This window comes from Sminthopsis crassicaudata, chromosome 4 (genome assembly GCF_048593235.1).
Source record: "Sminthopsis crassicaudata isolate SCR6 chromosome 4, ASM4859323v1, whole genome shotgun sequence".
NCBI lineage: Eukaryota > Metazoa > Chordata > Mammalia > Dasyuromorphia > Dasyuridae > Sminthopsis > Sminthopsis crassicaudata.
In genome coordinates, this window is record NC_133620.1 from 157,055,660 (window position 1) to 157,127,748 (window position 72,089).

Here is a 72,089-nt window from a genome sequence, read left to right on the forward strand (position 1 = left end):
CCCTTTTTCCCAAAACATAAAAAGCAACATTAAATATGCCCACTAAAAATGGAAAAATACTTAACGCCCTTAATATTATAAATATACCACATAGTACCATTGTTATAAAAACATGTGCAAACCAAATTATATTTATTAGAAACTACAATGTAATATGAAGAACACTTGACTGGCTAATGAAACCTAGGTTATAATCTTGGCTGTAACTGATGTGTATGTGTATTAAAAAGTTATTTCATACCTCTGGGTATTATTTTCCCTAGCTATAACATTCTTCAGTTCCAATTTACTTTAAATTCAAAAAAATTGAGATATACATAATATGTCTTGATGAAACAAGAATTATTGAGTACTTATTATTTGTTAGGCATTATGAATAAACACTTTAAAATATCATACTTGATTTATTTTTATGTCTGTATTTTTCTTAAATAAAGAAAAACTTTTATAATCTGCATGAATATTGCATATATATGTGTTTGGTTTCTAATTCACATTTATGGTTACATGAACAATTTGAGTGTTTTTTTTCATATCTTGAACTACATATAAAAATGGAGAAAGTTTTTAACTAGAAATCAAGAACAGGCATTCCTTGATGAAGGAATTAGGATTATTTGGCTTAAGGAAAAAAGCATTAACTGATGACAGTGAAGACAATATCTTCTCCACATTTGTTGACAACTGAAATAGTTATATGATCTCTTCATTTCAAAAATTTTATGCCAAAAAGATAAATACCCATCTGTTCTCATGCTCACTACAGAATGTTTTAAAGTTTGCTTTAGAATTCTGCAATGCTGGCATATTTTCATACACTCTGTCATTCTAGGTAGGATTATTTTCCAAGACACCCTCTCTTTTTATATTATTCTAATATAAGGAAGAATATTATATGACAAAGAGATTAAAGAAGGAAAATAATTAAAATCATATACTAAGAGAGTTCAAAACATTGTCCAAATAATTTATTAATAATAATTGTCCATTTATAAGAAATATTGAAAACTTTATGTATGATGCTATCTAAGTAACATATCAGAATTGAAAGAATCAAAAAAAAACTAAAAAAGATGCTGAAAGTATATATACATACATGTGTTTATATTTTCAGGCAGAATTGTAACCATAACAATTTTTTTAATATGTGCGTGGCATTTCTCATCATCAAACCTCTTTAAACTTATCTACTAATGTTTACTAAGTACCTATAGAAAAAAATCCCCATTATCCAGAAAAGAACATTTTACTAAAAATTGCTATTTTTTTCTATCAAAATTGAAGGATTTGTCTCTTGACTTTTTGTTTTCTTTGGCACAATTATTATCAATCTACAACTAAAGAAATGTAATTTTTAATTCATGAGGAAAATTACCATGTTGACAAACAAATATGTGTGTGTGTGTGTGTATTAAATAGTGGAAAAGTAATTCATATTATATGTAAATATGTTCAATAAAGTCCAAATTATGCCTTATTATTACAGGTGATCCTGAGCCCTTGAAGACAATTCCAGTGGAATATAAGTTCTTGCAGATCCTAATAAACTGCAGGGTACAGAATTTTTGACAAAGTATCCTGATTCTGATTACATAGCCATGTTTGGAGAGTTTCATTGATAGAAGAAAAGTCTTCAGATGATAAAATATTTTGGCCACAGCAATTCAAATATGCTGTTTTTATACATATATATATATATGTTTTTATATGTTTTATATATGTTTTTATAATATCAAGTACTCTATAAGCTTCTACTATGTTCCAAGAACCATCTTAATCTTTGGACACAAAGATGGATTGTAATGTATATCAATCATGGATATATTCATATAATAAATTATTTATTTAGTGATATATGTACACACTTTATATTCTTTTTCCTAACTACATATGTGTATATATATATATATATATATATATATATATACATACATATACATATATATTCTCACATTTATGAAATAAAAAAGCTAAGCATGAATTAAAATAATAACTGTGTTTTATAAAATGTTGAAAATATAGGGAGATGGACCTAATAATCTGTTTGGCTTTCTCTAGTTGTTATGGCTCCCAGATAATAGGACTGTTTAGGTTTTTCAAGAATTAGTATGCATATGTATATACATATGTATATATGTATGTGAATATAAATAATTGCCTATATATGAGTTACATAAACATATATACATCTATATTTGTGTATATTATGCAAGTCTTTGCATGTTTGTATGTTCATATAGGTATAAGAGAAAGAGAGTGAGAGAAAAAGAGAGAGAGAGAGAGAGAAGCATTTGGCTTTTTTTCTCTTTTTCAAGATCACATGCAAGTTTCTTCAGTACACTATATTTACACTATATATATATATATATATATATATATATATATATATATATATATACACATAAAGTTTCAGCCTCTTTTTTGACTTTTACAACACTGTGTGAAACAATACCATTGACAATTTTTTCATCAAACTCACTGGTTCCTAAACTATTACTTACTTCTTCAGCCTTCTCAATATACCTTTCAGACATAGATTTGTTTATGTGGACTACAAAGTGTATTTTTGAAGTGATTGATTTCCTTATTAAAAGGCTCCAATTATCATTTATTTCCAAATATGAGTAAGCAATCTTCCTTTCACTGGAATTCATTTAAAAAGATTGTTGATTGTCATACTCTTCTTTATTCTTAATTTATTTTTTATTATTTTTCTGGCACATATTTTACTCTTCTTGTAGAAATTGTTATGGTTTTCAGCTCAGAATATCTTTTACAGAATACTTAAATTTTATTGTATATATTTTGGGAAACTTCAAAAAAGGACATTCATCATTTTTTTATTTGTATCCGCCTCATTTATAGACCCATGAAAATCAGAATTCTCAACATCTTCAATCACAGCATGTTAGGATTTTTACAAGGTGCTAAGTCACTGGAATGGATAGAGACAATAATTATCTAATTTAGCATGGTACTTAACAGTTCTCTAGTTCAGTAATGTATTTACTAGAATTACTGAGAATGAGATTCTCATTTAAGAGAGCATACTTTTAAGGAGCTCCCACAAGCCCATTCTCGGAGGCAGAGTCTAGGAGATTCAGAGTCACCAGTGAATTGAGATTCCACCATGGTGCTGGCTGGAGAGATTGGAAAGACGAGAGGCTGGAGACATTAGGACAAGAGCTCTCAGGAACCAAAGAGAGGGGAAGGCCTCCAGAAAGTAGCTGAGCCCCAAGTGAAGGATACAAGACTTGAAGAAGAAAATAAAGGATCTGGAGAGAAGATTTGGAAAGAGACAGTACAGGATTTTAACTCCTGGCTGCATTTGAGATTATTGGAACAGAACTGAAACTAAGGCTGTCTCCAGAAGCTCCCCAAGAAACCTCCTCCCAGATAATTATTATCTACTTTATCTTTTTTTTTAATAAAATTCAGAGATTTTTGATGTGGTCTTGATGAGGAGTAAATGATGAGGAGTAAATTGTGGTCTAAACAGAGATGGGTCAGTTGCTTTCTCTCTCTCCTTCCTTCCCCAAAGTAACCAATGGCGAGTTTGGCAGCAAAGGAATTTGCTACTTAATGCTGTATGGAAACACAATCTTTATTGATTAGAATGGAAACACCGGAGAGCCGGTGGGCAAAATGGCTGCATGGTACAAGGCCATTTTTGCAAAGAGCAGATCCCCGAGTTCTCTCTTTTATACAGTGATGTAAATAAGATAAGGATTCTCTTGTTATCTTTTGAGTAGAGACAGAAGTCTCTTCCCCTGCTGTGACATTTGGTCTGTTTGAGCAGATTAGAATGGGGGGCTGTAAAACCCCAAGCTCAGATAGCCCAAACTAGTTTGCCCACATCAAAGTCCAAGTCCCAAATGGAGTTGGAGATCAAACAAGGAATACCAAAGGGCTACCACCCTCAACAGTCTCTTCTCAGGACTAACCAAATTTATTATATTCATCCCAAAACATTCCCTCCACATCTTCTGTTACTTCATTTGAATTCCATTTTGTACACAAATGCTTATAAAAATTGTGGTTTGATAATTTAAGAGTAATTTTAAATTTTACTGGTTCATGTGACCTGGCAGCCATTTTAGATGATCTGGTTTAGCTGGATCTTTTACCAACTATCACTAGGCTTCTCTCTCTCTCTCTCTCTCTCTCTCTCTCTCTCTCTCTCTCTCTCTCTCTCTCTCTCTACTGTTTTAACAGATGATACTGATCACAAGAAGCCCTATATTTTCATCTAGAAAGTTTTGTGAATCAGCTTAAACTCTAAAGTAATATTGACCTTACTGCCATGACATTTTATTTGGTAAGAAAATAAAAGTTTGGGAGAGGATGTAGGAAAATTATAACATTAATGCATTATTGATGGAGTTGCGAACTGATATACCCATTTTGGAGAACAATTTGAAACAATCCAAAAGGCTAAACAACTATGAATACTCTTTGATCCAGCAACACCACTACTAAGTCTATATATTAAAAAGATCATAAAATTGGGAAATGATTCATATTTACAAAAATGTGTATAGCAGCTCTCTTTGTAGTGGCAAAGAATTGGAAATTGAGGGGATTCCCATCAGCTGGGAAATGGCTGAACAAACTGTGATATATGAATATATTGAAATACTATTTTTCTATAAGAAATGATGAGTAGTCAGATTTTAGGGGGGGAAAATCAATGCGGAAAGTCTTAGATTCTGTAGATGACAGACTTTGATAGACTTTGCTCTTCTCAGCAATACTATGTTCTAAAACAATTCCAAAAGATTCAATGGAAATGGTAACCATGAGCAAAGAAAGAATTGTGGCATCTCAATGCAAATCAAAGTAGACTATTTTGACGTTTTTGTTGTTTTTTTTCTTTCTTGTGTTTTTTTTTTTAAACTTTGTTCTGATTCTTCTTTTATAACATGACTAAACTAAAAATATATTTAATATGATTGTGCACGTATTATCTCTATCAGATTGATTGGCTTCCTGGGGAGGGGGTAGAAGATGGAAGGAAGCTGAAAAAATGGAAACCAAAATATCATAAAAGTAAATGTTGTAAACTAATAAATAGGGGGCAGCTAGGTGGCGCAGTGGATAGAGCACCAGCCTTGAATTCAGGAGGACCCAAGTTCAAATCTGGTCTCAGGCACTTAACACTTCCTAGCTATGTGACCCTGGGAAAGTCAATTAACCCCAGCCTCAAAAAAATAAAAAATTTTTTTTTTAAATTAAAAAAAAAAAAAACGAATAAATAAACTTTTAGAAAAAAATAAATGTTTGCTGTTGGAAGTATCTGGGTTCTATTAAGCTTGCAAGCTGTAGCAATTATATTGCATTAAACTTCTCTAATAAGTGGTATATTTGCCTAGCCATTGTGGAAAAAAAAAAAAAAAACTCAGAATGATGACCAAAAATGTCTGAAACTTTTACCCAGTGATACCACTTTGACCCAATGATTTCACTTCTAGGCATTACCCTAAAGAGATTAAAAAAAAAAAGATTAAAATGACGCAGTGTACATAAATATTTATACCATCTCTTTGTGACAGCAAAGAACTGGAAACTAAAAGGATACCCATCAACTGGGTAATATCTGAACATGTTATGATATGCGGATGTAATTGAATAGTATTATGTCATAAGATATGATCAAATGCAAAATTTTAGAGAATCCTTGGAGGTTTTTTGAATTAATGAAGAATGAACTGAGCAGGAACTATAATTGTAATAATAATAAAAAACAATATTATAATGAAAAACAATTTTGAAAGACTTACAAAGTCTTATCAACACAATGATTAACCATAATTCCAAAGGAACAATAATGAAACATGCTATCCCCTTTCAGAGAAGTGACAAATAAGAGTGCAGATTGAAACATATTTTTGGAAAGCGTTGACGTGAGAATTTATTTTTCTTAACTAGGATTATTTATTACACAGTGTCTTTGTGGGTATTTTTAAATAAAGGTAAAAGACACTGGAAGGAAAATCAATTTTTGTTTATTAAAAAAATTATTTTGAGGTAGGCAGAGCCAAGATGGCAGAGAAGGCACACATGGCATTCTGAACTCCTCTCATACCCTTATTACCAATTTTTAAAAGCAGCCTCAAAAATAGCGCTAGACTTGTAAGGTTCAGGAAGATTGGAAGTACAACAACTCACCAGCTGAAGATAATCTAGAATATTGCCAGAAAAGGTTTGTCCTGAGTGGCGGGAACAGACAGACACAAGCAGGGATAGAATCAGAGGAGGGGTGTGGGGGCCTCTGTGGTTGGAAGGTTTACATAGAGCTCTCTGCCATAGCCTGACTGCTTTGGTTTGGTCGCAGAGTGGTTGACTAGCAGAGAAATTGGAACCTAGGGTAGAGGGTACTCTGAGGTATGCCAGAGCCTAACAGGATCTGGCTGTGCCCACCCAGGATTGTAAGTGACTCAGCACAGACCATAACATAGCTCTTCAGCAGCATTCTGCATCTAGGGGCTCTTGTTGGGGGGCCTCTGCAGAGTGGGGGCCTTGGCCTGGGGTAGTGGAATTTCCCCAGCTCTACTGCACTCCCCAGGCAGAGACACTTCCGGTGCTGTGAGAGATAGGGCAACTGCTAATACTCAAAGCTGGCATTTGGGTGGGGGGGGCAGAGATACTTTTGCTGCTTAACCTCTAGCCCCAAGGCAGTCCCTAATTCTTACAGCAAGGCTCCTCACAAGACACTTACAGTGTAAGTGATACCTTGATACCCAGGCCTAGTTACTTCCTTGTGGAACTCTTCCCAGAGCACTCCCAAAGCACTCCCACAGCTCCGCTGCTCCTTGCAGCCCATTGAGAGGATAGCTACTGTCCATATACCCATCCCTCCTCTGCAGAGGAAGCTGGTAACCTCCTTGCCCTGAAGGCAGACCCTAAAGGCTTTTAAAAAATGAATAAAAATATCAAGAGAACAATTGATAGCTTCTATATAGAAAGAGAGCGGGTTTCCAACCCTAAGGAGACTAATAAAAAACAGCCTCAAGGCAATACCCCAAATAACACTCTCCTAGAAGAGACTATTAAAAATCTCAAAAGAGAGTTAGAATAAAAATGGGGAAAGGAAAGAGAATCTATGCAAGAGAATAACAATCTCCTAAAATGTGAATTGGAAAAGATAAAGAAAAAGGTAAAGAATTCACAGGAAGTGCAGGGAAACAGAATTAATGAATTGGAAAAGGTAAAGAAATCAAATGAAAGTAGGATCTATGAATTGGAAAAGATAAAGTATTCCCAAGAAAGTAGGATTTGTGAATTGAAAAAGAAAATAACTCACTAAAACAAATTTAGTGAAATGGAAAAAAATTCAAAAGGCAAAACAACTCATTTAAAAACTCAATTGGACATATACAAAAATAAGTTTAAAAAGCTAATGAAGAAAATAACTCATTAAAAATCAAAACTTAACAAATAGAAATGAATGATTCATTGAGACACCAAAGAATCAGTCAAAAAAAAAAAAAAAAAAAAAATCAAAAAAATGAAAAACTGGAGAAAAATGTCAAATATCCACTTGGAAAAACAAGAGACCTTGGAAAACAGATCTAGGAGAGATAATCTGAGGATTATTTGACTTCCCAAAAATTATAATGAAAAAAAAAAAAAGAGTCTAGATACAATTTTACAGGAAATCATCAAAGAGAACTGCCCAGAGGTAATAGAACCAGAAGGTAAAATAGACATTGAAAGAACTGATCGAACACCTTCTGCAAAAGACCATAAAAAAAAAAATTCCATGGAATATTGTGGCCAAACTTCATTACTAACAGACTAAGGAAAAAATATTACAAGCAGCCAGGAGGAAAAAAAAAAACAATTCATATACCAAGGTGCCACAATAGGATCACTCAAGATCTGGCTGCCTCTACATTAAAGGATTGAAGGGCCTGGCATCTGATATTCCAAAAGGCAAAAGAATAAACTACCCAGCTAAGTTTAGCATTTTCTTCTATGGAAGAAGATAGACATTTAATGAAAGAGATGAATTCCAGTTATTTCTAAGGGAAAAAAACAGATCTAAACAAAAAATTTAATCTTCAACCATAGGACTCAAGAGAAGCAGAAAAAGGTAAAAGGAACTCTTGAGAACTGTATTTCTGTTGTAGATATACATTAAGATGACAAGTATAATTTGATTTTACTGATATAACATAAAAAAGGGAAGTAGAAATGGAAAGGGGATACTGTCAGAAAAAGGGGAAAGAGAAGATAAAAAGAAGGAAACTATATCCCACAAAGAGGCAAAGAAAACCTATCATATCTGAGGGAAATTAGAGAAGGGGAGGAACATTGTGTGAATCTTACTCTCATCAGAATTGACTCAAAGAGAAAATAATTGAAAATTTGTTTTACAGAAAATTCTCTCTCACCTCATTAAAAAGGGGGAAAAGAAAAGAGTAATAAGGAAAGGGTACAAGAAAGGGAAAGGGATTTAAAGGGAGGAGGGAGGGCTGTATGATGCAAGTGGAGCCCATAAGTTTGGTACTGGGGAAGTGGTTCAGGGGGGCAAGTGAAAAAAAAGCATAATCTGGGGATAATATGATGTCAGGAAATACAGAATTAGCCATTTTAATTGTAAATGTGAATGAGATGAACTCTCTCCTTAAGTGGAGGTAGATAGCAGACTGGATCAAAAGTAAGAACCCTACAATATATTGTTTACAGGAAACACATTTAAAGCAGGGAGATACAGAGTAAACATAAAAGGCTGGAGCAGAATCCATTATGCTTCAAATGAAGTAAAAAAAACAGGGGTAGCCATTCTTATCTCAGATCAAGCAAAAGCAATAATTGATCTAATCAAAAGAGATAAGGAAGGAAACTATATCTTGCTAAAGGGTAGCATAGACAATGAAGCAATATCAATACTAAATATATGCACCAAGTGGTATAGGATCTTTTTTTTATTTTATTTTTTTGTTTATTTAATTTTTATTTTATTTTATAATTATAACTTTTTTTGATAGTACATATGCATGGGTAATTTTTTACAACATTATCCTTTGCACTTACTTCTGTTCAGATTTTTTCCCTTCCTCCCCCAGATGGCAGACAGTCTTATACATGTTAAATATATTACAACATATTCTAGATACAATATATGTGTGTAGAACCGAATTTCTTGTTGCACAGGAAGAATTGGATTCAGAAGGTAAAAATAACAGTTTACACTCATTTCCCAGTGTTCCTTTTCTGGATGTAGCTGATTCTGTCCATCAGTAATCAATTGGAATTGGATTAGCTCTTCTCTATGTTGAAGATATCCACTTCCATAAGAATACATCCTCATACAGTATTATTGTTGAAGTGTATAATGATCTTCTGGTTCTGCTCATTTCACTTAGCATCAGTTGATGTAAGTCTCTACAGAACAATAATATTCCATAACATTCATATACCATAATTTACCCAACCATTCTCCAATTGATGGACATCCATTCATCTTCCAGCTTCTAGCCACTATGAAAAGGGCTGCCACAAACATTTTGGCACATACAGGTCCCTTTCCCTTCTTTAGTATTTCCTTGGGATATAAGCCCAGTAGCAGCACTGCTGGGTCATATGGTATGCACAGTTTGATAACTTTTTGGACATAATTCCAGATTGCTCTCCAGAATGGTTGGATTCTTGCAAAACACCACCAACAATGCATCAGTGTCCCAGTTTTCCCACAGCCCCTCCAACATTCATCATTATTTGTTCTTGTCATCTTAGCCAATCTGACAGGTATGTAATGATATCTCAGAGTTGTCTTAATTTGCATTTCTCTGATCAATAGTGATTTGGAACACTCTTTCATATGAGTGGAAATAGTTTCACTTTCATCATCTGAAAATTGTTCATATCCTTTGACCATTTATCAATTGGAGAATGGCTTGATTTCTTATAAATTAAAGTCAATTCTCTGTATATTTTGGAGATGAGGCCTTTATCAGAACCTTTAACTGTAAAAATGTTTTCCCAATTTGTTACTTCCCTTCTAATCTTGTTTGCATTAGTTTTGCTTGTGCAGAAACTTTTTAATTTGGTGTAATCAAAATTTTCTATTTTGTGATCAGTAATGGTCTCTAGTTCTCCCTTGGACACAAACTCCTTCCTCCTCCATAAGTGTGAGAGGTAAACCATCCCATGTTCCTCTAATTTATTTATGATTTTGTTCTTTATGCCTAAATCTTGGAACCATTTTGATCTAATCTTATTATGTAGTGTTAAATGTGGGTCCATGCCTAGTTTCTGCCATACTAATTTCCAGTTTTCCCAGCTTGTTGTCAAATAATGACTTCTTATCCCAAAATTCGGGATCTTTGGGTTTGTCAAAGATTAGATTGCTATTTTTATTCACTATCTTGCCCTGTGAACCTAACCTATGCCACTGATCAACTAGTCTATTTCTTAGCCAATACCAAATGGTTTTGGTGACTGTTGCTTTATAATATAGCTTTAAATCAGGTACATTTAGACCACCTTCCTCTGACTTTTTTTTCATTAGTTCCCTTACAATTCTCGACTTTTTGTTGTTCCATATGAATTCTGTTGTTATTTTTTCTAGGTCATTAAAATAGTTTCTTGGGAGTCTGATTGGTATAGCACTAAATAAATAGATTAGTTTAGGGAGTATTGTCATCTAAATTATATTCGCTCGGCCTTTCCAAGAGCACTGAATGTCTTTCCAATTATTTAAATCTGACTTTATTTTTGTGGCAAGTGTTTTGTAATTTTGCTCATATAATTCCTGACTCTCCTTTGGTAGATATATTCCCAAATATTTTATACTATTGACTGTTAATTTGAATGGAATTTCTTTTTGTATCTCTTGCTGTTGGATTGTGTTGGTGATGTATAAAAATGCTGAGGATTTATGTGGATTTATTTTGTATCCTGCAACTTTGCTAAAATTCTGAATTATTTCTAATAGCTTTTTAGCAGAGTCTTTGGGGTTCTCTAAGTATACCATCATGTCATCTGCGAAAAGTGATAATTTGATTTCCTCATTTCCTACTCTAATTCCTTGAATCTCTTTCTCGGCTCTTATTGCCAAGGCTAGAGTTTCTAGTACTATATTGAAAAGTAATGGTGATAGTGGGCAACCTTGTTTCACTCCTGATCTTACAGGGAAAGGTTCTAGTTTATCGCCATTACATGTGATATTTACTGAAGGTTTTAAATATATGCTCCGTATTATTTTAAAAAATAGTCCATTTATTTCTATATTCTCAAGCGTTTTTAGTAGGAATGGATGTTGGATTTTATCAAATGCTTTTTCTACATCTATTGAGATGATCATATGGTTTTTATTAATTTGATTATTAATATGGTCAATTATACTAATAGTTTTCCTAATATTAAACCAGCCCTGCATTCCTGGTATAAATCCCATAGTGTATTATCCTGGGGAATGATTTTCTGAAGTCTATTTGCTAATATCTTATTTAAGGTTTTAGCATCAATATTCATTAAGGAAATTGGTCTATAGTTTTCTTTCTCAGTTTTCGATCTACCTGGTTTAGGTAACAGTACCATGTCTGTGTCATAGAAAGAATTTGGTAGGACTCCTTCAATCCCTATTTTTTCAAATAGTTTACATAGCATTGGAGTTAGTTATTATTTAAATGTTTGGTAGAATTCACATGTAAATCCATCTGGTCCTGGGGATGTTTTCTTAGGAAGTTGGTTAATAGCTTGGTCTATTTCTTTTTCTGAGATGGGACTATTTAGACCACTTACTTCTTCCTCTGTTAATCTGTTAATCTGGGCAAGCTATATTTTTGAAGGTATTCTTCCATTTCATTTAAGTTATCGAATTTATCTGCATAAAGTTGAGCAAAGTAGCTCCTAACTATTGTTCTAATTTCCTCTTCATTAGTGGTGAGTTCATCCTTTTCATTTTCAAGGCTAACAATTTGCTTTTTCTCTTTCCTTTTTTTTAATCAGGTTTACTAAGGGTTTCTCTATTTTGTTGGTTTTTTCATAGTACCAACTCTTAGTTTTATTAATTAATTCAATATTTTTTTTTATTTTCAATTTTATTAATCTCACCTTTTATTTTTTGAATTTCAAGTTTTGTGTTTGTCTGGGGGCCTTTAATTTGTTCCTTTTCTAGCAATTTTAGTTGTAAGCCCAATTCGTTGGCCCTCTCTTTCTCTATTTTATGCAAATAGGCCTGTAGAGATATAAAACTTCCCCTTATTACTGCTTTGGCTGTATCCCACACATTTTGGTATGATGTCTCATTATTGTCATTTTCTTGGGTGAAGTTATTAATTATGTCTATGATTTGCTGTTTTACCCAATCATTCTTTAGTATAATGTTATTTAGTTTCCAATTATTTTTTGGTCTATTTTCCCCTGGCTTTTTATTAAATGTTATTTTGATTGCATTATGGTCTGAAAAGGATGATTTACTATTTCTGGCTTACTGCATTTGATTTTGAGGTTTTTATGCCCTAGTATATGATCAATTTTTGTATAGGTTCCATGAACTGCTGAGAAGAAAGTATACTCCTTTCTGTCTCCATTTAGCTTTCGCCAAAGATCTATCATATCAAACTTTTCTAGTATTCTCTTTACCTCTTTGACTTCTTTCTTATTTATTTTGTGGTTTGATTTATCTAATTCTGAGAGTGCAAGGTTGAGATCTCCCACTATTATAGTTTTGCTATCTATTTCCTCTTGCAGCTCTCTTAATTTCTCTTTTAAGAATTTAGATGCTGCACCACTTGGTGCATATATGTTTAATATTGATACTGCTTCATTATTGATGCTGCCCTTTAGCGGGATATAATGCCCTTCCTTATCTCTTTTAATTAGATCAATTTTTGTTTTTGCTTGATCTGAGATGAGGATGGCTACTCCTGCTTTTTTTGGTTTTGCCTGAAGCATAATAGATTCTGCTCCACCCTTTTACTTTTAGTTTGAATGTCTCACCCTGTTTCAGCTGTGTTTCCTGTAAACAACATATATTAGGATTCTGGCTTTTAATCCAGTCTGCTAACTGCTTCCTCTTTATGAGGGAGTTTACCCCATTCACATTTATGGTTAGAATGACTAATTCTATATTGCTTGCCCTGCTTATGCTTTTCTCCTTTCCTTCCCTCTTACCCCCCTCCCCAAGTATTAAACTTGTGAATCCCACTCACTTTTCACAGCCCTCCCTTTTAGTATCCCTCCCCCACCTTAATGTTCCTCCCCTTATTTTACCCCTTTTCCTCGAAATTTCTGTATTCCCTTCCCCTTAGCTTACTCCTTCCCTTTCACTTTTCAGTGAAGTGGAAGAAGTTTCACCATAAATTGAATATGTCTATCGATACACACTAAGTTCATCTCCCTCCTTTCTTTCTCTCAGATATAATAGGTTACCTTTGCCTCTTCATGAATGTAGTACTACCACTTTACCCTTTTTTATAATTTCCTTTCCACCTCTAGTTTCTAAGACAAATTGTACATATGTTCTTTACATATTTTTTTTGGCAGAAGTATAGTTCTCAAGATTTCTTTTTACCTTTTTAGAAATCTTTGAGTTCTGTATTTGAAGATCAAACCTTTTATGTAGGTCTGGTTTTTTCATCAAAAATAGATGGAATTCATTTATTTCATTAAATGTCCATCTTCTTCCCTGGAAAACGATGCTCATTCTTGCTGGGTAAGTTATTCTTGGCTGCATACCAAGTTCCTTAGCCTTTCAGAATATCATGTTCCAGGCCCTTCGTTCTTTTAATGTGGATGCTACTAAATCCTGGGTTATCCTTATTGTGGATCCTCCATATCTGAATTGCTTTTTTTCTAGCAGCTTCCAATATCTTTTCCTTTGTCTGATGGTTCTTGAACTTGGCCACTATATTTCTTGGCGTTTTGATTTTAGGGTCCCTTTCAGTAGGTGATCGATGAATTTTTTCAATGTCTCTTTTACCCTCTGTTTCCAGAACGTCTGGGCAGTTCTCTTTGATAATTTCCTCGAAAATGGTGTCCAAGCTCTTTTTTTCTTCACATTATTCTCAAATTGTCTCTCCTGGATCTGTTTTCCGGGTCTGTTGTGTTTCTAATAAGGTACTTGACATTCTTTTCAATTGTTTCATTTTTCTGGTTTTGCTTGACTACCTCTTGGTTTCTCCTTGAGTCATTCATTTCTACTTGTTCCAGTCTAATTTTCAATGATGCATTTTCTTCACTCACTTTTTTTATATCTCTTTGTAATTGTCCAATTGAGTTTTTATCTTCTATGGAATTTTTTTCCATTTTATCCATTTTAATTTTTAGAGAGCTGTTTTCTTTTTCCAGCTCACTAATCCTGTTTTCCTTGGAGTTGTTTACCTTTTCCAGCTCACTAATCTTGTTTCTCAATGATTTGATTTCTTTATCCACTCTGTCTTTGAATGCATGGGATGACTTCTCCAGCCTCTCTTGCCAAGCTTCCCTTTCTTTTTCCCATTTCTCTTCCACCTCTCTTGTGAAAGCCTTTTTGATTTCCTCTATGAGATCCTTTTGTATTGAGGAGCAGCTCATATCCCTCTTAGGGGATTCATCTGGGGACAGTCTGTTTTTAGTCTCCTCAGTGTTTGAAGTCTGCTCTCTCTCCATACAAAAGCTGTCAATGGTTAGAGCCCTTTTGAATTTTTTGTTCATTTTGTCAGAGTAGGAATTGAAGAAAACAAATTGACAAGAAAAACAATTGGTCTGTTTTGCGGGGAATGGGGCTAGATGGTATTAATGGGCTTCCTCTACAGACTGGGGGTAGGGTAGCAGAGAGCCACTAACAGAACAGCTATGACTGTACTGAGTCTGCGCTCTGAGAACGTGCTGAGTCAGTCCAGGTGGGGGTTGGGGGTGGCCGGGTTCTGAGAGTCGCTGGCTTTCCTGGGTTTTAATCTTCACCTCTGGTGTTTACACCCTCTCCGCTGCTCCTGGCTTGCTAACAAAATGGAGTATCCACATTGGGGAAAAAGGCTTTTTGCAGAAATGGCAGAGATCGTACCCCTCCCCCTCTGGTCTGAGCTGTGTGAGCTGCCTGTCTCGCTCTGGCTTGCCTGCCCTCAGTCTGTGCCCAGTCTGATTGACCCTCCCTGGAGCAAACACAGACCTTTTCTGGCGACTTTCAAGGATGTCTTCTCTTGTTCATTATTTGTGGATTTCTTTCTGGGTCAAGCATTAGGTCTGAGGCTTATCATGAAGTAAGTTCTGAGAGAAAACGAGGAGCTCAAGCAGCTGTCTGCCTCCAAGCCACCATCTTGGCCGGAAGTCTCGTGGTATAGGATCTTAAGAGAGTTGCAAGAAGAAATAGATGACAAAACTATAATAGGGAGAGATTTCAACCTTGATTAGAAGATATTAGATAAATCAGAATTAGATAAATCAAACCACAAAACAAATAAGAAAGAAATTAAAGAGGTAAATAGATTATTAGGAAAATTAGGTATGATAGATCTTTGGAGAAAACTGAATGGTGACAGAGAAGAGTGTACTTTCTTCTCAGCAGTTCATGGAACCTATACAAAAATTGACCATATATTAGGACATAAAGATCTCAAAACTAAATGCAGGAAGGCAGAAATAGTAAAGGCTTTCTTTTCAGATCATGATGCAATAAAAACTACATTCAACAAAATTTTAGGGATAAATAGACCAAAAAGTAATTGGATACTAAATAATCTAATTTTAAAGAATGATTGGATGAAACAGCAAATTATAGACACAATTAATAATTTCACTCAAGATAATGACGATGAGATATCATACCAAAATTTGTGGGATGCAGCTAAAGCAGTAATAAGGAGAAATTTTATATCTTTACAGGCTTACTTGAATAAACTAGAGAAAGAGAAGATCAATGAATTGGGCTTACAATTTAAAAAGCTAGAAAAAAGACCAAATTAAAAACCCCCAATCAAATACTAAACTTGAAATTCTAAAATTAAAAAAAAAGAAATTAATAATATTGAAAGTAAAAAAAAAAAAACAACTATTGAACTAATCAATAAAACTAAGAGTTGGTTTTATGAAAAAAAAAAAAAAACAATAAAATAGATAAACCCCTGATAAATCTTATTAGAGAAAGGAGAGAGGAAAATCAAATTGTTAGTCTTAAAAATGAAAAGGGGGAACTTTCCACCAATGAAGAGGAAATTAGAGAAATAATGAGTTACTTTGCCCAACTTTATGCTAACAAATTTGATAACTTAAGTGAAATGGATGACTACCTCCAAAAATATAGGCTTCCCAAATTAACAGAGGAGGAAGTAAATTGCTTAAATAGTCCCAAGTTCAGAAAAAGAAATAGAACAAGCTATTAACCAACTGCCTAAGAAAAAATCTCCATGACTAGATGGATTTACATATGAATTCTACCAAACATTCAAAGAACAATTAGCCCCAATGCTATATAAACTACTTGAAAAAATAGGGAATGAAGAAATCCTATCAAACTCCTTTTAAGACACAGACATGGTACTGATATTCTAAATCAGGTAGGTTGAAAACAGAGAAAGAAAATTATGGACCAATCTCCCTAATGAATATTGATGCTAAAATCTTAAATAAGATATTAGCAAAAAGACTACAGAAAAGCATCCCCAGGATAATACATCCATGATCAAGTAGGATCTATATCAGGAATGCAGGGCTGGTTTAATATTAGGAAAACTATCAGTATAAGTGGCCATAATAATAACCAAATTAACAAAAACCAAATGATCATCTCAATAGATGCAGAAAAAAGCATTTGATAAAATCCAGCATCCATTCCTTTCAAAAACACTTGAGAGTATAGGAATAAATGGACTGTTCCTTAAAATAATTAGTAGTGTCTATTTAAAACGATCCGTAAGCATCATATGTAATGGAGATAAACTGCAACCATTCCCAATAAGATCAGGAATGAAACAAGGTTGCTGACTATCACCATTACTATTCAATATTTTATTAGAAATGCTAGCTTTGGCAATAAAAGTGGAGAAAGAGATTAAAGGAATTAGAGTAGGTAATGAGGAAACCAATTATCATTCTTTGCTGATGATATGATGATATACTTCGAGAATCCCAGAGATTCTACTAAAAAGCTATTAGAAATAATCCACACCTTTATCCAAGTTGCAGGATATAAAATAAACTCACATAAATCATCAGTATTCTTATAGGTCACTAACAAAATCCAGCAGTTAGAGTTACAAAGAGAAATTTCATTTAAAATAACTACCGATAGCATAAAATATTTAAGAATCTATCTGCCAAGGGAAAATCAGGAAATATATGAGCAAAACTACAAAACACTTTCCACAAATATTAAGTCTGATCTAACCAATTGGAAAAATATTAAATGCTCTTGGATAGGGTGAGCAAATATAATAAAGATGACAATACTACCTAAACTAATCTATTTGTTTGGCGCTTTACCAGTCAGATCCCAGAAAACTATTTTGTTGACCTAGGAAAGATAACAAAGTTCATGTGGAAAAATGGAAAGTCAAGAATTTCAAGGGAATTAATGAAAAAAAAATCAAGTGAAAGTGGCCTAGCTGTACCAAATCTGGAATTATATTGTAAAGCAGCAGTTACCAAAACCATTTGGTATTAGCTGAGAAATAGATTAGTTGATCAGTGGAATAGGTTAGGTCCTAAGGACAAAATAATCAATAACTTTAATAGTCTAGTGTTTGACAAACCCAAGGACCCCAGCTTTTGGGATAAGAACTCAATGTTTGATAAAAATTGCTGGGGAAATAGGAAATTAATATGGCAGAAACTAGGCATCGACCCACACTTAACACTGAACACCAAAAACAGATCAAAATGGGTTCATGATCTAGGCATAAAGAATGAGAGTATAAATAAATTAGAGAAACATAGGATAGTTTACCTCTCAGACCTGTGGAAGAGGAATGAATTTATGTCCAAAGAAGAACTAGAGATCATTACTGATCACAAAGTAGAAAACTTTGATTATATCAAATTGAAAAGTTTTTGTACAAACAAAACCAATGCAGATAAGATTAGAAGGGAAACAAAAACTGGGGAAACATTTTTATAGTCAAAAGTTCTGGTAAAGGCCTCATTTCTAAAATATATAGAGAATTGACTCTAATGTATAAGAAATCAAGCCATTCTCCAATTGATAAATGGTCAAAGGATATGAACAGACAATTCTCAGATGAAGAAATTGAAACTATTTCTAGCCATATGAAAAGATGCTCCAAGTCATTATTAATCAGAGAAATGCAAATTAAGACAACTCTGAGATACCACTACACACCTGTCAGATTGTCTAGAATGACAGGGAAAGATAATGTGCAATGTTGGTAGGCATATGGGAAAACAGGGATTGTTGGTGGAATTGTGAATACATACAGCCATTCTGGAGAGCAATTTGGAACTATGCTCAAAAAGTTATCAAACTGTGCATACCCTTTGACCCAGAAGTATTACTACTGGGCTTATATTCCAAAGAGATCTTAAAGAAGGAAAAAGGACCTGTATGTGCAAGAATGTTTGTGGCAGCCCACTTTGTAGTGGCATGAAACTGGAAACTAAGTGGATGCCCATCAATTGGAGAATGGCTGAAAAAATTGTTGTATATGAATATTATGGAATATTATTGTTCTGTAAGAAATGACCAACAGGATGATTTCAGAAAGGCCTGGACAGACTTACATGAACTGATGCTGAGTGAAATGAGCAGGACCAGGAGATTGTTGTATACTTCAACAACAATACTATATGACGATCAATTCGTGTGTGGAAGATATGGCCATCTTCAACAATGAGATGAACCAAATCAGTTCCAATAGAGCAGTAATGAACTGAGCCAGCTATACCCAGTGAAAGAACTCTGGGAGATGAATATGAACCACTACATAGAATTCCCAGTCCCTCTATTTTTGTCTACCTGCATTTTTTTATTTCCGTCACAGGCTAATTGTATACTATTTCAAAGTCTGATTCTTTTTGTACAGTAAAACAACTGTATGGACATGTATACATATATTGTATTTAATTTATACTTTAACATATTTAACATGTTTTGGTCAACCTGCCATCTGGCGGGGGGGAAGGAGAGGAAAAATTAGAACAAAAAGTTCTAATTGTCAATGTTGTAAAATTACCCATGCATATATCTGGTAAATAAAAAAATATTTAAAAAATAATAAAATAAGAAAGAAAAATTATTTTGAAAAAGAAATGATAGTAGATTCCATGTCTTTAATTTCATTTTTTTTTATTTTTCAAAGTCAACAGTTTGTTTATGCAGTTCAGATTGTAACTGCAGGAATAAGATGCAGTGTCTTGTCATCTTTATCTTTTTCTTCTAATCTGGTAACTACAAATTTTACTCTAACCAATTGATATGTAACTATGGACAATTGTTTCTAAAATAACTACTGAAAATTCCTGTTTGTTAAAAGATAGTTTATTTTTTATCATAACTTTTAGGGTTCATTTTATATCCCTAAGGCCTGTTCACCATCCTTATAGCTTTCTAGGCCAAAGCACCCATCTCTGCCTGTCAATCCTTTATATATGTTATTTTCAACATTAGAATGCAAGCCCTTAATATACTGTCTTTGTTTTTTGGATTTATGTTACTGGTGCCTATCACAGTGCCTAGTATATAATATATGTTTAATAATCTTTTCCATTCATTTTAGTCATTTATTCATTTTATATATCAGAAAAGAAGTGAGAGGGGATGATGAAGAGATGAACAGATAGCTGGGCAAGAGAGAGAAATAGTATTAAAGAAGTTTTTTTTTTTTCCTGTCACTTTTGTCCTCTTAAAAGTTTAGTCCTTCCCTACCCCCACACTAAACCCAAGATATGGTTGGTGGAAGATCTGGCACTAGGTTGATTTTGTTTAGGGAGTATAGTAACTATTGTAGTAGCTATTGAGGAGAAACAGGACCAAAAATCTTTATGAATGAAACATTTGTGAATCATGTAAGTAATAAGGAGAATATTAACTCCTTGAGGACATAGATTCTTACTTTTATCTCTATATTCTTAGCATCTATATTTTATGCCAGGAATTCACCCTATTCTCATCTTCTTTAAAGACTCAGTTTTCATATCATCTACATCAGGAATTAACCTTCTTCACACCTCTTCCATTGCTTGTTCCTTTCCTCTGAAATTAACTTTCATTTAAAGTTTTATATGACGTATGTATAAATTTTTATATGTGATTTTTTTTCTAATTCCTTGTGGATAGGTGCTATACTTTTTGTCTTTTTTGTATCCCCAGTGAGGGATAGTACAGTGCCTGGAACATAGTAATAGGTTGTTAACTGACTTTGAGACATTAGGCTATTCAGTTAATTCCTATAGATTCTAGGCCACTCTAGAGTATATAAAATTATAGAGAAAATTCCGACTTGCATGCATTTCCTTTCCTAGCATTTCCCTTAAGCACTGAAATCACAGTTTCAGTCTCTATCTCTATTCTATTCTATTAGGATATGAGTGAAAACAATTTTTAGTCATTAAACAGCTTAAAATATAAAATAGTATTGTTTTAAATTAATAACTTTTAAAATTTTTATTTTATTTTTTTCTTCCTGGAACTGAATTGAAGGCAAGACAGGGTATGGCTAATTCCTACTTCACATATTCTTGTAAAATAATCTTCCATTGCCCCTCTATGGTTCATTGAATCAGTTAGGACTTCTCAAGGAACTAGGATACCCAACCTAATATCTTAGTTAATTAGCATGCATAAGTGAAGTTCACACAATACACTACCTGATTTATTGGGGCCAAGAAAAAGAAGAATGCATGACTTAGCTTCAAAGAACATAGTGTCTAACTGGAGAAAAAAAATCTGTAAATAAAACAATTTAAAAAGAATTGAAAAAGAATATGTCTGCCTGTGCAAATACCATATAATAGAATAAGTATCTAAGAACTGGGTGAACACAAAATAAAGAAATGATCAGATTTCATGAAGGAGAGAAATTAAAGTCACAGTTTTCCTTCTCTCTCCCTCCAATATCTCCTAATCTCAAAAGCAAAACAAAACAACTAAAAAAGAAAGAAAGAACAAAATTAAAATTAAAAGGCTTGTCTAAGTGAGATTTAGGGCTCAGCCTCTGCCCCTTACCCTCCATCCCCAAAGAGAATATTTCTATAGTAGGGTCCCAGACCCCTAGTGTTTTACTCTGGCTTAAGTGAGGCTATGCCACTTGTTTCTAGGCCCCTTTCCCAGCACTGACTATGTCAGGGTCACTGGGAAAGAGGAAACTTATGAATAAAAATGAAAGGGGGTGTGAAAAATGTAGATGGCTGCCAAAGGGGTCCTTTGTGGGTCAAAATTAAGCAGTCATTGCCGTCGAGGACAAATGTTTTAAACATCTCTGTTCCTAAGCAGCCTCCAAAGGTTTCCTCCAGGAGGCACATGCATAGGTCTGTTCTAAATGGCTTAATTTCCTTAATCAACTCTTTCATTGTGGGTTTTTAATTTCATTCCCATGCCTATTTTTTTTTTCATTTTACCATAATACAGCTCTAAGCACCGTGGCAAACACTTGACAGTTTGCTCAGCAGGTGCTGGGCTTTGCAAAGCTTGCATAACTCCACCTTTTATTAATTGGGTTTCAAAATGTGTTCTTGTGTGAACAGAAGCTAAGATGGGACTATTGTACCTGTCAACATGAAACTGGGCGAAATAAAATATTTGGAATGTGTTTTAAAATAACTCATTGTAAGTTTGATCGGCTAAGGATTTAAAAGCAGAAATATTTCTTTAAAGTTGAAATAAATAATAATGCAATAGAATGGTAATGGAAGTAAAGGAACTGTGGGGTTTGAAAAAAAAAAAAAGTCCCTGAGAATCTGATGACAATGAGGACCTTTGCTTCTTTTCCCTTAGGTCATTCATTGATTGGATGGGGTTGAGAAAGGATTTAATAAAAGATTTAAGAGTTCAAGGAAGTAATTGCACCTTGAAAATAAACTCTTTATTCTTTAAATACTTCTGGATATGTCATATTAAAAATTTCCTAACTAAAAGGCTAATGGCTTTTCCAATCCTCCAAAATCATTTTTACAGTTATCTAGAGAATTTCTCAGCCCAAAATAAATATTTTAAGGCCAAAGCCTAGCTTGATCTGCTCAGAAATAACTCATTCAACCTGTTCACCCCCACTTATTTTGTCCCTAGGCATAGCTGTGTCTACATAGCAAAACTCTACCAAAAGTTGACTTAGTGATGAATATAACTATTCTCTCCCTGACTACAAAACAAGGAAATTTTCCTAGGAAAGCCAGATGAGTCCTATGAACCTTGAGTTTGACCTCTGAGGAAAAGTGTTGAACTTTCTGGTCTCTCAAATGACAGAGAAATTAATATTAGTATAACATAAGGATTTCTCCTGAGACAACTATTCCAATTCCTATCTACATTGGTTGCCAAAATATAGCTACAATTCTCTCAGGGATCTCAAGGGGGTAGTAACCCTAAGAAGTGGCTGGCATCTTTTTTAGTGCTACTTTCCCCAAAGCTCTTACCAATGAGTTTCTTTCTATGATCATCACTTCTATCAATCAACTTGTCATATTACCTAGCTTTTAGAAATGGATATTTAGTAAAATGGTATGGCAAGAACATTTGGTCTAAAACATAGCCCTCAAATTTTCACCCTCAAACACATGCAGTGTCCAGAGAAAAGAGAGATCAAACTTGGAAAACACATGAAGCAGAAAGAACTGCAGGCTCCTGGAAATCCCTTTTCTGGCATCTGGATTGCATAGTGTAACTTTTAGGCCAATCTCCTGATAGAACATTGAATCTATATTCCTCATAGCATCCAGCCTGTCCTTGGCTTCTCATCAAGAAATGCCTCTGTAGTGTGAAAGAAAAATATGACGCCTCTGGACCCTTTGAATATCACAACTAAAGTCAAGTTAATAAGTAAACGTTACTTACTCCAAGGAGAAGAGATTCTTAGACTCACCTAGTCTTCTCAAAGTAAATAGCAGAAAACCTGTCTATATCTGTATATCTACCCAACACATTATTATTTTTATTTTAGCATTTTGAGTAAATAATTCTAAAATAATCATAACCCACTTTTTATAGATATATTCCACACAATAAGTAGATTTCGAGGTACCAGAATTGTTTTCTTCCAGTCAATGCAGATGGTATGAGGAAACAAAGCTGAGGCATTCTCCTCAAATACTATTACCACAACCATCACTATCCAAGCAACTTCTGATTTCTTCTCTGGGAGGCTTTCTCTTCTTTCTGACAGATGCTCAGAATTTTGAGTTCTAAACATCTCATTTTATGCAAGCCCTAGAGAGCATGAGCAAATCCCCCCATCAATCATAAGACTTTCTTTTGAATCAAAAGAGGTGAGTGGAACTTTTTCACATCTGGTGAATAATCCAGATGTGTCCTTATCTATTAAATATAATGGTATGACATAGTATAGGTTGTGTAAAATGTTGTGATTTGGTTACAATCAGATTATAGATTTAGAGCCACCTAATTTAACCCTTTAACTTTTTAAAATGAATAACTAATCCAATCTCTTCATTTTTTATAGATGAAGACCAGAGAGGGTCCAAGATCACATAGGTACTTTGCAAAAGACCCCAGATTCACATCCAAGACCTCTAATTCTAAATATAGCATTCTTTGTCCTGGACCACATTTCTTCTTATTAGCTCTGCCTTCCTTATGGACTCTGCTCTGGTCCCTAGAAAATTTAATGGGATTAAAAGGTACGAGAAGGTATAGTATATCTGAATATCATCATACTGGACAGGATAAAATAGAATTGTACAAGTCTCCAAAAACTGGATTATAATGATCTGCACTAAGCTGAATGAGATAAATGCATTCTTCCTTCCATGAATTAGTTAAGATTTGGAAGAACAATGAGTCTTTATTCCAAGTAGAAGAGTTCTCAGACTCTCCTACTCTTTTCAAATAGCAGAAACTATCTATACCTGTATTTCTACTCAACACAATATTATTTTTATCTTGGTATTTTGAGTAAATAATTTTACAAATTATAGTACTCCACCTTTTACATACACATTCCATACAGTAGCCCTGTGAAGTAGATAATGAGGTAACAGAGTATTTTTAAAAGGCAAAGCACCTTGAATATATAACTTTATATGATATTATATTAATTAAGAAATAAGGGCACAAAGTGTTTCAGTATCATCTATGTCATACATAGAAAATAATTGCCAGAGTCAGATTTAAAATCAAGTCTCCTGAATCACACATAATAGTTAGAAAAAGGCTTTCTTTATGAAGCCTTACTTTTTACATAGTACCCAATCTCATCCTTCCATATGGACTTCAAATCAGGTCTTAAGAATTTTTTTTAAAGCTCTAGAACATAATATATAATTTCAGAATTGGACAATGAGTACATTCATTTTTCTGAATTGTCTGTATACCCCCCACAAGACATTAATGTCCTGGCATCCTGGCAAATATATATATATATATATATATATATATATATATATATATATATATATATATATATATATATATATATATATATATATTTTAATTAGCTTAATCCAATATTTTAATTGAATGACAACCTTTTATCTCCTTTCTTTACTATTTATTCCCTAATGGGGAGAAGAAAGGAGAGCTACTGCCTAAGTTTACATTTGCATATGCTAGAAATTCAAATTTAGAATCCTTAAATAGAGAACAATTAGGTGATTCTTTAAGAGGTGTGACTTGAAAATTTCTGAACAGTCTGTCTAGAGATATTTTACCTTTCAGACATTATTAGTATATTAAAAATATATGAGTATTTCTCATCCATATAAAGTCTTTATCAGACTCATCTAAACATTTGATAAGGGTATTAGAAGGAAATGGGTAAAGTGATATTTTTTAGTCAATTTAATGTTTATCATCACAAAGTTAATCAAAAAATCTATATAAAAGAAGATCCTATTGTGCTTACTGTTTGTTGATTCAGTAGGGCCAAATATCATCTTCAAAGATTCTCTTCCAATAAATCATCTCCCATCCATAAGTTAAAATACTGAAGATGCCTTAAAAGATAAAAACAAATGAAGTAATCTTATTCAACATCCCCCTTATTGCAAACATCAGTTAAGGTATAAAATAGGATATGCATGCTTGCCAAAAGTGTTTGCCACTGTGAAAGAAGAGTTCAAAAATAAGGTTTAAGAAGGGGGTAATTCTTTTTGAATCCCCTTGAAATCCTCCAAATGATCCTGTTAGTGGATAGCACTGGGCTGATTGCATTACATCCTGGAACACTGCAAAGTACTTTTTGCAATATAATCAAAAGTGTTTGGCTAGATGATCTACATGGAAATATATATACATATATATATATATGTGTGTGTGTGTGTGTGTGTGTGTGTGTGTGTGTGTGTGTGTGTGTATGTGTGTGTGTGCATATATCTATAAAATAAAGTAGATGATGAAAATTTCAGTTTTTATTATTTTCCCAAATTTAGTTGCATAGACAGATTATGGAAGTTTTCCATCAGTTTCTATATCTAAGCAGATAATACAAATGGACCACTGGATCCAGAATTAGGAAGGAAAAAGGCTAGATTGCTTTCAGAAAATTACAAAGCTCTTTTAATGATATCAAGGTTCCTCAAGAAGTAGAACCTAGGAGGATTGCAGGAAGATGGTGAAGGTCACTTAATTTCAAACTCTTCACATTTTCCCCACAAATAGAACAAATTTAAGCCTCAGGGAGAACATAGTCTGATGAAAAACCAAAAAGACTTGGGGCAGAACAGAGGCCCTCCTGATACAATCAGACAATATCTGAAGAAAGATACTGGGCTGGGATTAACCTGTCTGAAGTGCAAATACCTATGGGCTAGCTCCACAGAAACATCAAGTTGGAACCTCCCAGTCCAGGTGTGACTGGAGTTTCAGCAGGAACCACAAAGACTTTTACCTCCCTGACAGTTTGTGAAGGGGGGGAGGGGGTTGAGTCCAGGAAGACTGAGTGAACTTCAGCTGATTGGAAATGTCAGGCCCTGTAGTGCTGCTGAGACAAAGCCCTCAGTGAGAAGGAACCAGCACATGGTGAATGAGGAAGCAGTGGGGCAAGAATACTGCTAGCTGTGGACACTTGCAGGAGGGTGGAGCTCTTGGTTTAGGATGCCTGGTCAAAGTGAAGAGCTCAAGAGGCACCATCCTCCCATCTCAAAATTATAGGTGCTTACACCTCTTATTAATACCTCTTATTAAAAGAAAATGAACCAGCAAAGAAGAAACCCCATTGAAACATATGATGAGGCCAGGGAACGTGAGGATTTATCTACAGAGGAGAACACTTTATTTAAAAAACAAACAAACAAACAAAAACTACCCCGAAGAATAATGTGAAATGGCTCCCTGACTAGAAAAAATTTATTGAACTCAAAAAAGAATTTAAAAATCTAATGAAAGACATTGAGGAAAAGCTCAAGAAAAAAATTAAAATCATCCAGGAAAAACAAAAAAGATTATGAAAAAAGTTAATCATTTATAAAAGGAGGTACAGAGTCTCAAAGAGGAAAATAACTCTTTGAAAATTAGAATCAGGAAAGGGGAAGCCAGTGAACCATAACAGATCAAGAAATAACAAACATTATAAAGAATGAGAAAATGGAACAGAATGTGAAACATCTCATAAAAAAACAGATCTGGAAAACAAGATCAAGAAGAGAAAATACAAGAATAATTGGACTGTCAGAAAGTTGTGACCAAAAAGATAACCTTGACACAATAATGCAGGAAATAATTCTAAAAAATTGTTCTGGAGTGATAGAACATGAGGGGAAAGTAGAAATAGAAAAACTTCACCAATCACCACCTCAAAAAGACTCTTTGTGGAAAACACAGAGGAATATTATTGCCAAAGTATGAAATCCTCAGATCAAAGAGAAATTTTTTTCCAAGAAAAAGAAAAAAAAATTCAAATCTGTTGAGTTAGAATTAGAGTTATATAAGACTTATCAGTAGCAACAATAAAAGGCTGCAGGTCTTGGAATCATATCTACAGATAAGCCAAAAAAATGGGTCTGCAGCCAAAAATATCATGTCCAGTAAAATTATCTATAATTTTGAATGAGAAAAAAAACTGACATTCAATGAAGTTGCAGATTTTCTGGACTTTCTATCAACCAAACCCATATTTTTTTTTAACCAAATCCAAACTTAACAGAACTTTAACTTAACAGAAACTTTAATATATAAGAACCAATATCAAAGAGCAGTTTTAAGTAACTCAACATAGACAAACTGTTTAAACATGGATAAATTCTTTTCATTTTTTACATGGAAAATCTATGCTTTATGTTTAAGATTTACTTCAACAATTGTGTAAGCTCAAAAGTAAATCATGTTCTACAAATGAGATGCAGAGGAAAAAATAGACACAGAGGGAGGAGGAAGTTCTAAAAACCTACTCACATTAGGAATGGGTTTAATAGGCAATGCTACATATAGGCCATGAAGGGTAGGGCACCCTCCAAAATCTATAAAGAAATAAAGAGGTAGAGATAGGTGGATGGGAAAGCAAAATGTGATGAAAAAAGACAGAGAAGGATCCCTGGTTGAGTAGAGATTATGTAATAATAAGCCAAGTTATGGAGCAGAATTTAATGAGTCAGCAGGGATAGGAAAAACATGTATACATATGGAGTGTAAAGGGCTAGAACTGAGCAATGCACTTGGATAATGAAGCACGTGAGACTAATTGCCAATTGGACAATTCCTATTAACTTGTTTGAAGGTTGACCCAACCCAGCTATTCTGTGCTGACTTGATTGGTGGGACAAAGAGGGGCAAGTGAGGTGTGTGGGAGGAGTAGGAGGAAGAAGAGGAATTAAGACTAGACGCTGAGTCAGTCTTTCCGGGCGTTTGAGGGAGGAAGGTGTGTGTGAGGTTGCTAGTCCTAAGCCCCCTGACCTTGACCATAAAAGATCAAGAATAAAGACATTTAGTGATCCTGACTCCAGTTGATTTCTGGGAAGACTGAGTTCCAGTAATGGAGTATGTGTATGTATGAGTGTGTTTGTTTGGGGATGGAGAGGATGAAAGGATGATATGTGCATCTCTATGTGTGTGCATGTATGTGCATGTATATATGTGTATATATATATATATAAATTAACTATATAGCCTGCTTGGGGATAGAGGGGATGAAATGGAAAAAAGGAATAAAGTAAAACAGTGGGTAGCAGAGAAGAAAAGAACAATTTACAGTAAAGAAAAGTAAATACTCATGAATATAATTTCTTCTACTAATATATATGTATATATATACATACTTTCTTAAATTTGTATTTGTTATTATATATTTTGAATCCTCCCTGATATACTGCTGAGCACATGATAATGTTCTCTTTTCTTTCATTTTGTTTTATATTGCTTTTCTGTTTTCTTTTTTTCTTATTGTTTTTTTTTCAAATAAAAGAAATTTTGGGAAAAAATTAAATGGGGATTAAAAAATGATCAGGCAAAGAAAAAAGAATCTAACTATAGAAACTTACTGTGGGAATAGGGAAGAGCGGGTTCATCTTCATAGGAGAACAGAGAAATAAAAAAGCTTCTTCTACCCCAAAGAGTAATGTTAAATGGTTCCCTGCCTGAGAGAATTTATAGAACTAAAAAAAATACTTTAAAAATCAAATGAAGGACATTGAGGAAAACCTTTAAAAAAAATAAAAATCATTCAAGAAAAACAAGAAGATTATGAAAAAAAGTTAATCAATTAGAAAAGGAGATACAGAAACTTAAAGACAAAAATAACTCTTTGAAAATTAAAATTAAGCAAAGGAAACCCAGGGAAGGTATAAGAGAACAAGAAGTAACAAAACAATATAAAGAATAAAAAAGAACAGAATGTAAAACATCTTAAAAGATAAATAGCAGATCTGAAGAGCAGATCAAGAAGAGAAAATATAACAATAACTGAACTACATAAAAGCTATTACCCCCCCCAAAAAAAAAAGAATCTTGATATGATATTGCAGGAAATAATACAAGAAAATAGTCCTGGAGTGAAAGAACAGGAAGACATAGTAGAAATAGGAAAAATACACCATTCACCACCTCAAAGAGATTCTTTATTGAAAACACATAGGAATATTACTGGCAAATTTTGAAGCCCACAGATCAAAGAGAAAATTTTTCAAAAGAAAAAAAAAAGGAAAGGAAAAAAAAATCAAATAAGTTGGAACTACAATTAGAATTGTACAGGACTTATCAACAGCCACAATAAAAGATCCCAGATTCTGGAATCATTTTTGGCCTGTGGCCAAAAATAGCCTATCCAGCAAAATTATCCAAAATAGTGAATGAGAAAAAAATGAATAGTCAACGAACTTCAAATTTTCAGAACTTTCTATCAACCAAACCCACACTTAATAGAAAATTAAACATGTAAGAGTCACTATCAAAGATTAATTTCAAAGAACTCAATATGGAGAAACTGTTTATTTTTTGAATCAGCAATAGCTCAAAAGCAAGAGTAGAACAGAGTTGACTATGATTTGATCCTAAAAAGCAAAATTAGCTAGAAAAAAATCACAATAGCAATTGTGCTATACAAATGAGTTGCAGAGCAAAAATAGACTCAGAAGCACCAGAAGGGGAAGGCCTTGGTTCTGAAAACCTACTCATATGATAAATGGGTTAAATAAGTAACACTACATTTGTAACATGAACAGTATAACACCCTACAAATCTATAAATAAAGGGGATGTGTGAGTTGGGGGGGAAGCAAAGGAAGCAAAGAGTGGGGGAAGAAGATGAAGCAGAAATCCACAAATGGGGAGAGATTTAGCAAAACAGAGACAGAACCTATATTTTTAAGGCAACATCTAAAAGACATAAAGTACATCATTCACTTAAGTAGTGAAAATAAATATCTCCCAGAGAGCAATGGAGCATGATGATTTTAAGCAGATTGGAACATATAACCAATGATAAACTTCAAAGAATAAAAAGTGTAAAAGATATCAACAGGGAAATTTGAGAGGAAAATAAAATGATATGGTCATTTGTTAAGGGTGAGGGATGACAGGGCAATGGAACGTTCCAATAGAATGTACCATCCTAAACATTATGAGAAAGTATGAGAGTCTACAAGCATGTTGGTTGGATCCTTAAGGTACGGTTATTAGAGCAGGGCTTCTTGAATATTTTCCATTCAAGACACCTTTTTACCAAAGAAATTTTTATATGACCTCAGATATATAGGTATATAAAATGGGTACTTAAGTGAAACATTTATTAATAATAAATCATAATTTTGTGAGCCCCACATTCAGTTGTAAATCCCTGTATGGGATCATGATCCACAATTTAAGAAGTTGGGTATTAGAGGACATGAATAAGAATCATGGGGGATGGGCATGTATAGGTGATTATGAAGGACATCATTGGAGGGAATATCCAAAGTGCTAAACTCATAGATCTGTTTGAGTATTGAATAATACTATTCCCTAAAGTATCACTTGGGAATAGTCAGATCCTGAAAGAATTCCAGAGTCTTGTTTTTTTGTTTGTTTGTTTTTTTTCATGAGGAAGATTGAAGTACAGATACTCTATGATAGATGGAATATCACAATGTGGGTCCTCAAATAACTATAGAAAAAGATGAATATACTTGATGCTTGTCAGAAAAGCAGCAGATAGACTAAAGGAATTAGGGACAGCATTGAAAAAATTGTAGATAAACTTCACATGTTTCATAATTTTACTCATGATTAGTCCTAGTGGATAACCATCAAATGATTCTTTATTTTTTTTCCAGAATTTCTCTTGATGAGTATCAGGGTATATCTTAAATTTTATTATATGATTTCATGTGCATCGTAAGCTTCTGTCTAATACTGGCATGCTCTACCCTATATCCTGGCTATAAACTGGGGCATCCATTGATGTTATGGTTTGGCATTAGATTAGAGTTTAAGAAGATAGTAATAGTCATTTCAGAGCAAGCTCTCATCAGTCATAAGAGAAGCTGAGGTGCCTGATTCAGGCACTGGACTGGAAGTTCAGAAAGATTTGAATTTGAATATTGCTTTGGATGCTTATTAGTTCTATCAGCTTGGTAAAGTCAATTAACAACACTGAATTAATTTCCTAATTTGAAAAATTGGGATAACAAGAGCCCTTGCTTCAGAAATCAATTGATAAGATCAACTGCAATAAGTATGTAAGATCTTTGAAAATTTAAAACACTATGTAAATCTTAGGTATTATAATTCCCACCACCCTTTTATTTAAATCTTGTTTTTGTCCTATAAAAAATATAGTTGGAAATGTGTAGCTAAAATTAAATTTAAAACTGTTCTTAAATATACTTAAAAGAAGACAACTTATAACTATAAAACACTAATTTATATTTCTAAAGCACTTTCATATCTGCTTATTGAGGAAGACTCTGATACTTAGAAAGGTTATTATGAATATGTATATGTATATATATATATATATATATATATATATATATATATATATATATAGCTAGAATTTATGGAACATAATACATTTTATAAAACACTTTCCATATGTTACTTAATTTGATCTTCATAACAATCCTGGAAGATAGATGCTCCAATTGTTCCCATTCTACAGATGAGGAAACTGAAGATGAAAGAAGTTAAGAGATTTGCCTAGGATCCTACAATATTAAGCATCAGAGATAAGATTTGAATTTAGGTCTTCCAGAATTCAAGTATAGTACTCTGGGTGCCCTTAAACTAAATGATTTAAGGTTTCACAACTGGGTAAAAAAAAAAAAAAAAAGTCCTGGCTTCAAAATCAGCCTATATGTTACTAAGTCCTGCTACAACCTTGTCTTTCCATTTACTAACTTCCTCTGATGCTTCTTTGGAAGCTGCCTGATATTTGTAAGCAGCACTAGCCACAAATTTAGCACCCTGCAATTCTTGCAAAACAGAAATTCCACAAAGCTTAAGGAGGATATTCTTGGTACTCCCCTTGCCTTTCCAGTTTGGTCTCTTTGTTCCTTTCTTCCTTAATTGATCCCAAATAGTGTGCCCTGCTGAGAATGCCTAAGGGGTTCTTGTTGGATTGTATCGACTTCAGACACTTCTGACTGAATAAAATAGAACACACTTTGGAAGTTGCTTGTAGTTGTTGGAAATTCAGCATTAAACAGTATACTTGCTTGATTGACACAGAAGTAAAGATTATCTGCTTTACTTTGGAAGGTAATAGTGGCTTGTCCCCATGAGAATACTTTCCCAATCTTCTCATCCCAGTTCAAATCCTTGCATTTTTCTTGTTCATCAATTTTAAACATCTTGTCCTTAGAGTGTAGGCTTTCCATTGCTACTTTCTACATACATTTTTTAAAATGTCCCACTTGGCATACACAGATACTTTCTCTGTTCCTTCTGGTCTTTCTTCCTACCCCAGTCTTTTATACAGCTATTTTCTTTCAGATTTCACCTAAATTGTTCTGCAACTTGAAGGCAGGGACTATATATATTTTCATATTCCCCATTGTCCCTAACATTTCACTCTCGATGGAGAAGATGCTCATAAAACTCTGGGGTGTTGATTGTGTCTCAAAACTTTCTTCTTTTAGAAATCAAAGCTATCTCTAGTCATAGGAAAAATTACTATTGATTGGGGAAATGCAAATTAAAACTACTTTGAGGTACCACTTTACAGCTTTCAGATTAGCTAATATGACAGAAAAGAAAAATGACAAATGTTGAAAGAAATACAAAAAAACTGGGACACTAATGCATTATTGGTGGAGTTGTGAACTAATTTAACAATTCTGGAAGGCAATTTGGAACTATGTCAAAAGAGCTATAAAATTGTGTATATTCTTTGATTCAGCAATAGCACTATTAAATTTGTATCCTAAATGGATAGGCCAAAGAAAAGAAAAGGCCAAAGGACCAATTTAAGCAAAATTATTTTACAGCAGCTCTGTTTGTATTGTTAACAAATTGGAAATTAAGAGACTGCTTATCAATTGGGAAATAGCAAAACAAGTGATGTTTGATTGTTGTGGAATACTATTGTACTATGAAAAATGATTAGCAGGATTCTTTTTAGGAAAAACCTGGAAAGATTTATATAAATTTGATACAAATAGAAGTGAACAGAACCAGGAGAACAAAATACACAGGAAATAGCAATATTGCTCAATGTTCAATTGTAAATGACCTAGCTATTATTGGGAATGATCTAGGACAATTCCAAGGGAGTTATCATGAAAAATTCTGTCAATTTCCAGAGAAAGAACTGATGGAGTCTGAATATAGATCAAAGAATACTTTTCTTAAAATTTCTTCACTTTTTTGCATTTGGGAGGTGGACTCTGGTGTTTTGAGCTTTGTTTTTCCAACATGGCTAGTATGAAAATATGTTTCACATTTCTGAATATGTATAATCTATATCAAAGTATTTGCATTCTCAATGAATGAGGAGAGGAGAAAAAAAGGAGAGAGACTTTGGAGCTAAAATAAAAAAAAAAACAAAATTTAAAAAGCATTTACATGTAATTTGAAAAAAATAAAATATAGATTTCCTGAAAAAATTAAAATAAAGGTTTTCCTCTTACATGGAGCTATCAAAGTCATCTATTCCTATGGCCATGACCAATGGGAGATTCAAACATTTCATTACCATCAATACTAGTTCTGTCATTTGCAATAATGATACTGAATCCATGTTTTAAAAGAAAAATAGGCAAAATAAAAACATACGCCCTAGATTCCTTCTGCCACCTCTGTGTCTCTGAGTATTAAATCATCATGTTCCCTTTCTACCTTGCCTTTTGGTGCTTTGCCTGTCTCATTTAATTTGTAAGTCTATCAGGCAGTGAACATACCTATACACACTGTCTTCCTACAGCTGTATTGAGTATACAATGCAATTCTAGTGTTCAAAGCATGTTAAAGGACAAAATAATATTAATATTAAAGAACTGTGAAAAGGAATTCCTCCCCCCACCAGTTAAAACACACAAAGTACAAGGGTGCTTCATATATCCCTATCAATAAATGCTTAGCTACACTCCAATGGATATAAATTGCATAAATTCAAGCTTTCTTTTTTTTTTATTTCCTTGCTTTTTTCTGCATCCTTTAAATCAATGTTGCTTTAACAAACTTTCATTAGTATTTGTCAGATTACTGCTAGATTCAGCTACCTACTGTATTGTTATTATTACAGTCATATTCTCAAAGTATATTTGTAATGCATTCTCCACAGATGATTCTGAAACAAGTTGTTATTAAGCATATTATTATAGCATATATTGTAGAAAATGTATTTTCAGAATATGCCAGTTTATGAGGCATCTTACAGATTCTGAAAAAAATGATCCAAATGTCTCCTTAAATGGATTTTACTTCTTTATAGCTTTTGACCTTAATTTCTCTTAATCAAAGCGATGACCTCTTTTCTTTCTGCCAATTCATAGTTGACATTTACCACTTTGCATGATATTCATATAATTCAATATGAGAGGCATCATGATACCATAGAGAAAAAAAAGTGATGTTGAGTCAGAGGGGTTGTATTCAAATTCTGCTTCTCTGATAGTTTATATTATTGTAACTTTGTACAAGTCAATCTCTGAGCACTAGTTTTCTCACTTGGAAATAAAAGGATTCAGAACTGTTCCTGATATCTCTTGTAACTCAACATCTATTATCCAATAAACTAATATTTATTAAACTTCAAACTTTATTTACAATTTCTGATTGTTTTGTTTTAATGCCTTCCATTAATTACATTAATTAATTACATTAGTGCTCTATGTTTTTATGTACTAAGATTTTCTAATTCCTAAGGGTAAATTGATGTGATCCCATATTGAGATATGAGCAGCTATCTCAATAAAAAACTGAAAAGAATGATCTCACAGATGTTGCCAAACACCTGGGCCCCCCAAAAAGCAAATTTTATAGTTTTCTTAGAGCTAAATGATATTGTCCATACATAGGCTTTATTCTTTCATTTGAGCTATATGGTACTTGACACAATACCATCACTGGGTTTTTGTTGAGTGTCTATGGGCTTCCTATTAGACTATAAGCTTCTTCACTAGACTGAATTTCTTGAGAATAGGAATATCTTTTTTACTTTTCTTTGCATCCTCAGCACCTGGGAGAGTGTCTGACATATAGCTGGTACTTTATATTCTCAATATTCACCTATTTAACCTTTGTGACTTCAAACACTGAATGATTTTATTAGTAATCTCACTTTCACTTTTATATTGGCAACTGCACATGTTTGAAACTATATATGATAGAGAAAAATAATGTGAAGTGATATGTATCCTAGTAGTTTCACTGATTTTTGTTGCCTTTAAAACTCAAGTTTTGTGTTGCACTTATGCCCCCAAGAAGTGGTGCAAATCTTTTGGGGTCTAAGCATAAGCATGCAAATTCAATGATATGGCTTAGTGAGAAAAGAAAGTTTTAGCTCAATTTTATTCTGGAATGTCTACAGTAGCTATTTTTATATAACAAATCAATTTATTATATTTGCCAAAAGGAGGAATGTATTTCAAGTTGGTTTCTTCCTTACAATATCCAATGCCACCTATCAGCCATGAAAGATAGCATCTCAGAGATGATATTGAAACCTCCCTAGTCTCTGAATCTTTTGACATTAGGGACTAAAGACCAAGGACTTCTCTCTTAGTTTTCAGAGTGTAGCCAAAGTACAGAAATTTCCAGCAGTACAGCATATGGTACAGTGCTTTCACATTGCCATCTTATAGAGCAAAAGGTAAGATTCAGGTTAAAGAAAGTTTTAGTTTTAAGTATTTTATTTACAATATCTAAGATAATATAAATTTCATGCATTGTGAAAAAAGAATATTGTCTGCAATGGTTAGAGTTTTTTATTTTTTTTATTGAGTTATCACAAAAACTTTAGAGAATTACTAGTGAGAAAAATGTTTTTCATGTTACCAATTTTATTTTGGATACTGCATTTTTTGTAATTTCATGTTTACTATGTTTGGAAAAGTACATGTTATCAGAAGTGATATTTTATTATAAAGAATTGTATATATAAAAGTATGTTTTCAGCAATCTCTGCTGAAAGATTACAATTGTTTAGTAATTTTGGTGACCTAATGTAGCGCACTGTCGTCTCCAGACAACACTCTTTCCAATAGATTTGATGTATCAAGACTCATTTTTTTACTATATTGACCCTGCAAAAGTTGAGGATTGACTGTAAATGTATATTCGCTGCCTGACTTAGTAATGTGTGAGATCTAAAATAGAAAAAAATAGACCCTGACTTCAGAGACTTTATTACCTAGTTGATGACAAAATAGAGTATAATACCATGCAGCAAAAGACAATGCCTAATGAATGATTCAGAACTTTTTTTTTAATTTCATTTTTCCTTGTAATTTCTAGTATTTAGCATAATATTTAGTACACACATTATGTCCTTTATATTGGCTGATTGAGAACAATGTGTTTGACTAGGAAACCAATTCTTATAGAGCATTAAGGGAAGGTTTTGTAAAAGACGTAAAATTTGAGATATATAAGAAATCCTTTCTGATTGGTTGATAAATTCAAGCAACACAAGTGCATCAATTTCCAATTAGCAATAATGGTACTTCTGTTAAACCTCTTTGGCTACAATACTGCCACTGTACAAAGCTAAGTACATAAATTTCCAGAAATAAAGGGGAGTAAAACATTGGACTGGGATTCAGAATGTCTAAGTTTTTTCCCATATCTTTTCTTTGTCAGTCAATTGACCAAGGCTAAGTAATTTCCTGGGTTCCCCTTTTCTCACCTATAAAATGGAGGAGTTGGATTAGGGAATCTTTACTACTATAAATCAATAAGGTTATTGTCATGTTTCTTAATGATACAGCCTTGATGACATAGACCTACAAGAATTTTCTCTAAAGAAGAACAATTCATTATCAGGGAGTGCCCTGTCCACAAATGGTACAAATCTATTATGAGAGTTAAACTTGGTATCTTTTAAATAAAACTTCTATCTTTTTCCTCTAACAAAGGAATGGATAACCATTCAACTTTGGGTGTTTTGCTATTATTATTGTTTTTAGTTTTATCTGATTCTTTGTGACTTCATTTGGAGTTTTCTTGACAAAGATAGTGGAGTGGTTTGTTATTTCATTTTCCAGCTCATTATATATGTAAGTAAGGCAAACAAGGTAAGTGATATGCCCAGTATCATACAGCTAGCAGATTTAAACTCAGAAAAATGAATTTTCTTAACTCTCAGCCTGGCACTCTACTGTACCATGTAGAAGCCCACCCTTTTTTCAGGATATTATTAAAATCCTTGTAAAAATCCAAACAAGCACAATTTATTTTAAGTGGAATATGATTCCAAATCCAAAGTGTCCTATTTATACTTTAAAACATTTTAGAATAATTTTTAAAAGTTGGTCAAAAGCTTTTCCCCCATTAGCATTTTGTACATGGGGAAAAAAAAAACCTCCACCCAAATTCTTCAGTCCTGTAATAGGTTCTCAAGACATGAATTTGATTCTGGGAGCTACTACTGTCTAATGATTGACCCTTTCTGCTTCCACATTTGTGAAATATTCAAGGAGTAGAATAAACCATCTTTTATTTTATGCACCAAAATGCTGGAAATTGACATGGCTAGTTTAATTATTTTTAGCTATAGGAGCTCTTTATAGAGACAAAAGAACCTTCATTAGATCCAGGTATAATATAAAAACTAAGGATAGGAGAAGAAACAAACTTCATTTGTTGTATGAATTATATTTTGAAATTAGTCTGTCCTAACATATGACAGCATTTACTCAAATCCACTAATAATATTTATACATAGATTGAAAATTAATCCATACGTGTAATTCAGGAAATATCTTTTAAGGATTATGATTCCTTTTCAGTATTCTATGAAATTAATTTGAATGGGGGAAAGGGGTCAGGGAATGGGCAGAGAAGTGCCTTTGAGAGACACATAGTACCCTTGCTTTATTAGCTAACTGTAGAAGCCAATTGACTTGATAGTTATAACAAGGTACACATGACTAGAAACTCTCCTGGGATCCAAACTCTGTAACTTTCTACCAAGTTAGCCAAACTATTACATAATTCACAGAAAAAGGGCAAAAGGCAGAGCAAATGGACTGTATTTACTGTTTTCCATTTGTATGAAGAAAGAAACAGCAGAGAAAGTCTACCATGAGCAGTGGAGCTAAGTACAGATCCAGCTAAATCTAATCTACTTATTGTAATGTGAATAGTGACAACTCCTACCAAGTTATTAGTAAAAATAAACAAAACCCACAAAAGTATTGTGACTCTTGCTTTAAACAATTGAAGTGGTAAATATACTCCTTAAATCATCAAAAAAAAAAAAAAAAAAAAAAAAAAAAAAAAAGCCTCCAATGCTCAGTGTCTGTCTTTTTATGTGTCTATTTGTTTTTGTCTCTGTCTCTTTGTGTGTATCTCTCTGTGTGTGTATGTCCTCTGTGTCTGGTCAAGTGTCTGTCTTTTTATGTGTCTATTTGTTTCTCTGTCTCTTTGTTTATTTCTGCCTCTGTGTTGGTCAATGAGTTTCTCTCTATATGTGTCTCTCCTTTTTTCTTCCTTTCTCTTTCTTTTTCTCTCTCTCCTTTCTATTCCCATCTCATGTCTTTCCTCCTGACTTAGATAGCACAACCATCTACAGAACTGCAATTATGTAAAAGTATATCATTCAATGGCATGTAGGAAAGTTTGTGGAAGAATCTATTTGATAATGATGGAAGAAAGACATACAAATCTATATTTATTTTTCTTAGGCAATGCTACAAGTTGCAAAACAAAACAGAAAATAGAATGTTCTCTTACATTGATTTACTGTGTTTAGAACCAGTAAAAATGTGCTTTATATTTTAAATTCAATTAAAGTTCAGGCTCATTGAGATCCATTAAATAGATGTTCTGGATCAATAACAGGACACAAAAAACATCAAAAAGACTCTAAGGTATTTAAGTCATAAGAGAGCTCTCTTATAAAAATGGGTTATATTGAGTGTAAATAAGTGAGAAATATAAATATTAAAATTCTCATTTGATCAATAAGAAAAATAAAATAAAGAGGGAAAATACTTAACAAGTTAAAATAAAAAAATCATACTGAATCTTCTAAATCTAAAAGTTTGTGAATTTCAACTCCTTTTAAATTCAAATTACTCATCCTGAAACTGTTTTGGTCTTTTCCTCTTCTGCCAATCACATTTTTGTGACTTCTTCCTTTTTTATTTTCTGTATGTAAAGTGACATGAAAAAAGGTGATACTTATTAGACTTATTCTAAGGAAATAGTAAAGTTAAATATTCATCAAGTACAAATATTTAAATGAAATTTTCCCTGTTTTTGTTTTGACTTTTGTAACCAAAACATCCATTTGAAATTATGATGATTATCTAAATATTTTCCTTATAGAATGTGTTTGTATATAATATACATATGCATACACTGACCATGAGCATGTCACTTAACCATTCAGTGCCCCCCAGGCAATTTTCTGAGAAGATGAGTAGCATAGAAGTTCTCATTCTATAATAGAAGGGATTTTTCCAAACTAATAGTTCCTCAGAATAATAACAAAAATCATAAATCTAGACCAAAAATAGATAATAAAGATTAGATTAATGATAGATTACATAAAATATAGATTTCATAAAGAGACAGACAAATGCATAGAGATGAAAATAAGCAGGCATGTAGGTAGGTAGGTAGAGAGATGAACAGATAGATAGAGGGGGGGAGAGAGGGAGATAAATTGACAAACATTTCCTTACATTAGAGTTAGTGGAAAAAGTAACTGTATTAGCAATCTGCTTATCAGAAAATGAAATTTTTGGCCATTTTGCTCATCCAAAGCTGGGAAATAAGCAAAAACAGAACAACTCAAAACTAAAATAATAAAGATTTATCAATTACAGAAGACAAATCTAGGAATAGTAGAAATAGAGAGTTTTAGAAATGGATCTGAATATATGATCCTGTCTTCTTCAGAAACCTACCCAATTTTCTACTAGTAAGTGTTTTTTCAGTCTCTATTTAAATATGTTCATATAATTATAGAATACCTAGGCTAGAAGAAAACTCAGAGGCCATCCAGTCATATCTGAATGTAATGTACATATAATTGATTCTTATGAAAAGAAAACTGGATTTCAACATACAGTAAGAACCTATTCCAAAAGGAATTTAGAAACCAATAAGATTAGAACTTACTTTTATAATAGCCTCATGTCATAGACCTTAAAAGGTGTGTTATATCAATCCTCAACAAATAAGAATTGATCAGGTATATGATGTCAGAAAGTACTTTGGAATAAAGTTAGGTATAGAAAGGAAGCATTTTGCTTTTCAGAGTGTGTCCAAGCACAACTGAAAAAAAAATATAGTGTTTTTTTTACAGATTTTTGATGGATAAGTATTTCATTTCTCATAGCAACAATTTCAAATTTAGAAATTAAAGATGAAGGAAAAAGGAATGAAAAAAAATTAAGCGGTGCTAATCATGATGCTAAGTGACACATATATAAAAAAATGAAGCCACACTCTGCCATCAGAGAGCCTAAAAGGGAAAGATGGCCCCTACAGAGGAATGATGGCTAGGGAGGACTATTTTTATTTGGAAAGGTAGCGAGATGGCAAGAGCCACAAGGGTCTAAATTTACACATGATTTCCATGGACCATATAAGACATTCACCAGTCAGAGCAATGGGGATGGGAAAAGCTATTCAAATTGAAAATTCCAGAATTTAGATGGTTAAGTTCTTTTAACCCTTTGGTTAAGGGGATGTTCACTAAGTCTAGGAAGCAAGACAGTTGAAGAATACAAGTTTGTTTGCTATATTAAGCCATATGATTTTAACCCATTGGCTCACTCATTCAATAATTACAATTAAAGAAACTAATCTGACAAAACTTTTTAGCACACCTATGCTAGTCCCTGATGATCAAAGTTTCACTTTGAAAAGGATCCTAATATCAATAAATCAATCAATCAATTAATAATTCTCCCAAAGTTTTCCATAACTCCTTGATTACCTTCTGGTCTCTGGTTTCTAGAACTTCCCTTTATCTCCCTGTTGAAAATTGATATATTTCCCCAACTTCTGTGTTTTTAATGCCTTCCCCATTCTACCTGATTACGCAGTAATCAAAAACTTATCTTCATGTTCTATCAAGATTTTGAGGTGTGATGCATCCAGGATTGGAGACCTGAACTCTATCATGTCCACACATCTTTTCCTCTAATATTCTTACCTTTCTTTACCTATCTTGGCATCCATCTTCAATTTCCTCTTTAAAATATTTGTTCTTTTTTTCTAGGCTAAAAATTACATTCTTGGTGGAGAAAGCAGAACCAAAATTTTTAATAGTTTTTCTTTTTGTCATCTGTAAACATTAAACAGCATGCCCCAAGTAGTGTGCCTGTCTTTTATTACTTATTCTATTTTCTCCAAATATATCTTTAAAGGTAATTTTTAAAAATTTCTTGAGTATCATTCTAACTGTCCTTGAGCCTTTCCTTCATTATTTTAATAGAATATGAATAAAAGAGTGGTCTTGAAATTTTGATATAGGGAAGTTTTATATCAAAATTTCAAGATCATTCTTTTATTCATATTCTATTTATCTATAAAACTGGTTGCAAGTATTGTCTTCCAATTAATTTCTTTTATATATCTGAACATCTGTTTTACTCTGCTTCATATGTGATTCATATTTGCTGTCTCCCATTATATCAAGTTTTATATATCTCTTATCCTATTCTTCAAAAGTCTTCTGAATCAGATCAGAAAGATTTGTTCCCAATCGGTACTCCAAAGCCTATATGCTAAATAGTAGTTTCAAAGTTGCTATCAAACAGTGGCTAAATAGTTTCACAAGGAGTATCAACTTTATTCTGTAGGAAAACCATCCCAGCCCTTTTAAAATAAACTATCTACTTTTTTTCTACATAGTAACTCTAAATGTAAAGAGTCAATTTTATGAAATTGGTGGAGATTAATTGACCAATGACCAAGCCTTTTATGAAGATTGGAAAAAGTTGGTGAGAGCTAGAAAAGAAGAGTGGTTTCACTCTTGGCTTCTGGCTTTGAGGTAAAAGGCAGATAATTCCAACCTCTCTTCAGATCCATAAGGGGGAAAGACTCAAGGAAAAAAATCAACTTATAGAAAAAGGATCATGTCCCTATTCCTAGCTAACTTCACTAGACTTCTAGGAAATTTCCCCTTCTATAGTATCTGGGAATCTGTATCTTTTAGTTGATCTGAGTTATCTTATTTCAAATAGAGATCTCCTTTAAAATTATATTCTCAGATATAAATATAATAATAAAATTATGATTACATATAATTTTATTATGAAAATTATATCTTGGTATACATATACAAAAGTGAAAACACATTCTGTTATCAAAGCATCTATATAATAATAATAGTATACATAGAATTCTTTTCATACAGTTCCTTTTAAATGACTGTGATTGCTGATCAATAGATTATCAGAAGCAGCAAATTAAGTCAACAACAAATCAACAAGCATTTATCAACCATTTACTATGTTCCAGGAACTGTACTAAACACTGGAGATATAAATGCAAGTAGAAAACAAGACAGTTCCTTTCGTTAAGAAGTTTATAAATTCTAATGGATAAAGAAAAACTTTAAAAGGAGCTGTAAAGTGGATGGGGGATGATACCAGCATGCCAGGGGTATGTCAAGGAAATTAATAGAGTGGTGAATCTGGATGGTTCTCAGAAAAGGGGAAAATAGTGGGAAGTAACTGTAATAACTGATACTCTCATAACTGAGGAGATAATCAGAAAATAAATACCAAAAAAAACTTGACAGAAGATGGCATGAAACACAATAATTTAGCATTATTACAGAGACAAATATCTCTATATACTTCAATAATCTCTAAGGAGATCTCAGCATTGCAGATAATATAATATCATTATGTTAACATTATGTCTGAATCATTGTGTAGAAAATGAAATTGTTTGTAAAGAAAGATGTGTATAATATATTTTGGAAAGATTTCCTGCAGAGCACTTATTTTTGTTTGGTTGGGTGTCTAAAGGGCTAAATTTTGCTCTCTGGAAAATTCACTTAGGTGGATCCTTTCAATCATCTATAAGGCCAGATAAGTAAGACATTATTATAATTTCAAAGCATAACTACTTTTTTTTGTTAAGAGAAAAGTTAATTCTCAAATGTTCAAAGGGAAAAAAAAATATGAAAAGGCAAAGCCAAGAGATAGAATGGTTTAACACTGAAAAAGGTTTGCTATTCTGAATGGATTAAAAGAGGCAACATAATTATACTAGTTTTACTGAATTATAACCAAATTATAATTTTTGCACAATCAGGGGAACTACTGAATGAATCAGATATGTTGGATCAGGCATGAGTACTATCCTGCTGACTCCATGTCTGGGAATGACTAGACATGTAGTCTAACAAGATACCTGTACTTTTCTTTTTGGCCTTGGGGAATTCTTTATGAAAGAAATATTGATTTTTTTTCTTCCAGACAATCACATACATGTTTACATGCAAATATGGAAGCTTAAGCTATATATAGTCCAGTCATCTGAGCTTCTTCAGGGTGTTTAGTAGTTTCCTGCTTCAGAATTTTTCTAAAGAGGCAGTGTTGATTAAATGATTATTTGCATGTGCACATCAACCTGAAAATAATTTACTTAGCCAATGAATTCAGGCCACAGTAAACACTCTGTTTGATTTGGCTTTATCTCCCTCTGATGAGACAGCCAGACTAAATTTCCATTATTCCATTCTGTTACATTGCTCGTTACATCCCATCATGCTTTGCAATATTGTGGCAAATCCATATAATTTGAGTAATACAATATTTCCTGACATATACTGCCTCAAATGAAGAGCATACACAATGTCAGAATGGATCCCACTGGCCAGCCTGATGATTTATATCTAATCCAGATGTCTAAAGTCATTTATAGCCAGTTCCATATCTGATTAGCCTTATCATTGAAGCAATTGACTTACTTGCTGACAGACTGAATCAACAGATAATTTATGACCTGTGCTTCTGTAATTATTTTAATAGCCTTTTCATACCCTTTTATTTCTACTTATACAAAAACAAACTGTTAAAATGAATTCCAATGACTAAAAGAAGGCACTTAATGCAAAGATCTATTAAAATTTACATATATTACAAAATTAGAAATTTTAGTTGGTTGATCTGAAAATACTCAGGTCACTTCATTTTACTAAGTCTACATCAAAGTATGTTTTTTTTTTTTATTTTGTTTGTTTTATTTTCCTTTGAACATGCTTATTGCCAGTACTAGAGAGGACTAGACATCACAGTAAGTAAGCATACTGAGTGAATAAGAGTTGAGTTCAAATCCCACTTCAGACACTCAGTAATTGTGTAACTCTGGGTAAGTCATTTAACTTCTTATAATCATTTTTCTTATCCATAAAATGGAGGTAATAATAGCATCCACACTTAAAATTATTATGAAGATAAAATGAAATAACCTATTATAAGACAGTGTTTTTTCTCATAAAATAACAATCATATTGAGAGGACCAAATGACATAACATTTACAAAACTTTGCAAACCTTAAAACATTTAAATTCCAACTAGTAGTAGTGTTGTTCACTTGTTTCAGTGGTATCTAATTCTTCATGACCTAATTTGAGTTTTTTTGGAACTTTTTTGATATTCCTTCTCCAGTTCATTTTACACATGAGAAATCAGAAGCAAACAGGTTATGTAACTTGTTCTAGGCCACATAGCAAATAAATGGAACTCAGGAAGAGGGATCTTCTTGATTCTAGGACTCATTCCATCTACTGAGTCACTTGGCTACCTTGCTAGTAGTAATAGCCAGCACCATTGTCTTCATTGTCATCTTCATGGAGGTGCCACTACTAGTAGTATTAGTCTACTAACTGGTAGTATTAACAGTAGTACTTGTACTAGTACTACTTCCACACTACAATAATGATGATTAATAGTATTATAATTATAACTACTACTGCTACTATTATTACTACTACAACTACTACTGGTATTATCACTACTATTATTACTATCACTATTTTGTTATTACTATTACAAGTACTTCTATTCCTACTATCACTACAACTAATACAATTACAAAGATCTAGAAGAACCAAGAAAACCAAATTGCTATTCATGATCAATTGGCTTTTGACAATGGAGGTCTAAATCCAACCTGACCTTTAAATTTTTTTAATGAAACCTGTAATTCTCTGTTTCATGAAGTTGATTTACATATGAGATGGGCACCATCCAGGACACACTGTCTTCTGAGTTACCTGCTTTCTCTACCTTGAAAATGCCACAAAGCAGGGAAGCAAGGAATGAATGAAAGAAATGCAAAGGATAAAGAGGATTCTCCTGACCATTAGACCCAAGCTGAGGACAAATCAATGCAATATTAAAGTGCTAGGAATTGGAAAAAATATTCTGAGACTTGGGACTACATGCAAATTTCCCTCAAGAAAATGAACTGGCCATGTGTTCAGTTCTCCTCTATCAAAAAACTATGACTTAATATCAGCCTTCTATACTCCACAACATACCACTGAGACTATCAAAGAAATTAGTGCCTGGGGAGGTACATGCCCAAACCTTTCCATCTGCAGCTGCTATCAATTATGCTGCTCTAATGTGACCAGAAATCTCAGTTTTCAATAGGGAAAATGACTCAAAAGAACACTATTGCTCAGCCTATCCCACCCCCACACACATACTCTTCTACCCTGTGACTTTATTTTGCTTTTCAAACATTAAAACATTCTGGTACTTTGTATTCTAGTCCTCTGGGAAGTTAGAAAAGCAAACTTGGTGAGATATGGGACAGAGGAATGAAGTTATGTGCCTTTCAGAGACCCTCTATTGGTTTTCTAAGACTCTTAAGAAGGATATCTCGTTCCTGATAATTATAGAAATATAGCCCTCTCTCTGTTTTGAGTATGATTTACACTCCTGTGGAAGAGCCCCAATATTTTTTTCTTCTTCATTCTGCAAGATAAACGAAGGACAAAAAGCCTATTAAATATAGCTAACCTGCTCATTTTTATAACGCAGTATAAGAACTATGTGGGGGCAGATGTTAAATCTATCAACCAAATTTTCAGGAAATAATTTATTACTAACAGTAGCAAAGTATGTACCAGGATATCCTAAACAACTGTAGGCTGAATAAGTCCTTGACTTATTACATAAATACCTTCTCTAAGATTTGGTTTTATTAAGTACTCATATAGTTCTGGAAACAACACTACATAATAGAAAGAACACTGTTCTATGAATCAGAAACTGGGTTGTAGGTAGGTAAGACTACTTAACCTCACTTTGCTTTAATTTTCCTACAAGTCAGAAGACAGATAATTGCACAAGAAGATTTTAAGGTCCTATATAGCTTTGTATTTGCATGATTCTGAATATTGAATATATGATCTGAATCCCATGTAAAATAAATGAGCATCACCGTTTTTAAAAATTCAAGATAATTAATTTATAAAGTATTGGAGATGTCATTTTATGAGCATCATGAATAGATAAATCAATAAGCTGTTCTTTTGTACAAAACTCTAGAATTGCTTTAAGAAAAAAATAGTTGTTGCAAGAAAAAAATAGTTATTTAGTACAGATATATTTTACACCACCAAAATGGTCCTGAAAAATGTGTGCATAAAACAAATCTTTCTGTTCTTTTGCCCCAAATATATTCTGCATACTCCCATACTTATAGCAAATAATGTAACTCCTCCTTTACTAAAACAGAGGATATATCTAATATAAATTTCATCAACCTCAATTCTTCATTTCCTAAAACCTCTCAGCATCATCACCTACTATCTCTTTCTGTTCTATCTCAGAAGAAAAGAAATTCCTATTCCCTGCTAAAGCTAATTATACCTTTTATTTTACCCTTGTTCCCATCTCTTTATACCCTTCCAGAGTTAATAGTAGCAATTAACTCATCTTATATATTCCTTCAATCTCTTCTTCTCTATTGTCTACTTCTCATTTGTTTACAAACATGCTCAGGTCTCTACTCTGTCCTAAAAAATGAAAAATGCATTCCTTCATTCCTTTGATGCTTTTATCTGTGGTTTGTGATCCTGTATAGGTCTCAGATTTAAATATGAAAGTTGTAAAAATATAATTTATTATTAGTGAATGTTTAATATGTATACCTATGTATGTACCTAAATATTCTGAGTCAGGCAAAATGTTGTCATCAGTGGGAAGAATTTAAGAAGTCCCATCTAAATCACCTATCTACTTTCCAATTTCTTTCTATTTCACTCCTACATTTCTCTTCAAAAGTTATCTACATTGAGTGCCTCCATTCTTCCACTATTTTCTCCCTAAATGCTTGCAATTTGTCTTCTTTCCAAAACTTTTTTCTCTGACCTTTTAATTATCAAGTCCAAAATACTTTTTTCAGTTGTTATTTTATATAACAATTCTGAAGTGTTTGACAGGCAAATTCCCACTTGGCTACAGATACTTTCCAGGGGTTCTCATACTACAGCCCGAGGGCCAGATGCAGCCTGCTGAGGACATTTATGGGGCCCACCAGGTTATGGCAAATGGGCTGAGGGGTAGAGAAAGAGTGTGAGTTTTTGTTTTACTATAGTCTGTCCCTCCAACAGTCTGAGGGACAGTGAACTGGCCCCCTATTTTAAAAATTTGAGGACCACTTCTAGACTCTCTAAGTTCTCCTTTCTCTGGCATTGATCTATTTCTGCTTTTTGCTCTACAGATCCATCCTTATTTGATACCCTTGATGTGGATATTCACCAAGGTCCTTACCCATCTTTCTTTACACTCCCCTCCTTTGACAATATCATTTACTAAAAGAGCAGTAACTACTTTAATGGAAATGACTTCCAAATCTATAGCTCTCTTTAGAACACCAGAACTGCTTTTATAACTGCTTTACAGGACATATCCAACTTGATTTCCTAACAGTAACTCAAACTCATACATTCAAATGGAACTGTGATTTTGTATGTTTATTCTTCAAACATCAAACAACATTTATAAACTTCTTATTTGTGCGAGTGATCATAAAAGGAGAAAAATATCTTTCTTGAGAAGGTGACATTCTACGGAGGGATACCACAAAGTAAAAAAAAATAATTACATATAAGATTAAGCAAAATAAACACAAGATAAATTTCAGATAGAAGAAGATATTAGTAAGTGAAGTGGGGAACAGGAAAGGCTTACCTTTAGAAAGAAATAAAGTTCTGAAAGAAACAAGGGATTCTAAGATGCAAAAATGAGGTGCCTGAAGGGAGGAAAACAAGAGCAATTGTGAAAAGACAAGATATGGAGTATTATGTAGAAAGAATATATCAAGTACTTAATAAATGCTCATGGCTGAATGAAGGCCAGCTTGACTAGAATGTAACATATCTTAAAGGAAGTAATATAAAAAAGTTGGAAAAAAAAAAAGCAGATTGGGCTCAACTTTTAAAGGGCCTTAAAATATAAACAAAGGCATTTACCTCTGATGCTAGAGGCTATGGAAAGCCATCTGAGTTTACTGAGTATGGGAATGACATGGTCAGATGTGCACTTAAGGAAAATTGTTTTAGCAGCTATATGGAGAATAAATTGAAGAGACAAGAATTGAGGCAAGAAGACCAAATAAGAAGTTATTTCAGTAGTTTTAGAAAAAAACATTGTGCAGGTAGAAATAACAAGATTGAATAACTGATGGGAAATATTAGGAGGAAAAGACAGAGGGAGAAAGTAAAGACAAGACATGGAAGATAATCAAAGATATATAACATATGGATCACAACCCATCACTGACCATTGATACATATCCTTCCATAAGTTTACCACAGGGGGTCTACTCAATGGAGTAGGAGTCTTCCATACTTTCTTTTGGCATTGAGAATATACCAATGGAACAATAGGAAGTCTAACTATCCCTCTTGCCAGATGACCAAATCCTCTTCTTTTTATATCATTTATTTTTCATGATATTCTTCAGACTACTTTGCCTTTGTAAATTGTATTTTTAATGCATTTCAGCCTGCTTACAACTATGATGTGCCTTTAGATTTAGGTGATCTATAATTTTAATTTTTCTGATATTTTATTGTTATGTGACTTTGAGTCATATATAATATTTAAAGGATAGTGGCCTTCAAAGGATGGTCCTTTGTTTAAACAGAAGCCTTGGGTCATTAAAACTAATTAGGAACTTTCCAAAGGCAAGGCAATCTATTGTATTCCTCCCGACTTAGGCCCTACTCATTGTCCATTTGCAATATCTGTCTAAGACATAAGTCCATTCAACTACACAATAGGCACTCTAGATCCAAGTAATTTTTACCATATGTATTGTTAGATCAAACTATATTTGAGCAAGTAAGAATATCATTTAGGAAGATATATACCAATGGATCTCCTCAATAATAATGGTGAACACCTTTCTCAAGCATATCTCTGTCTTACGTAACTATTGACATTAATGATTTTATCAAAGGCTTGTGGAACAAGATTAATTTTGTTATCATATATTTAAAGAAATATAATTTAAAGAAAAAAATTAATACTTCGTTCAATGGGAGCTTTTTAGACAATGTTTTGTTCTACATAATCACTTACTTTCATTCAACAAACCATAAATACAATGATATTTTGTATTCTCTACATCTTTCAATCAAATTATAGTAAAGTTAAGTTCTATAGTACTGTGTACTGTTACTCATAAAAGCCTGCAAATTTCCTTTAACGTCCCCATCAAAAACAGCTTGAAGTGTGCATATTATCATAATAAAAATGACTTATGTAGGTGAAAGAAGCCATACCTACTGGTAACTGTGCATAAACCTGTCAATTTTAGGGATAAAATTTTAGTGCTTATGGTATCTTTTCATATACCATGAGAAATTAGCTCTTAATATCTTCAAAATTATGACTTTGCTACCATGAATTTCTTTTGTCTATAATCTACATTGTCTGAGTGCTTTAACCACTTTATTTTCATTACTGACTTTTCCATTTCCATTATACATACATTTGAGACTAAGTTAGTGTCCAAATGTGGCATCTCCACTAACATTGATAATAAAAAAAATCAAAAAAGTTTTGCAAATTTTTCCATCTTCCAACTTATTCTTCTATTTTCATTCTTAAATGTCCTAAAGATGACTTTAATTGAGTCTCTCAACATTTTTTGTTTTCTTTCTCTTTACTATTTCTCATTCTTTTATGAGTTTATGTACCTCTTTATAACTTACAAGGTTCTTTTCCCTAGAACTTTACAAGTTTATATTCCAAGCCAGTATTTTGCAATATCCCTTCACTTAGAAAGTAAGTTAAGTGTTTGCACATGACTGAAAATTACATCACAGTTTTCAGGCTCTTTTAAACTCTAGGTTAAAAGAATTTATTTACATAATGAAATTTATCTGCAATTAACTATATTTTTTTTCTCAAACCACTATCCATATTCTGTAATTTATCACTTGCTTAAATAAATCAGTTTAGAATTTAAATTTCAAGCCATATCTTTTTCTAACTTTGTAACAATAGGGTCCAAGCTTAGTATTAATTTTGATCATTGCTTTTACTGGTTATTGGGCTAACTGAATGAAGACAATTGATTTAGGAAACCTCTACATCATTAACAAGTAATGTTTCATGCTTTAAAATATAATAAACTTTTGATTTAGTATTTATATACTTTCCTTCATTTCTGATTTATCCATCTTAATAACTAATTTAACTAAGTCAAATTAGAGGAATCTGAATTAAATTTCTTCTTATTTTTTTTTATTTTGTTTTGTTTTGTTTTATTTTTATGAGGCAATTGGGGTTAAATGACTTGCCCAGGGGTCACACAGATAGTGTTAAGTGTCTGAGACCAGATTTGAACTCAGGTCCTCCTGACTTCAGTGTCAGTGCTTTATTCACTGTGCCATCTAGCTGTCCCTTCTTATTTTTTATAGGTTTTATTAGCATTTTACTTAACTTTACTTTAGTTTCTTCTTTAAGAAGATGTTTTTAATACTATTCAAATTTCATATCTAGTGACTTCAAATATTTTTCTTGAATTTATCAAGTTCTGAAAGGGGACAGTTAAGGTCTTCCACTAATAGTTTTGCTTTCCATTTCTTCCTATAACCCATTTAATTCCTTTGAGATGCTATATTACTTGGTACATATCAGTTTAGTATTAATACTGCTTCATTGCTCATAATGCTTTTAGCAAGATGTAGAATCTTTCCTTATCTCTTTTAATTAGGTCTGTCTTTGCCTGAGATCAAGATTGTTATTTCTGTTTTGTTTTGTTTTTATGTCAGCTGAAGCATAATAGATTCTGTTCCAAACCCTATCCTTTATTCTTTCTCTGGTTCAAGTGTGTTTCTTGTAAACAATATATTGTAGGATTCTGGTTTTTGATTTGCACTACTATCCACTTGAGTTTTATGGGAGAGTCCATTCCATTCAAATTAATAGTTATAATCACTACCTGTGTATTTCCCTCTATTTCCCTCCATCCTATTCTTCCTCCTCTTTGCCCTCTCCTTTTACTTTTTTCCTTTACTGTCTGCAATGTTCTCCTGATTCTGCCTACTTCACTCAGAATCAAGTAAGTCTTTCTAGGCTTTTTTGAAAGCAGATTGCTCATCATTTCTTATAACAATAATATACCATACTATTCATATAGCAATAGGATTGATTCTTGATATCTCATAAAGTTGTTTCCACTTGCCCAATTCTAACTTTTAAAGTTTTGTTTTCCTTAATTAGCTTTTGTGTTTTCTTTTCCCTTTGACCAATTGTACTCCTTAAAGATTTGTTTTCTTCACTGGATTTTTTTAATATATATTCCCTCCACATGCAGTGGATAGACCTTGTTTTTGTCTCCTCTAGTCTAGAACAATGAGTAGTCAAAGCTCAGGATCACAGGGACAATATGTATAAGAGATGAGAGTTGCAGCCAAATTTCTCTGGTTTAGAGGTGATTTCTTATCAACTCTTCATCATAGTTTCTCATTCTTTTGTATAAACATTATTTATATCCAATTGTGCTTGATATTATTTGTTTGTTACCCAAAATAAGCATTTGTTTGATAGAGTACTTTCAAGACTATACCAAAAAAAGTATCTCATGGATACTTAAAGATCATATAATTTGATAGCTAAAACCATAGAGATAAAACTGTTCAATAATTTTTATATTTAATCTCAAGAAGGCATAAAATGACTATGCTGTCTGACAAAGGGGTGACTGTTATGAAGTATGTGCCACACCAAATCAAAAAAAAAAAAAAAAAGATTCATTATAGATAGCAAGGTACTCAAGATGCTATTGCTTGTAAATGATATTGTGCTAAGTACAGGATACTTCTAACAAACATTCAAAATAGATGGGCCTAATGACCCACCCAGGAAAAATCAAATGGATAAAAAATACATATTTCCCAGTTTATGATTTGCTGTTGTCCACCAAGTTGCTCTAACAGTATGTATGTCTTAGATGGATATTAAAAGTAGAAAATGAATAGAATCTTGACTTGAATAGGAGGGTGAAATAAGATAAATTATTTGGGGTAATGTTTTTTCACATTATGGTTTTTTAAATCATTTTAAAATAATATTTTATTTCCCAATTACATATGAAGATAATCTTTAGCATTCATTTTTACAAGATTTTGTTTCAAATTTTTCTCCCTCCCTCCCATTCCTTCCATTTTCCAAAAATGGCAAGGAATAGGATATAGATTATACAAGTGCTATTATGTGGAACAAATTTCTATATTTGTCAAAGTTGTGAAAGAAAAAAAAACCGAAATCAGTGGGGGAGGGGATAAAAAAATTAAATAAGTGAAAATACTATGTTTTGATCTGCATTCAAAGTCCATTAGTTCTTTATCTGGATGTGGATAGAATTTTCCTTTGTGAGTTCTTTGTACTTGTTTTGGATCACTATGTCCCTGAGAAAGGGGGGTCATTCACAGTTGATTATCTCACAATGTTGCTCATACACTGTGCAATGTTTTCCTGGTTCTGCTCATTTCATTTTGCATAATTTCTGTAAGTCTTTCCAGACTTGTTTGGTTTTTTTTTAATCAAGCTATTCATTATTTCTTATTGCACAATACCATTCTATTATATTTCTGTACCATAGCTTGTTCAGCCATTCTTCAATTGATGAGCATTCCTTCAGTTTCCAATATTTTGCCACCATGAAAAGGGCTGCTGTAAATATTTCTGCACATGTAAGTCCTTTTCCTTTTCTTGTGATTTTTTGGGGGGATGGAGACCTAGTAGTAGTAAAACCAAATCAAAGGTAAACACAGATTGGTTGTCCTTTGGGCATATTCCAAATTGCTCTCCAAAAGGGTTTAATCAGTTGAATCATATTCTTTGACCACTTATCAATTGGGGAATGGCTTGTATTAAACTTAATTTTGCTTGCTTGTGATTCTTAATTGTAGTCCCTACTCCTTTGCCTTCTAGAATATCATGATATACGACTTCCAATCCTTTAATATTGTAGCTACTAAGGCCTGTATAATCCTGATTGTGACTTCCTGAAATTTGCATTCTTTCTTTCCAGCCACTTATAGTATATTTCTTTGACCTGATAATTCTGGAATGTGTATATAATGTTCCTTGGAGTTTTTATTTGGGGAACTCTTTCCTGAGGAGATGAATGGATTTTTTCAGTGACTATTTTACCCTCTGGTTCCAGGATATCAGGGCACTTTTACTTCTTGAAAGCTGCTGTCTAGAACCTTCTTTTGATTATAGTTTCAGTTAGTGTAATGATTCTGATATTGCCTCCTCTTGGATCTATTTTCCCTGTCAGTTGCTTTTCCAATGAGACATTTTATATTTTCTTCTATTTCTTCATTCATTTGAATTTGTTTGATTTATTCTTGAAGTCTCATGAAATCATTAGCTTCTACTTGCTTAATTCTACTTTCTAAGGCATTGTTTTGTTCAGTGGGTTGTAGTATTACCTTTTCCCATTTAGCCAGTTTTACTTTTAAAGCAGTCATTTTCTTTTTCCAAGCTGCTGACTTTTCTCCATAATTCTTTTGCATTGATCTCGTGTCTTTGTTTTTATTATTAAAGCTTTTCATTTCTCAAAACATATGTGTGGACAATTCTTCAATATTAACACTTGTAAAACATTGTATTCCAATTTTCCCTCCCTTCCTCCATGAAATTTCCTAGATGAAAAGTAATTCAATATATGATAAACACGGTAGAAATATATGTTAAATAGAATGTATGCCTCCATATTTATACAATTATTGTGCTGCACAAGAAAAATTAAAGCAAACTAGTAAAAAAAATAAGGCAAAATAAAATGCAAGCAAGCAATAACAAAAAGAGTGAAAATACTATGTTGTGAATCACATTCTGATCCCACAGTCCTCTCTCTGGCTGTATAGATGGCTGTCTTCATCACTGAACATTTGGAACTGGTTTGAGAGGATCCATGTTCATCAGAATTGATCATCGTATATTCTTGTTGTTGCCGAGTATAATGATCTCTTGGTTCTACTCGTTTCACTTAGCATCAGTTCATGTAAGTCTTTCCAGACTTCTCTGAAATCATCCTGCTGGTCATTTCTTATGGAACAATAATATTCATAATATTCATATACCATAATTTTTTTTCAGCCATTCTCCAACTGATGGGGATCCATCCACTTTCTAGTTTCTGGTCCTTTTCCTCCTTTAATATATCTTTGGAATATAATACCCATAGAAAAATTGCTGGGTCAAAGGATATGCACAGTTTGATGATTTTTTCAGCATAGTTCCAAATTGCTGTCCATAATGGTTGGATCAGTTCACACTTCCACCAACAATGTATCATGTTAGATTCTTACTAAGTGCTAATGAGATCATGAGATGAGGAACCACAGATTCAGACATTTGGTGTATGTGCTTGGGTGAGGAGCCAATGGGGTGAAGCTACCATCTGTGGGATTATGACTGAATGCCTCTAAATCAGAATCCCCCCAAGTGTGACAATAGTTGTCGCCATAGTAATCCTACTTAGTACAAGAGGAACCGCAGATTATCCTGCATATAGTTCTAAACATTTTGCGCACTTCTGTGCACAGTATAAGATATCATACATTACTGGAATACCTTTTAATCCGCAAGGTCAGGCAATAGTAGAGAGAAGAAACAGAGACATTAAGACACTCCTCTAAAAACAAAAGAAAGGGGGAGCACAGGTAGCCCTAGGGAACTTCTAAATTTAGTTCTTTATACCATTAATTTTCTAATTTTTGACAAAGATGCACTGGCTCTGGCAGACATGTTTTATAACCCACCAGAAGGGCACAGAAATAAAGTCAGATTTAAATAATTGGAAAGACATTCAATGCTCTTGGATAGGCCAAGCGAATATAATTAAGATGGCAATACTCCCTAAACTAATCTATTTATTTAGTGCTATACCAATCAGACTCCCAAGAAATTATTTTAATGACCTAGAAAAAATAACAACAGAATTCATATGGAATAACAAAAGGTCAAGAATTTCAAGGGAAGTAATGAAAAGAAAATTATATGAAAGTGGTCTAGCTGTACCTGATCTAGAACTATATTATAAAGCAACAGTCACCAAAGCCTTTTGGTATTGGCTAAGAAATAGACTAGTTGATCAGTGGCATAGGTTAGGTTCACAGGGCAAGATAGTGAATAAAAATAGCAATCTAGTGTTTGACAAACCCAAAGATCCCAAATTTTGGGATAAGAATTCATTATTTGACAAAAACTGCTGGGAAAACTGGAAATTAGTATGGCAGAAACTAGGCATGGACCCACATTTAATACCACATACTAAGATAAGATCAAAATGGGTCCAAGATTTAGGCATAAAGAACAAAATCATAAATAAATTGGAGGAACATGGGAAGGTTTACCTCTCAGACTTGTGGAGGAGGAAGGAGTTTGTGTCCAAGGGAAAACTAGAGACCATTATTGATCACCAAATAGAAAAGTTTGATTATACCAAATTAAAAAGTTTGTGCACAAACAAAACTAATGCAAACAAGATTAGAAGGGAAGTAACAAATTGGGAAAACATTCTTACAGTTAAAGGTTCTGATAAAGGGCTCATCTCCAAAATATACAGAGAATTGACTTTAATTTATAAGAAATCAAGCCATTCTCCAATTGATAAATGGTCAAAGGATATGAACAATTTTCAGATGACGAAATTAAAACTATTTCCACTCATATGAAAGAGTGTTCCAAATCACTATTGATCAGAGAAATGCAAATTAAGACAACTCTGAGATATCATTACACACCTATCAGATTGGCTAAGATGACAGGAACAAATAACGATGAATGTTGGAGGGGATGTGGGAAAACTGGGACACTGATGCATGGTTGGCGGAGTTGTGAAAGAATCCAACCATTCTGGAGAGCAATCTGGAATTATGCCCAAAAAGTTATCAAACTGTGCATACCCTTTGACCCAGCAGTGCTGCTACTGGGCTTATATCCCAAGGAAATACTAAAGAAGGGAAAGGGACCTGTATGTGCCAAAATGTTTGTGGCAGCCCTTTTTGTAGTGGCTAGAAACTGGAAAATGAATGGATGTCCATCAATTGGAGAATGGTTGGGTAAATTATGGTATATGAATGTTATGGAATATTATTGTTCTGTAAGAAATGATCAACAGGAGGAATACAGAGAGGCTTGGAGAGACTTACATGAACTGATGCTGAGTGAAACGAGCAGAACTAGGGGATCATTCAACAATGATACTGTATGAGGATGTATTCTGATGGAAGTGGATATCTTCAACATAGAGAAGAGCTAATCCAATTCCAATTGATCAATGATGGACAGAATCAGCTACATCCAGAAAAGGAACACTGGGAAATGAGTGTAAACTGTGAGCATTGGTGTTTTTTTTTTTTTGTTGTTGTTGTTGTTTTGTTTTGTTTCTCTTCCCAGATTATTTTTACCTTGTGAATACAATCCTTCCTTTGCAACAACAACAACAAAATTCGGTTCTGCACATATATATTGTACTTAGGATATACTATAAGATATTTAATATGTATGGGAATGCCTGTCATCTAGGGGAGGGGGTGGAGGGAAGGAGGAGAAAAACTCAGAACAGAAGGGAGTACAAGGGATAATGTTGTAAAAAAAAATTACCTATACATATGTACTGTCAAAGAAAATGTTATAATTATAAAAACTAACAAAAAAACAAAATTAAAAAAAAGAATTTTATTTGGGATTTTATTGGGGGAAGAGTTAATTTGTTCTTTTTCTAGCTTTTTTAGTTGCAAACCCAATTCATTGATCTTCTCTTTCTCTATTTTATGCAAATAAGCATCTAGAGATAGAAAATTTTCCCTTATTACTGCTTTGGCTGCATCACAGAAATTTTGATATGTTGTCTCATTATTGTCATTCTCTTGGGTGAAATTATTAATTGTAGCTCTGATTTGCTATTTCACCCATTCATTCTTCAGGGTGAGATTATTTAGTTTCCAATTTCTTTTTGGTATATTTTCCCCTGGCCTTTCATTGAATGTAATTTTTACTGCATCATGATCTGAAAAAAAAATGCATTTAATATTTCTGCCTTTCTAAATTTGATTTTGAGGATTTTATATCCTAATATACGATCAGTTTTTGTATAGGTTCCATGAACTGTCAAGAAGAAAGTGTATTCCTTTCTGTCTCCATTCAATTTTTTTCCTCTATTATACCTAACTTTTCTAGTATTCTATTTACCTCCTTAATTTCTTTCTTATTTATTTAGTGGTTTGATTTATCTAGTTCTGAGAGAGCAAGGTTGATATCTCCCACTATTATAATTTTGCTGTCTTTTTCTTCTTGCAGCTCTCTTAACTTCTCCTTTAGGAATTTCCATGCTATACCACTTGGTGCATTTATGTATCGATTTGATATTGCTTCATTGTCTATGGTACCCATTAGCAAGATATAGCTTCCCTTCTTATCTCTTTTAATTAGATCTATTTTTATTTTTGCTTGATCTGAGATCAGAATGGTACCCCTGCTTTTTTTTTAACTTCACTTGAAGCATAATAGATTCTGCCCCAGCCTTTTATCTTTATTCTGTGTGTACTACGCTGATTTCAATGTGCTTCGTATAAACAATATATTGTAGGATTCTGGCTTTTAATCCAGTTTGCTATATGCTTATGTTTTATGGGAGAGTTCACCCCATTCCCATTTACAGTTAAAACTACTAATTCTGTATTTCCTGCATCTTAGTAACTCCAAATTATACTTTTCTCTTTCTTTTTTCCCCTTTCAAACTCCCCAGTATTTACTTATGAGTACCACTTGCCTCAAACAGTCCTCCCCCTTTAAAGACCCTTCCCCTTTCTTATACCTTTTTCTACTATTTCTCTTTTTACTTCTATTTAGCCTATCCATTCCCTTTTCCTATTTTCCCTCTCACTTTTCTATAAAGTGAGAGAAGTGTCTCCATGAAAATAAATATGTCTAATATTCTTTCTTTGAGCCAAATCTAATGAGAGTAAGATTCACACAATGTTCATCCCCTTCCCTTCTTTCCCTCAATTATAATAGGTTTTCTTTGCCTCTTCATGAGATGTAATTTCCCTCATTTTACCTCTACTTCCCTTTTTTTCTGATACAATCCTCTTTTCACCTCTAGTTTCTTTTTTATATTATAACATTAAAATCAAATTATACATGCACTTTCTATGTATACACATAATAGAAATATAGTTCTCAAGATTCTTTTCTTTTTACCTTTCTATGCTTCTCTTAAATTCTACATTTGGGAGTTAAATTTTTTGTTTATCTCTGGTCTTTTCATCAGAAATAAATGGAATTCACCTGTTTCATTGAATATTCATCTTCTTCCCTGAATGAAACTGCTCAGTTTAATAGGATAATTATTCTTGATTACATTCCAAGTTCCTTTGCTTTCCAGGCCCTTTGATCCTTTAAGGTAGAAGCTGCTAGATCTTGGGTAATCCTTATTGTGGCTCCTCAGTATTTAATTGTATTTTTTTTCTGGCTGCTTGTGATATTTTTTCGTTGATCTGAGAGTTCTGAAATTAAGCCACAATATTCTTAGTTTTAACTTTGGAGTCTTTTTCAGGAGGTGTTTGGTGAATTCTTTCAATGTCTATTTTACCTTCTGATTCTATGACATCAGGGCAGTTCTCTTTGAAGATTTCCTGAAAGATGGTATCTAGGCTTTTTTTTTCATCATGGTTTTCATGAAATTAAATAATTGTTAGATTATCTCTCCTACATCTGCTTTCCAGGTCAGTTGTTTTCCTAAGTAGATATTTTATATTTTCTTCTTTTTTTCACTTTTTGTTTTTGTTTTTCTTGACTGATTCTTGATGTCTCATTGAGTCATTTATTTCCATTTTTTCAGTTCTGATTTTTAGTGATTATTTTCTTCTTTTACTTTTTGTACTTCTTTTTGTATTTCTCCATAAGAATTTTTAAATGAGTTGTTTTGTTCTATGGATTTTTTTTCCATTTCACAAATTCTTTTTTTTCAGGGAGTTCTTTTCTTTTTCCATTTTGTCAAATCTATTTTTAATGAGTTATATGTTTTTTCCATTTCACAGAGTCTATTTTGTAGTTAATTTTCTTCAAATAGTTTTTGTGTTACCTTTTCCAAACCCTCTTGCAAAGTTTTCCTTTCCTTTCCCCAATTCTCTTCCAGCTCTGTTTAAAGATCCTTTTTCTTTTCTTCTAGGAGAGCCTCTTGGGATGGGGACCAATTTATATTACTCTTTGGGGCTTCTTCTGCTTTTTTTATGATCTGCTTTTAGTTTCCTCAGGGTTAGAAAATTGCTCTTCTCTTTCACCATAAAAAATCTCTTTTTGCTTTAAAAAAATAAGATCTTCTTTTAGGGCAAGGGATATTGCCCAAGCTTCTTCTACAAGCAGCAGCGGTTGTGCTGGATCAGTGCTGGCTGCACTGAGTCAGTGCCTACTGACTTCTGGTGCTATGTGGGTATGGCCAGGTCCTATGAAATTCTGGCATTTCAGGGTTCAACATTTACCTTTTATGTTTGATTTTTTATAACTTCTCCACTAATCTACCATATTGCATCCAAGGCAAAGTAGCCAACACTGCTGTAGATTGCTACCCCAGAGATTCTCTGGTACATTGAGCTCACAATGCCCCGGGTCTGTGTTGCCCGCACTAGATGTCTGTGCTCAGCCTGCAAGTGCTTGGCCTGCCTCCCTCAGTGCCTTATTGAAACAGACCTTTTTCTGGAGAACTTTGAAATTATCTTCTCCTGATAATTTATTACACTCCCAATATTCTTGGATTCTACCAGTGCTGAACTATTTGAGTGGCTGGATTGGCTAATTAGCTTGAGGGACATGGGATGAGTTCAGAAATAAATGTGTGTCCTCTCTGCCATCTTAGCTCCATCCTTTTATGCTCATTTCTTTCCCCAAATTTTCTTCTATTTGTCTCCTATGGTTTTAAGCTCCTTTTTGATATCTTTCATAAGGTTTTTAGGGGTTGAGACTACTTCCCATTTTGTGGTGATGGTGATGGTTGTGGTGGTAGGGGTGGTGGTGGTGGTGTGTGTGGGAGGTGTTGCTCATAGATATTTTGACACCGTTGTCCTCTTTTGAGTTTGTGTCTTGATCTTTCTTATCTCCATAAGTTTTTATGCTCAGATTATTTTTGGTGATTTTTTTTTACTCATCTTTTTTAGCCACTAATTTGGTGAAGTAGGACTTGCTGCTGACTTATTGGGACATTTCCCATTCTAGGTTGTATTCTCCTTTTGCCTGAGTGAGAGAACTTTCTTGGTGATCTTCCAAGTTTCTTGGGCTAAAAAGTTGTTTCACCTTATCTTTTTTCTAGTTCTACTGTTGCAGGATTTGTTTTAAGGAACCATTTTACAATTGTTTGGAGGTGAGTATGGGAGAGTTACAGTTATTTACTGCTTTCTGCAATCTTGGTTCTTGGAAGTAGTTTGCATTCCAGTGCAAATTTCAATAATCTCAATTTTATTGGTACCAGGAAAAAAAAGAATTTTTACATCAGTTTATTCTTCAGGATATAGTATGATTTTTAATCATAAAACATCACTCCCTCAATATCATCAAAATTGTAAATGATTCAAAGAACAATCAAAGGACTCATAAGACTATAAAAATATTGGCTAAGATATATTTTAAGAAAGAAGTAGTAGAAAATATCTTCGCAGGGCCATGCAAAGCCAGAAAAAGGTGTTTATTTAGTAAAGTAACAAAAACAAAGAATAATGAAGGGATGGAGACCTCAGTGTAACAATGGTTATCTAGGAACTATTAAAATAATGGTGAGTAGGTTTCCACTGAGTTGGGTTGATTCTGGTTGGAGAATATATAGAAAGACATAGAAAACAATCACATAAGAAGACATAAGTTATGATCTACATCAGTGGAGGGAGTTATCAAATCTAACTTCAAAGATCCATCCAATTACTAAGTTTTAATTATTTATGTTTGTGACATCTCCCCACAAGAATATAAAGTCCATTAAGTTGAGGATTTTTATTTGCATTATTTAATTTTATTTCATATTCACTTCCAAATATAAGCAACTATGCAAAATGAACTAATACAACAAATAAGACTGACAATATATGTAATATTTCATAATTATACTATTCTACCTCTGCAAATAAAAGAGACAGATACATTTTCTCAATTGTTTGGTAGGACCATGTTTGGTTGTGATCATTACATAATTAGTTAGAAATTTTTGTTCTTTCTATTTGCATTTTGTGGTCAATGTGTATATTATTTTCCTGATTTCTCTTATTTTATGTTGTATTAATTCATGTAATTATCCAGGAGTCTTTAAAATTTTCATATTCATCATTGTTATAGTATAATAATATTTCATTGTATTCATATAACACAATTTTCTTAGTCAGTCCCTGATCAATGAGCATCTACTATATTTCAAGCTCTTTACTATATTTTGGTATATGTGGGACTTTTCTTCCTGTCTTTTAGCTCCTGCAGTCAAATGCCTAGTAGTGTTACCTTTGTCTCAATGAGTAAGGGCTTGTTACATAATATTTGTCTTACAACATATTTCCAAAAGGTTGGATCAATTCTAAGATCCATCCTCTTTCTTATACATCCAGATTTTTACATGTTGTGTTTCTTGCAATGGAATACATTCCCATATCCTTTCTATCTCTTTCCATTAAAAATAATTCTTAAAAATACCATTTTCTATGTATGTCAAATATCATACCAAGTATTTGGCTTTATGGGAGATAGGATTCTTGTCTGGAAGAAAAAAAGTTACAAGCTGAAGGGCATTAATCTAATAGTTTGGAGTTTGTTTCAGATGGAGTTTGTTTCAAAATAACTATGTGATATTGGGCAAATTGTGTCATTTCTTTAATCTCCAGTTTAAATACAAAACGAATAATTTGAAATAGAAAAAAAAATGTAAGTTCCTCCCAACTAATTTTATTCTTTAATTTAAAAAAAATTTATTTAAAAAAAACTTTAAAACCTTTTTTTTCTTTTTTGATGAGGCATTTGAGAAGCAAAAAGGTGATTTTTTTTGTCCAAAGTCACACAGCTAGTAATTATTAAGTGATTCACATCAGATTTGAACTCAGTTCCTCCTCACTTCAGGGCTGGTACTCTATCTACTGCCCCATCTTTTTTAAACCTTTAAAAAGAAATTCTTCTAAAATTTCTCATGACAACATAAAATTAACTATGGCCACTAAGATTCTAAAGAGTCCAAGTTATGGCAGACTGAATCTTTGTATAAATCTTTTCTTTTTAATGGGGTTCTGTCAACAGGTTAAATCTGCTTTCTGAGAACATAGTTTCACTTCTAGTAGGGTGGCTACTTAATGAAGAATTATTTGTCCATGGCAAACCAGAAAACAATGAAAAATACAAAATATTCGCTAGTCCTATGCATACCCCTTCTGAGTCACAATAGTAGAGAAATAGAGACACCAAAGGTACTAAGAAGCATACAGTTTTTGGACAATTTATACACATTCCCATGAATGACACTCTAAATGTGAGGCACTTGTCTAATGAATAATGAATGGATATTTATACCAGTAGGAAATTGACTCATACCAATCTACATTCTGGGTATAAATAATATCAGAAGACAAAAAATATTGTAGCTAAATTGAGGAATGACTCACAGTTTCCTTCAAGAGGTTTTTTTTTTTTTAAGAGACAGGACTGGTAGTAGGGGTTGACAGAGCTGGTTTTATCCTCAAACCTAAGGCAATAAGAAATGTCATTTCATGAGACAATTTATTCAGCTCTTCTCTCAGTGTTCATGATAAGTATTTGGAAAAAAAAAACCCATCATGGAAATAATCACCACTAATAAATCAATCTCTGTTGGTAAGGATGGGTAAGCAAAGTATTTCTATAAATAACTTAATAACACCTTCTAAACTAAATTAATAGATACAATGATAGAATCTGTGTTGAATCTATGCATCCAAAATTAGTAATGAAGACTTAATAGTTGTAGAACACATAGATATTTCATATCTGTACATCATAAATACTTACTCTAGGGGCAGCTAGGTGGCGCAGTGGATAGAGCACCAGCCCTGAATTCAGGAGGACCCGAGTTCAAATCTGATCTCAGACACTTGACACTTCCTAGCTGTGTGACCCTGGGCAAGTCACTTAACCCCAGCCTCAGAAAAGAATAAATAAATAAATAAACAAGCAAATAAGTAAATAAATAAATAAATACTCTAAGGAAAGAATTAGGGAGTGCTGAACATGGTAATACTGAATAACATTATAAGTAATTAAAATTATTATGTTTTTAACAAAGAACAAATGATTAATTGTTATTATGGGAGTCATACTGAATTACTGACTGCAATCAGTCCTATTACAGCAAAGATAAAAATTAATACAGAGTTAAGAGAAAGATAATAAAAACAAAAATTAGGTAAGACATGAAATTTTAAAACCCAACTAGATCTATTTAACTATATTATTGGTGAACAAAGGTGTGATACTAATTGAAGAAATGACATAAATATTTATTACAATAATTTCATATAGAAAATAACTAATATAAATCAACTGTAATAATGACATGACAAAAAGAGATTGAAATGCCTTAATCAGAAAATATTTGACTCACTTATCAAGTAGGGACATGCAATACAAGAATAACACTAGTTTAGAATCTAAATGGGTATTTAAAATCTTATGGAGTAATACAGTAAATATTATGAACAATATTGCCATATAAAATAGAATTAATAAAAAGCAAAAACTGTTTAAAAGAAAAGTTGACAACAGTTTCATCTCAGCAAAGTCATTTCAAGGCCATTTATGGATTAAGTTCTAAAGAAGGTCAAAACCAGGGGAAAGAAAGGATAGAATAGAGCTGCATTTATTTTTATCTTTCTTTTAAACATCAAGAATGATAAAATTTTCAGACTTTGATGCTAACAATACAGTTCTGGCTGTGTTATTGGGGAGGCGGTGTATGAACAAAGACATTAGAACATATTAAGTAATATATGATGTTATAGTGAAAAGAGCACTAGATTTCACAAAAATAAAATAGAATTCACATTCCAGTTCTGACACTTCTTATTTAAACTTGAAAAAATTATTTTTATCTCTTTAAAAGTCTTTTTCCTCATCTGCAAAATGATGGACTTGGGCTAGATGAACTTTAATGTCTCTTCCAACACTAAATGAACATAGACATCATTCATCATGGAAGTGGACAATTGTTAGCCAAAGCTATTATGGAATCTATTTCTAAGGTGTCTAATGGATAGAATGACACTGGAGGCATGAAAAACATTATTAGATCTTATAAATAATAAATGAGATGACTGAAATAATATAGCTACTGATAAAAATACTTATTTTCCCCATGTTTATAAAATGTTTGTGTGAATAATAAGAACTTCTAAGTGATCTAAAAGGTAGGAAGCTCTAGGTTCATATTCTGCCTCTAAGTTCCTTACTTCTCTATGATCTCATCCATTTTCAAAGACTAGAAGTTACAAACCTGATCACTAGACTGTGATTTCCTTGAGGGCAGAGACTGTCTTTTGCTTTCTCTGTACACCTAATTCTTATCACAATGCCTGACACATAATAGGAAATTAATACTCAATAATTTATTGACTAAGCTCTACACAAAATATGCACCAGTGGAATATAAGCCTAGTATCTATCCTTTGTGAACAAAATATATGTGCAAGAAGGTCATTCTCAACAAGAATATTAGTAGAAAGTAGGCAGGCTTTCAAAAGCAATATTCGCATTTTGGACAAACATTACAAACATACAAAGAGTTGGGCTCTGAATAAAGGAGGAGGGAAATGAACTATATTTCTGATAAGAAATTGCATGGTTACTCTAATGACCTCATATTTTCTGCTGTTACAAAAATCCATCTTTTTAATACCAACATTCTTCTGGTAATATTTTAGTGTGAATCATGCATTATGGAATATCTAAGGAATTAAAATTGAGTATCACAAAGACTATGAAGAGGCACATAGTGGGTGTGAGCACAAAGAATAAAAAATAAGGAATTAGGTGAAGAAATATCAAATAAATATATAATAAAAACAAAAGATTTCAGGTCATCCAAAAACTGCAGATAACCAATGGACAACCCATGTAATCTATTAATATCATCTTAATAACAAGGCAAAGGAAGAAAGGTTTCCTACATGTTTCAGAATACCAATGGGAAGAAATGACTCAGAGTCCAACTTCTGGGAGAACATAAAAAGAATCCCACAGAAAAGGTAGATATGAATGAATTACAATCTGTATTATTGGAGGGAATATTCATATCCATGATAAAATAGATCATTTTGTACAGTTAAAAGCTCTGATAGAATTAATGTTCATCCTTGATTCTTGGAGAGCTATAAGAAGCCATTTTATCTGGAACTAGAACCTTTTTATTCTATAACATATATCTGGAATCCAGTGGAGACTAAGGATATCCCAATATATGCTACCTTAACCCAATTTGGGAGGACATCTATAGTAAGTGCTACAGTAAAGTTTTACAACCCTGAAAATGACCATAGGACTCTACAACCCACTTTGGTCAACCACAGCACAGAGCCTTAAAAATAAGATCTCTGGAGATATGGAAATAGGATACAAAGTTTCTATTTCCCCAATATACTGTCTATAGATTCATAGCTCACCAAAAAGCAGTTATCTAGGACACTGTGGAGTGATAATAGCCAATTCTCTGTAGCTTAGCTTAACATATTTGAATAGCACAGGGGCTTTCAGTCACTGTGGAGGAGGAGCTAGAGAATAATAAACACAGTCACAGAGAAAGGGAGGAGAATGACCTTTGGCAGCCATCTGTTCATGTGATTTTTTTCAAGTCCAGAAATGTAGGAAGAAAACAAGAGAATTCAGCATATCCATCACTTCTCTAGGAAAGTAATCTCCCATTATGTTCTCAATACAGTCAGAATGAGCTGGTTGCATGGCTGCTTAGTTAGAGTACATAGACCTCACCACAGCTACCAGAGGCAATTCAATTCAGTTCAATTCAACAAACAGAGAAGAACACAGGATTATAGATTTGGGGCTAGCAAGGGCCTCAGAGATTATATAATCCTATTTTCCCACTTTTCAGATGAGGAAATTGAGGACCCAATAAAGCAGAAACCAAGACATGAATGAAATCTAGGTCTTTTAACTCCCAAATCAGTATCCTTTCCACTATAATCATGAATCTGAACATGAAATGCCTACTAAGGGGCATGTACTATATTAGATACTAGAGAAAAAAAGTAGAAAATTAAAATCATCCCTGTACATAGAGAGCTGATATTCCATAGCTTCTGTTATCCTTTCACAAGCAAGAGTAAGAAATAAAAATGTCCAACAGAGTCCCACTGGGAGAAAATGGACAAGAATTTAACTTCTGGGAGGCCAATGACTCATTAATGATGGATAATTATAGATAGGTTGGAATCAGTCTTGTTGGAGAGAATATTCATATCAAAGATATAACTGAAAATTCTGCAGAATTAAGAACTTGGATAAAATTAATGCTGCATGTTAATTCTAAGATGGACACAAGATGCCACTTTTAGGACCTCCTTAATATCTATTCACATGAATACAAGAGAAAGTTGTAATTAATGACAAAAGATTTTGATGGATATATAAATTTTAAAAGATTTCTGTATAAGTATAAAGACTACTTGAATATAAAGGTTATATTGATAGGTTATATTGATATATTTGTCTTCTGAGATGCTATCCCAAAATTATCGATGTATATTTAATCTGTGTGTATTCAATAAATATGATGCTCCTCCTCCACAGTCACTGAAAGCCCCTATGCTATTCAATTACATTAAGCTAAGCTATAGAGCATTGGCTATTGTCACTGCACAGCATTCCAGATGACTGCCTTTAAGTGAGCTATGGATCTACAAACAGGATATTGGGAAGGTAGAGACTTGTTACGTGAGTAATTTATTTGTCATGAAAGCTATAAAAGTATGATGTTTGCCAATGTCTAAAGATGCTAGGGTCTTGAAGAACAGTTCTTCAAGAAGATATACAAAGCAGCAAGAGCATCTAGCAAAGCATTAACTATTTTTGTAAATTTACTTCCTTTGTCTAAATTTCATTTCTATTAATGCTAAATTGCATTGGCTTAGGACTTCCAGCAAAGATGGCAGAGAGGATGCACACATCTACTTAAGCTCCGCATTTTCTCCCAGAATTAGTTTATTTCAAGACAAGCTTCAGAATTAGTGCTTTTCTGAAAAAAGCCACAAATAATTACCAAGAGAAGAAATCCTTGAAATTCACCAGAAAAAGTATGTTTTTGCTTATGAGTGGGGACGGTTAGATGAGGTGCACCCTGAAGGCAGGTAGCTGCAGCACAGTACACAGAGTAAGGCAGGCAGCTCACAGCTGAGCAGACCAGAGTGGCGTGGAATGTGATCTCAGCTCTTTCTGTGGGAAGAGCTTTAACACAGTGTTGGCTACTTTGCCCTGGCAACAAGACAGCAGACGAGCAGAGAAGCTAAAAAGACAGGGGGTGAAGACTATTGGAACCTGGCCACACCCGCCCACATTGTCTCAGCACACTCTCAGAGTGTTAGAGCACAGATGCAACGCAGTCATTGCTGTCCTGCTGCTAGTGCCTCGCTGCTGGCCCTGCAGTCTGTAGAGGAAGCTCAGTAATACCATCCAGCCTCCCCCCCCAAAAAAAAAAAGCAGACCATTTGTTTTTCTTGTTAGTTTGTTTTCTTTGATTTTTCTTTGACAAAATGAGCAAAAAATTAAAACACACTCTATTAATAGTTTCTATATGGATAGAGAGCAGACTTTAAACCCTGAAAAGACTAAAAACAGACTGTCTCCAGATGAATCCCCAAAGGGGGATATCATCTGGTCCTCAATGCACAAGACTCTCATAGAAGAAATTAAAAAGGCTCTCACAAGAAAACTAGCAGAAAAATGGGAAAAGGAAAGGGGAGCTTGGCAAGAGAGTATGGATAAATCATCCCACTCATTTAAAGATAAAGTGAATAAAGAAATTAAATCCTTGAAAAACAGAATTAGTGAGTTGGAAAAAGAAAATAGCTCCCTAAAAAATAAAATTGGTGAAATGGAAAAAAATTCCATAGAACAAAACAATTCACTTAAAAACTCAGGACAATTAGAAAAAGATATTTAAAAAGTGAGTGAAGAAAATACTTCATTGAAAATCAGAATTGAACAAATGGAATTGAATGACTCGAGGAGACACCAAGAATCAGTCAAGCAAAACCAAAAAAATGAAACAATGGGGAAAAAATGTCAAATATCTTCTTTGGAAAATAACAATCCTGGAAAATAGATCTAGGAGAGACAATCTGAGAATTATTGGACTTCCTGAAGAGTATGATGGAAAAAAAAAGACCTTGGACACTATTTTCCAGGAAATTATCAAAGAAAACTATCCAGGTGTTATAGAAACAGAGGGTAAAATAGAATTTGAAAGAATTCATCGATCACCCATTGAAAGGGACCCTAAAAGAAAAACATCAAGAAATATAGTGGCCAAATTCCAGAACTATCAGACGAAGGATAAAAATACTGCAAGCTGCTAAGAAAAAAAAATAAATTCAAATATGGAGGAGACACAATAAAGATTACCCAGGATCTACATTAAAAGATCGAAGGGCCTGGAATACAATATTCTGTAAGACTAAAGAACTTGGTATGCAGCCAAAAACAAGTTACCCAGCAAAAATGAGCATCTTTTTTTCCAGGGAAGAAGATGGACATTCAACAAAATAAGGGAATTTCATCTATTTTTGATGAAAAAACTGGAACTAAACAAAAAGTTTGATCAACAAATATAGAACTCAAGAGAAAGCTGAAAAAGTAAAAAGAAATCTTGGGAACGATATTTCTTCTATAAAGATATATAAAGAACACATGTATACTTTGTTCTAGAAACTAGAGGTGGAAAGGAAATTAGATAAATCAAACCACAAAATAAATAAGAAAGAAGTCAAAGATGTAAATAGAATACTAGAAAAATTAGATATGATAAATCTTTGGAGAAAACTAAATGGAGACAGAAAGTACACTTTCGGGGACAGCTAGGTGGTGCATTGGATAGAGCACCAGCCTTGAATTCAAGAGAACTTGAGTTCAAATCTGGTCCCAGACACTTAACACTTCCTATCTGTGTGACCCTGGGCAAGTCACTTAACCCCAGCCTCAGGGGGGAAAAAAAAAGTACACTTTCTTCATAGCAGTTCATAGAACTTATGCAAAAATTGACCATGTATTAGGACATAAAAACCTCAAAATCAAATGCAGTAAAGCAAAAATACTAAATGCATGTTTTTCAGACACAGAAATAGTAAATGTGTCCTCAGACCCCGATGCAATGAAAATTACATTCAATAAAAAGTCAGGGGAAAATAGATCAAAAAATGATTTGAAACTAAATAATCTCATACTAAAGAATGATTGGGTGAAACAGAAAATCATAGAAATAATTAATAACTTCACCTAAGAAAATGACAATAATGAGACATCATACCAAAATGTGTGGGATACAGCCAAAGCAGTAATAAGGGGAAATTGCATATCTCTAGAGGCCTACTTGCATAAAATAGAGAAAGAGAAAGTTGAATTTGGCTTTCAACTAAAAATGCTAGAAAAGGAACAAATTAAAAAATCCCAGTCAAACCCTAAACTTGGAATGCTAAAAATAAAAGGAGAGATCAATAAAATTGAAAGTAAAAAAAAAAAAAAAAAAAAAAAACTATTAAATTAATTAATAAAACTAAAAGTTGGGTTCTATGAAAAAAAAATAGAAAAACCCTTAGTAACTCTGATTTAAAAAAGGAAAGAAGAAAATCAAATTATTCTTCTTAAAAATGAAAAGGGAGAACTAGCCACTAATGAAAATGAAATTAGAGCAATAATTAAAAGCTACTTTGCCCAACTTTATGCCAATAAATTCAATAACTTAAATGAAATGGAAGAATACCTTCAAAAATATAGCTTGCCCAGATTAATAGAGGAAGAAGTAAATAGTCTAAATAGTCCCATTTTAGAAAAAGAAATAGAACAAGCTATTAACAAACTCCCGAAGAAAAAATGCCCAGAATCAGATGGATTTACAAGTGAATTCTACCAAACAATTAAAGAATAATTAATTCCAATACTATATAAAGTATTTGAAAATATAGGGAATGAAGGAGTCCTACCAACTTGCTTTTATCATACAAACATGGTACTGATACCTAAACCAGGTAGGTTGAAAACAGAGAAAGAAAATTCTAGATTAATCTCCCTAATGAATATTGATGCTAAAATCTTAAATAAAGTATTAGCAAAAAGATTACAGAAAATCATCCCCAGGATAATACACTATGACCAAGTACAATTTATACCAGGAATGCAGGGCTGGTTCAATATTAGGAAAACTATTAGCATAATTTACTATATCAATAACTAAATTAACAAAAACCATATGATCATCTCAATAGATACAGAAAAAGCATTTGATAAAATCCAACATCCATTCCTACTAAAAATGCTTGAGAGTATAGGAATAAATGGACTATTCCTTAAAATACTCAGGAGCATATATTTACAACCATCAGTAGGCATCATATGTAATGGGGAAAAACCGGAACCATTCCCAATAAGGTCAGGAATGAAACAAGGTTGCCCACTATCACCATTACTATTCAATATTGTATTAAAAATGCTAGCCTTGGCAATAAGAGTTGAGAAAGACCCTTAGGAATTAGAGTAGGTAATGAGGAAAACAAACTATCACTCTTTGCAGATGATATGATGGTATACTTAGAGAACCTCAGAGAGTCTACAAAAAAGCTATTAGAAATCATAACTTTAGCAAAGTTGCAGGATACAAAATAAATACACATAAATCCTCAGCATTTTTATACATTACCAATAAAATCCAACAGCAAGAGATACAAAGAGAAATTCCATTCAAAATAACTGTTGATAGCATAAAATATTTGGGAATCTATCTACCAAAGAAAATTCGGGAATTATATGAGCAAAATTACAAAACACTTTCCACACAAATAAAATCAAGATTTAAATAATTGGAAAAATATTAAGTGCTCTTGGATAGGCCAAGCGAATATAATAAAGATGACAATACTCCTTAAACTAATTTATTTATTTAGTGCCATACCAATCAGACTCCCAAGAAACTATTTTAATAACCTAGAAAAAATAACAACAAAATTCATATGGAAGAATAAAAGGTCGAGAATTTCAAGGGAATTAATGAAAAAAAATTAAATGAAGATGGCCTAGCTGTACCTGATCTAAAACTATATTATAAAGCAGCAGTCAACCAAAACCATTTAGTATTGGCTAAGAAATATATTAGGTGATCAGTAGAATAGATTAGGTTCACAAGACAAAATAGTAAATAACTATAACAATCTAGTGTTTGACAAACCCAAAGA

At 33.1% G+C, this 72,089-nt stretch overlaps 1 pseudogene; it reads right to left on the minus strand.

Annotated features, from left to right (window-relative positions):
- Positions 1–36,537: 36,537 nt before the first annotated feature.
- On the minus strand, positions 36,538–36,668 carry LOC141541951 (U4 spliceosomal RNA; annotated as a pseudogene).
- Positions 36,669–72,089: the final 35,421 nt, after the last annotated feature.